General features: G+C 43.5%; 4 protein-coding genes, 1 long non-coding RNA gene and 1 pseudogene across 12 annotated transcripts in view; 3 read left to right on the top strand and 3 right to left on the bottom strand.

Annotated features, from left to right (window-relative positions):
* Positions 1-266: 266 nt before the first annotated feature.
* pole3 (polymerase (DNA directed), epsilon 3 (p17 subunit)) lies at positions 267-3,277 on the bottom strand. The gene is made up of 4 exons (XM_032561715.1): positions 2,980-3,277; positions 1,676-1,761; positions 1,487-1,605; positions 267-741 (listed from the first exon to the last, which is right to left on the bottom strand). The coding sequence occupies exons 1-4, from the start codon at positions 3,043-3,045 to the stop codon at positions 560-562; spliced, it is 453 nt and encodes a 150-aa protein (XP_032417606.1). The 5' UTR covers positions 3,046-3,277; the 3' UTR covers positions 267-559.
* An 894-nt stretch (positions 3,278-4,171) lies between these two features.
* LOC116719241 (uncharacterized) lies at positions 4,172-5,913 on the bottom strand. Its single transcript, XR_004339148.1, has 2 exons — positions 5,278-5,913; positions 4,172-4,511 (listed from the first exon to the last, which is right to left on the bottom strand). It is a non-coding gene; the product is annotated as an uncharacterized LOC116719241 (long non-coding RNA).
* Positions 5,914-6,310: 397 nt separating this feature from the next.
* Positions 6,311-15,320, top strand: kmt5b (lysine methyltransferase 5B). Of its 3 annotated transcripts, none has more exons than XM_032561675.1 (10): positions 6,311-6,430; positions 8,749-8,995; positions 9,071-9,218; positions 9,811-9,976; positions 10,055-10,164; positions 10,454-10,620; positions 10,708-10,727; positions 10,799-10,935; positions 11,097-11,296; positions 12,024-15,320. In XM_032561675.1, the coding sequence occupies exons 2-10, from the start codon at positions 8,830-8,832 to the stop codon at positions 13,415-13,417; spliced, it is 2,508 nt and encodes an 835-aa protein (XP_032417566.1). In that variant the 5' UTR covers positions 6,311-6,430; positions 8,749-8,829; the 3' UTR covers positions 13,418-15,320. The 3 variants fall into 3 exon arrangements, with proteins under 3 accessions (XP_032417566.1, XP_032417565.1, XP_032417567.1); XM_032561674.1 differs by lacking the exon at positions 6,311-6,430 and adding an exon at positions 6,648-6,825; XM_032561676.1 differs by lacking the exon at positions 6,311-6,430 and adding an exon at positions 6,866-7,019.
* Positions 15,321-18,047: 2,727 nt separating this feature from the next.
* On the top strand, positions 18,048-35,775 carry LOC116719219 (CD82 antigen-like). 4 transcript variants are annotated; one of them, XM_032561698.1, is made up of 9 exons: positions 18,048-18,215; positions 27,035-27,107; positions 28,176-28,248; positions 31,830-31,951; positions 32,071-32,145; positions 33,007-33,105; positions 33,212-33,400; positions 33,525-33,646; positions 34,260-34,677. In XM_032561698.1, exons 2-9 carry the CDS (start codon positions 27,045-27,047, stop codon positions 34,477-34,479), a joined length of 963 nt encoding a protein of 320 aa, XP_032417589.1. In that variant the 5' UTR covers positions 18,048-18,215; positions 27,035-27,044; the 3' UTR covers positions 34,480-34,677. The 4 variants fall into 4 exon arrangements, with proteins under 4 accessions (XP_032417589.1, XP_032417588.1, XP_032417590.1 ...); XM_032561697.1 differs by having other exon boundaries at positions 18,049-18,204; positions 34,260-34,673; XM_032561699.1 differs by lacking the exon at positions 34,260-34,677 and adding an exon at positions 35,068-35,775 and having other exon boundaries at positions 18,051-18,204; positions 33,525-33,608.
* A 684-nt stretch (positions 35,776-36,459) lies between these two features.
* On the top strand, positions 36,460-47,072 carry LOC116719224 (tetraspanin-18-like; annotated as a pseudogene).
* An 8,232-nt stretch (positions 47,073-55,304) lies between these two features.
* The window catches only part of emilin1b (elastin microfibril interfacer 1b), a 16,717-nt gene continuing 3,079 nt past the window's right edge, over positions 55,305-68,942 (bottom strand). Inside the window, exons 1-12 of one of the 3 annotated variants that reach the window (XM_032561664.1) lie at positions 65,646-65,722; positions 64,695-64,906; positions 63,700-63,873; positions 62,681-63,625; positions 61,302-61,665; positions 60,172-60,390; positions 59,852-60,100; positions 58,722-58,901; positions 58,051-58,158; positions 57,135-57,152; positions 56,871-57,005; positions 55,305-56,799 (exon numbers count right to left, since the gene is read on the bottom strand). In XM_032561664.1, the coding sequence (XP_032417555.1) occupies positions 56,477-56,799; positions 56,871-57,005; positions 57,135-57,152; positions 58,051-58,158; positions 58,722-58,901; positions 59,852-60,100; positions 60,172-60,390; positions 61,302-61,665; positions 62,681-63,625; positions 63,700-63,873; positions 64,695-64,823 (2,844 nt within the window). In that variant the 5' untranslated portion in view covers positions 64,824-64,906; positions 65,646-65,722 and the 3' untranslated portion in view covers positions 55,305-56,476. Of the gene's footprint in view, positions 56,800-56,870; positions 57,006-57,134; positions 57,153-58,050; positions 58,159-58,721; positions 58,902-59,851; positions 60,101-60,171; positions 60,391-61,301; positions 61,666-62,680; positions 63,626-63,699; positions 63,874-64,694; positions 64,907-65,645; positions 65,723-68,942 lie in introns of those variants that run through there. The other 2 variants (XM_032561662.1, XM_032561663.1) reach the window with 2 other exon arrangements.

Genomic DNA, 68,942 nt, shown 5'->3' with positions numbered 1-68,942 from the left:
TCAGTTACACACAGGATTACTTTGACCTTTTAAAATTTCAGAATAAAAGCTTAACTTTTTTCACTTAAGTTTAAAACTACACGTTCAAATTAATGTTAACATTCTCCACAAAATAAAAGCCAAATTTAGGTGAGATATTTTGCATCTGAAATGAGTACTCAAAAGTAAAAGCTTAGATATTTTCAAAATAAAATCCTGACTATTCTATGGAGAACTGGTTCTGTGGTTGCTGCATTTTAAGCCTGTAATGGAATAAAACATCCTGGTTTCAGTTTTATACAAAACATTTATTGAAATATTTCAGTCAAACAAGTTTACAAAAATACAAACATGAAAACTACGATTCTGACCCGCATGGAGAACATCAGAACCGCTCCAGCTTGGCGGTCCGGATCCTTTAACGTTGTATTCCTGACCAATGTGGAAAAAATGGAGAATGACTCCAGTCCGGGATCTGGGTAATTCCGGTCCGGGGTCTGGAGTTGTCCAGCTGAAGCTTTCCTGTTCTAATGCTTGAAGAGGCTGAACCGGATCAGAACCGAGCGGGTCTGTTGGACGGTCAGTTGTCCTCCTCCTCTTCCTCAGCTTCCTCCTCAGGCTCCTCCTCCATGCGCTGCTGCTCCTCCTCTTCCTCCTCCTCTTCCTCTCTGCTCTTCTCGTTCTCGGAGTCGGCCTTCCTCTCCTTGTCTCTGCGTTTCTGTTCGCTCACCTCCTTCCTCCCCCTCTGGTCTTTCTTGTACACTGAGAACAAACCAGATGGGTCAGACCTCATTCCCACAGCATGATGCTGCCACTACCATGGTCTTAGTTAGTAGGTCCATCATCGCTTCATGTCTAAACCTCAGGACAGGAAGAGAAACATTGGACACAAAACAAGGAGGAAAGGAGGAAACAGTAAGGATGGAAGACAGGAAGGACAGAGGGACATGCAGGGAAGAAGACGGCTGAAGGACAAAGAAGAAAAGACTAGGAAAGGACGGAGACAGTGAAGGAAGGACAAGAAAGCAAAGCAGGATGGACAGTAGAGGGAAGGAACAACTTCCGTTGCGGACGGATGTACAAGCGCAGCAAACACATGGGTGATGCAAAACATTTAAATGCAGCAACTGCAGGAAGAAAGAGGAAAATGATGCAAACTGAAAAAGTTCTCCAGACCAGTAGGGGGAGCCGAACAGCAAGAGACCAGACAGTTGGAGGAACACAGAAAAGATGCGTTACTTCATATATTTGGCAATATTATAGAGCAGCAGCATAATTACAAAGGTAATATTACGGACCCAGACTCCCCCTAGTGGCCTGGAGGACTTTGTTTTGTTTGTCAAGTTTGCAGTGATCTCCATTTTGCTTCTGTTTCCTGTGTTTGAATCATTTTTCTGTTGTATTTGTATTTCTGTGTTTTGGTGCATCATTCTTGTCGGCACTGTCTGAATCAGAGCAGAGAGGAAGCGTCGGGACGCAGGCAGACGCAGCGTGGACGTGTCCTTACCTTCCAGAGCGTCCCGCAGCGGCTCCAGGAATCGCTCGAACTCCATCTCCTCCATGGCCGCCAGCACGTCTCCTGCGTTCAGCGTCTTCCTCTTGGCCTTCATAGCAAAGTTATTGGCGCTGAAACCAGGAGAGAAACGCTTAGCTTGACGAGCGCCGCGCCGGTCCCTGCAGCGTGTTAAAAACCCACCAGGAGGTTGCATACAGCACGAAGACGCTGGCCGCCTGGGAGATGGCGCGCCGGGCCTCTTTGGACACGTTCACCCCATCTGGGAGCTGCGAGGAACAAACGGTGCGGAGGAGTTATCTCTAAACACACGTCTGGTCAGGAAACACAAGCTGGCTCACAACTGCTCTTTTCACTCCCATCAGCAGGAAAAACATTCGCACGTTGATGTGTCAGCGTGAAAATCCTCACTGAGCTTTAACTGGTCCCTGTCCAGTTACCATCAATTAATTATTCAAATGAAACAGAAAAAAACTTTGTCACCAGACTGGGAAATGAGTTTAAAGCAGGCATTATTTTGGTCTTCGGTCCAGAACTACGTAAACCTGAATTGGTTTGGGGTCCAAAACCAAAAAACAATAAAAACAGAGATCCACCGTGGATAGAATCACTGCTAGCCCTGGTTACAGTCGCCATTTTTTACTGGTTCTGTTTACACGTTACCGGGTCTGGTATCAGTCAGCAGCTGTTTATAGACGCTGGTCGGATCAGAAGTCTGGCTGATGTCAGAACAGAGTTCAAATTAAACCCAAATCACTTAAATCGAGCTTTCTAGAACAGCGCCTACTGGTGGCAGCCTGTTGAAACTGCTCCACTGGTTCTGATTGTTTTGTTTTTGTTGAATCCTTTCTTTTTGCTGTGAATTTACTTTAGCTCCTTTTTTAGTATTTCTATTACCTTTCAGACTGTAGTTATGAGGTGTAACCATGGCAACAAGGTGTTTTTCAACTGGGAGCAGCTAGTTAGCATCTCAAATGTTCAAGCAATGTTGATATTGATCTGTTAGCGTAACACCGAGACTGCTAGACGGCAGCAGTCTTCAGTCAGAAGCCTAAAACACTCGTGGCTGACTGCTACTGGAGATCCTTACATCACGACTCTCTGAAGATAACTGAATGATATGAGTTATGACAGCATTTAATTTGCCTTTGAGATAAATGCAGTTTTTTAACTTTTACTCAAATCCATTACTTTTTACTGGAGGAGAAATTATCTCAGAATCTGTGACCTCTGACCCCAGGTAAAACCTGTTAGGTTATACAGAAGTTGGCCGTTTTTTATTTTCATGAGATGAAATCAAGCAGCGGAGCTTCTCGGTTATCTGGTAGAGAAGACAGTTTTGGTTCTGGTCATGTTAGGAAACATCCCGAACCAAAACTGACCAGAACCGGGACCGCTCTGGAAATAAACCCGCTCTCCCGTCACGAAGGCCAGCCTGACCTGCTGGAAACCTCCCCTCCTGGTCCCGGTGCTCGGCTCCCACTCACCGCCTCCTTGATGATGCGGGTGATCACCGCGTTGGGAAGGTTCAGGTCCTCTGGCCGCTCCGCCATTTCTTCCGCTCCGTCCCCCCTCCTTCTCCCTTCGCCGCCGCCGCGAGGCCCCTACGTACCAGCGCGCGCACGGTAGCCGCCGCTCTCTGACCGGGAGCCGCGTGCGGTTCAAGGAAAAGCCGCGCCGCGCTCCTTCACGCTCCGCAGGTTTGATTTTAGACGTTTCCCGCGAATCCTCCAGCCACCACGAGCCCGCCTGCGTCAACGATTCAACTTCGACCGCTGACGTAAGCGTGACGTATTTCCGCAGGTGCAAAAAAACTTAAAATAAAATAGGAAAATGACTAAAGTTGGTGGAAAAAAATGACATACTCCCTGCTAAAATAAAACAGTAATTGAGTAAGCAAATTATTTTAAGTAAAATATAACAGGCAATAAGATAAAACTAAATTAATTTATACTTAAATCAAATTAAATACACTAAAGTAAAATTTTATTCAGTGATCTTGCTGAAAACTTTATCTAATTAGAAAACAAAAATGCATTAAAATAACATTGAATGAAATGTAATTAATTTGACAACAATAACTTAGAGTATGTTCAAGTTGAACTGCAGTAATGAAATTAATTTAAATTCATTTCTATAAATATGACATACAAAAGTAAAATATGTACGTAAATAACAAATCCTAAATATATTTATCAACCTGATAAATATTTCAAAATACAATTTTATAAAAATAAATGAAACTGTATTGCCCATATAATTAAAAATATTCTAAGATTGAAAAGTTACAGAAATAATAAAAATTTGTTAGACTAAAAAAGTTCAAATATTTTCTGTAAATTCAGTTAATCATAAAGAAATTTTTTTACACCAAGTTATATTGAATAACAAATATTACGATACAAGAAGCCACCATCAAAATACAGAAAATTATATCATAATGTACTAAAACAAAATTAAATACATTAAGTTAAGATAAAGAAATTAAAGCATCGATCAAATAACTAAAAGTAAACTGAGTTTAATAGATTTGCAACAAAATAAACATGTTAAAATAAAAATGATTGGATTAAATAAAACACAAAAATACTTGTTATATTAAATAAATATACCAACATTTAATTAAACTGCAGTAAATCTGATTAAAGCTATTATAAATAGAGTGAAGATTATTAACTGTAGTATTTATTCCTTTTTAATGCTTTTCTTGAGCCCAGACTAAATTCATATTAAACATAATGTTCAATGATGTTTTTTGGAGCTCAGCTTCCAGCATCATCTTCATCAGACAGGAGAAGGTCAAAGGTCTGTCAGGGGAGAAGGTATTTAGGTGGTTTCCATGGCAGCTGCTTCTTCACACATGATGCAGCCCACATGCCTGAAAACACGGTGAAATCACTGAAATCCCACTGTGGAGTCTTAGCGCCCACACAGTTCAGGTTCCTGGGGCCGATTCTGGGCATCGCTCCAGGATAAACGTCAAGGTTCCTGGACTCCTCTATGTTCCTCTGATCTGCAGCTGGAACATGTCAGAAAATATCACTGCAGCGACTTTCAGTAGTGTTTAGTTCACTACTTGTTTAGTGAACTAAACAAGTAGAATATTAAAACTTTATCTTTATAACTTTGTTTTAGGGATGGGAGAAAGCCTGATGATAATCTTGAGTTGACAAACAAAGGGCATAATTCAGAGCTGTCCAAACTTTTTGTCATGAGTTGTTAAAAGTTGTTAAAATATTAATAACATTTTTTAAACAAACTTTTGGTGCCTATTTGTATTTTAGCTGCTTGATAATAAACTGAGCAATGTTATATTTGGATTTTTGGAGAACGCAGACATGTAAATGATTGTAGATACAATACATGAAGAAAGCCCACAGTTTCTTCATTTTTTGGGTTGTTTTCTTACATATTAAATAATATTTGCTACTGATAAAAAGTAGGTAAGTACTTATGTTTCTAGATAAATGCAAAAACTTTGTTATAAATGGGAATCTATATTTCTGTGCCTAATATTTTCTTAACAATATGTTGTTTATCTGTAAAATATGCTGAAAAAGTTTCCGTCTGCATCTACAACCTAAACTTGCAGGCCAGACTTGCTTCATTTGGGCCGCCCAAAATACTTCAGAGGAACGCAAAAGGCCCACGGGCCACACTTGGGACACTCCTGCCATAAATGACTTTCAGGAATTTTATTCAGGTTCTTTTATAGCAAAATAACCTTAAAATAACATAATAGTTTCAGGCAATAACCCTAGCAGTGAAGGACTTTAAAGAGCTACCTTTGGTTGAAAACAGTGTTACTATCAACTTTGAATTGTCTCTGTTTTTCTTTTCATTGAAGAAACTCAGTGCTTCTCCTGATCCCAGCAGACAGTCGTTCTGGTTCTGTTGAAGATTTCTTCTTGTTCACAGAGAGTGATTCCTCTCATGTTTCTGGTTATCCATAATGTTGCTGAAGTTAGCTTATATCTAAAGAGGATCGGTCTGATCAGCTGCTCACTTCAGCCTCCTGGAAAATCCTATCTCTTCACAGAATAAAAACTCTAAGAGTTATAATAATATTACTAATTAACTGGGAGGGGTCTTTCAAATCAAATTCTGCCCAGTTTCCTGTATAACCTCAGTCTGGCTCTGACTTAACTTCATAATAAATCATTCTATTAGGATATTTTTTCCTTCTCAATTCTGCCCACATTTAAAATTACAGTGTTAGCAGGCTCTCCTAAGATTGTTATGAAGTTTGACATTATTAAATTTTAAACGAAGTGTAAATAAATCTAAATTATAAACAACATTTTCAGTTTGTCCTGAGTGTTAGTGTATTTCCAATGCAGTATCATATATACAGTATAGTATCACAATAACTAAATTTAAAATACGCTATGAATAATTAAATTTAAGCTGATAAAGTAAAAGAAGCACACAATAGTAAAGTAGTTGAAATAAAAAAATCTGAACAATTTAAAAGTAATATAAAAATGTATTTCAAATAGGAAATAAACATGTTGCTGAAGTTGCTGTGATGAAATTAAATACGAGTACAAAATAAAATGCGGTTAAAGTTAGCAATATATATATATGAACGTAGTAATCAATCAAATAGAAATAGTTCCACAAAATAAGATAAAGTAGTAGCAATATGAAATAAATTAAGTTGCAAGAAATACACTGAAGTGCGGGTAACTAATAAGATTGCATTAAAATGATCCAAATCAAATAATGACTTTTTAGAAATCAAATAATATTAACAGATTAGCGGCTTGCTGGAGGAAATGCTCCTGTACCGACCCGAAGCGTCCCCTTATCAGCGGAAGTGAGCGTGAAGCAGATGTGAAACTCTATAAATGTTTTTGGACCGAACTTCGTTTGTTCTGGTCTGGTTCGCCTGCGGTTCTCCTGTCAGAACCGAACACTCACCGTTTCTGAACTCTGGTGCGTAAAGATGTTTGTTTATGCAGCACTACTTTTGTGTGTGCATCCGACAGGACATAGAAACATAATTAAACATATTTAAATTTCCTTCAATATGACAGATAAGAGAAAAAGTGTTCCACGGTGTCCACTCCCCGTGTTTTACTCGGGCCTATTCACGCGCAGTGTCTCGTTTCGGCGTGGATCCGACGGAACTGCTGGCGTATTTCAGGGATCTATTTTCTGTCGGATGGCTGTGATGCGGCTCCCTCTCGCCTGTGCCAGGCCGCCATCTTGAATTTTAATGTTAATTTCCAGAGAAAAACAACAATAATGTGTTTGCTGTGATATTTCCTCCTGGGTCTCGTAACGGATCTGGATCAGGACCGCTGTTTTGTTTCTCAATCCGTAATATTGTGAGTATTGTTCGTGTCGTGGGCATTTAAACGTGTGGAAAGCTCTCGTGAGGGATAATCGTTCCGGGACTCTCGCAGCCTCTTGCGACCGCTGGAGGCTCGATCCTCTCGGCTGCAGGCTGCCGTTAACCTTCCTGGCAGGGAGAAAATTAGCCAGCAGAGCTAACGCTAACGGAGCAGCCGGAGCTAAAGCAGTGAGTGTCGGTGTCCGGAAACAGTCGAGCTCCGCCGGGACATAGCTCAGTTTTTGTTCGGTTCCGAACACCCAGAAGAGCCCAGCTTCCAGTCTGGATCAAATATGTATCCCTTTATTGTTTGGAAATAAACAATAAAACTTAACCGAGATCTTCTTCGGTTAAGCTCGCTTAGCATCCTGCTGAGGTTGTAGCTAGCAGAGTGCGGTTACCACGGTTCTTTAAACCGGTGTCCCCAGACTGGACCGGGGTGGGTTTGGTGAGCAGCCGGGATGCTCAGCGGGGAATTATGGGGCTGTTTATGGGACTGTAGCGACTGTGTTGTGCTGTCACGCCGGCCCGGCTTAGCCTGCCCCAGGGTTACATTTTTGGTTGTGATTCTGACGGTTGCTGGTTCGAAACCAGCGCAGCATGTCAACATAGTCGGCCTCAGCCGTCGGCGTGGCCTTCCGGGTTCCCACAGCCTCATTATCCTGATCGGAATGCTGTTTGTTTGGTGCTAACGTTAGCCCTGACAGCTAATAACACGAAGCACTCAATGCTTAGATGACCGATTAAACAACAATTCTACCTTATACGTGATTGAAATACTAAAATTTTGAGTATTCGGCCATTGAAACCTTGAAAATCGGGATTCAAATGGTAAAGTACAGTAAAAAGGACCGTTCACCTGACAGCTGCTGCAGTGCTTGAGGTTACCACTGAGGGGCGCTGCGAGACCACGTAAAATGATCATAACATTGTGACCATGGAAAATGTCAACATTTTCACCTGGCATCAATATACACTAAAATAGTTTTCATTGTCATTGAACATGACTGTATGAACATGAATACATAATTCCAGGTTTGTTTGAACGTTCAAATAACCCAATGGATGAAATCATAGAGCAATTTTTCCCAAAGCTGAGCATGTGTAGAATCAGAAATCTGACAAATCATGTCTAAGGATATTTCTGAAGCATATCAAGGTGAAAGAGGTATAAAAATAAATAAAATGAGGGCAGTCTATTAGCTGCTGTTTTGTTTGTGTAGTTATTGTTCTGGTTAAGCTGCTTTGTTTGTTGTTAACTGAAATGCATGCAGAACCGGTGACCAGGCTGGGCCATGTTGCTCTGATCCAGCCAAGTTTCTGCTGCAGAACTTGCCGCTGGTTTGATGGAACAATTCAGGACCCGGTCCCAGTTTGCTGCCCCATGTCAGTGTCATGTCAGTGTCGTGTCAGTGTTATGATCCATCACACTGGCAGGCAGTGTGATGGATCATGTACGATAGGGCCCGTGTTCCTCGTCCAGGGGGGAGTTTGGGCAGTAGCAGTAAGTCATTCACCATTCTGACCAGTTCTTCTGCTGCTGCTGACGGCTTGGAGCCAGAGACCTCCAGGTGGAGTCCCTCAGGGCTCATTTGAAGGAGCAACTTCAGAGGACTGAGTTCTGCTGGGAGGCTGCAGTATTTGGAGTTACCGCTAGGAGGCGCAGTGGGGCCATTTCAAACCAACATGAAGCCTGGAATATTTCACTTGATAAATTTGTCAGCAAATGTAACTTTTTTACATATTTGGAAATGTTCATTTACAAGAAATGGAAAAAAAAATCTTTTTCAAATTATAATTCAGTAAAGAGTAAATAATGTTGCAGAAGGTTGATATGTTTTTCTCCCTGGGGAAGGTTTGTTCACTGCTCATCCAATGAGATTGTTGGTTTTTCACCTGTTTTCTGCTCTGTTTGTAGGTTTCTAACCAGGCCGGTCTTCCCCACTCGAGCACCTTCATCTGAGCGACTAAATGAAACTGGAGCAGGGGGCTTGTGGGCATGAAGTGGCTGGGCGAATCCAAGAACATGGTATTAAATGGCAGACGCCACGGGAACAAGTTGACCAGCAGCGATCAACCGGTGAGCCAGACTCGCTCCCAGCAACCGCAGCGGACGTCGCTGCGCCACAGCAGGAGCCACCCACGCAGCCGCAGATGCAGCCGCAGTGAGTTCAGAGCGCAGCCGGGCGCGCCGCCGGCTGTACGATCCGGAGGCTAACGCAGCTCTGTGGTTCCTGCAGGGTGTAATGGCGCCAGCCTGGAGGCGGAGCGGCGCTACGTGCCGTCGTCAGGGATGACCGCCAAGGAGCTGTGTGAGAACGATGATCTGACCACCAGCCTCATCCTGGACCCCTACCTGGGCTTCCAGACACACAAGATGAACACCAGGTCCATTTACCCATTTTATCGTCTTTAACTTTTACAATATATTACATTTTTTCTTTATAACTGCTTGAATCTTATTTTTTCAAACCTTTTTATTACTTGTATTTTCTGCTTCCTATTTTTATTCTATATTTATAAAATATTTTATATATCATTTTGTGCCTCATTTATTTTTGTATTTTTTTGTTTATTTGTAATTATTATATATATTTTTTAGATTTGTTGTAATTTTAAATTCTTTTACTTTTGATATTTAACATTCTTTAGTATGTGTTTTAATATCCTTACATTTCAAAAAATTTAATTTATCAAAATCTCTTATTTGTAATTTTTTTTCTTTCTAATATTCCTATTTTTATATTAAAATTTTTAATGTAATTTTTTGTTCATATATTTTATGTAATGTGCTATTTTTTATATTCTACTTCATATTTTAATATCTTTATCTCTTTATTGTTAGATTTTTATTGGTTTGAATTTTTAATATATTTATTATTTTTATTACCATAATATTTCAGATGAAACTATAAGTTTTTTTAATCTCCGCTCCGGTCAGCATCACGTCTCGTCTCTCTTTTGAAACTCCTCCTACCAGATTCCGACCAATCAAAGGACGGCAGGAGGAGCTGAAGGAAATCATCGAGCGCTTTAAGAAACATGACAACATGGAGAGGGCCTACAAGGCGCTGACGACGGGAGACTGGTGCCGGAACCTGTTCCTGCACAAGTCCAAGGCTCAGGAGAAGCTCTTCAAGCAGCACGTAAACTCCGCCTCTCGCTCCGCCTCTCGCTCCAGGCGTGGCCTCTTCCTCCCGGCTCTAACTCTCTTCTCCCTCCAGGTGTTCGTCTACCTGCGGATATTCACGGCAGACAGCGGCTTCGAGATTCTGCCCTGTAATCGCTATTCATCGGAGCAGAACGGAGCCAAAATCGTGGCTACGAAGGAATGGTGAGCTCATCCTGCTGCTACTTCTTCCGGGGACCCGGACTGGATCTGGACGGGATCCACTGGTTCTTCTGAAGGTTATTTTTGGTTTGTCAAACTGCAGCCGTTTCCATGACGCTGCTGCTTTGATGAATCGCTCTGTTGCTGTATGGATGGGTCATTGCGGCCTTGATCAGTAAATCGTTGCAGCTCTGTAAGGAAGAATTGTTCTGTTGCCGTGCGGCCGGCCCGTCTCCGTGCGGCGCTAACGGAGGCCTGGTTGATGAGCCTCTCCTCTGTTGCTGTCTCGTAGGAAGAGGAACGATAAGATCGAGTTCCTGGTGGGCTGCATCGCCGAGCTGTCGGAGAGCGAGGAGAACATGCTGCTGCGCCACGGAGAGAACGACTTCAGCGTCATGTACTCCACCAGGAAGAACTGCGCCCAGCTGTGGCTCGGCCCGGCCGCCTTCATCAACCACGGTAAGCCCCGCCTCCTCCCCTGAACTCCTCGCTGCTGCTGCTCCCTCTAACTTCTGCTCCTCTTCCTCCTCTGCTCCTCTTCCTCAGACTGCCGGCCGAACTGTAAGGTAGGCTGCTGGCCGCTCCTGATTGGCTGCCGGGCCGTTGGAAGCGGTCCTGACGGGTTCTGTGTTTGCAGTTTGTGTCGACGGGCCGAGACACGGCCTGCGTCAAGGTCCTGAGGGACATCGAGCCCGGGGAGGAGATCTCCTGTTACTATGGAGACGGCTTCTTTGGGGAAAGCAATGAGTTTTGTGAATGTTATACGTGTGAAAGGTGAGCAGCACCTTCTGGACCTTAAAACACGGCCTGGATTAAAAACTCCTCTGAAGTTCTGGCTGCAGTCAGAACAGAAACACATTCTGGTTAAATCCTAAACTTCATGATTTTCAGTCACAGTTTGAGCTGACCGTCTTTCTGTTCCGGGTTCTGTTCAGACGGGGAACCGGTGCTTTCAAATCCAAAGCTGGGCTGCCGGCGGAGGTTCCGGTCATCAACAGCAAGTACGGGCTGCGGGAGACGGACAAGCGGCTCAACCGGCTGAAGAAACTCGGAGAAGGGAACAGGAGCTCGGACAGCCACTCTGTGGGATCCCACACCGACGTCGACTCTCAGGAAATGCCAAAAACACATCAATGTAAGGCCGCCACTCACCACGGATCAATAATATCCCAATATTGATTGGAATCTGCAGACGGGAGGAGTTACATCAGTTCTTAGATTTATTGATTTTGTTGTCTTTAGCATTTATTATGTTTCATATTTTTTCTTTATTGTTAAATTTTATATTTGTAATTTTATGTAAATTTTTTATATTTGTATTCTCTGTTTCCTAGTTTTCATTGTATATTTATGAAATATTTATATATAATTTTAATTTAATTTTTGCATCTTTAATTAGTTAATTGTATACATTTATTGTTATATTTTTATTAGTTTTTATTTCTTTTACATGTGGCATATAAAAGATATTTTAATATATGTTTGAATGTTTTTATGAATTTCCTAAGAATTTAACTTTATTGTAATACGTTTTGTGATATTAAATTATTTTTATATTTGATATTTTTTGCAATTGACCGTATTTTAAAAATTTTCAAAGAAAATATAATCTTTTCTAAGCTTTATTTTTAATATTTGTTTTACTTTTTAATTTTTTTTAATGTAATAAAACTATATAAAGTACTTCACTGTAACAATAGTGGTATAAATAAAGTTGAGTGATTGTTTAATGTTATTTTTAATATACATTTTAAATGTATTTCTATCTAATGCACAGTAACATATCTTAAAATAATGTAAAAACTAAATAAAAAATAATCTTTTATATAGCTTTTATTTCCTGTGTCTCTGTTTCCCTGCAGCTGCCAGAACCAGAACTTCATCTTCATCGTCTTCATCGCCGGGCCTGAAGTACCGGACCCGGACCCCGAGCAGACAGACTGTGTCCCGAGCAATCTCTACCTCATGTTCCAAACCGGCTCCAGGAAACAGCAGCAGGGAACCAAAGAGACTTCGCTCCCAGTCCAAGCCTCCCAGCAAGGTGCGGCTGCGCAGCCGCAGGCGGGCGGCGGCAGCCCGCTCAGACGCCGCCCCGCTGGGCCTCAGGGACTCCAAGGTGCTGCCGTGTAAGAGCATCGTCACCGTGAAGAAGGAGAAGGACGGTCCGGAGGTGGCACCGCTTGGCCCGAGGGGCTGCCTGACCCGACACGCCGCCAAGGAGAACGGCGGCCTTCCCGACGGAAGCCGCGGCTCCGCCTACAGGACTCGCAGGTCCACGCGGACCCTGAAGGCCCCGGAGCCCACGCCGGGCGCCAAGCTGGAGCCCGGCGCCATGGACGGGCTCAGCCCGGTACCGGGCGGCGTGGTCATCAAAACGGAGCCGGCGGACATGGACGAGTACCTGCAGCACGGCAGCGGCCTGTCGCAGCCGCCGGTTCTAGGCGGCTACGGCCGGAGGAGCTCGTGTTCGGGCCGGAAGCGGCCGTCCCGGCTCCGGACTGAGCGGACCATCAAATGCGAAGGCTCCGACTGCGAGCCATTTGCTGCGGGGCGTGATGGCGGGAACATGTTGCTGAGCTTCGCCGACAGACACCGGGACTACAACGGCGTGGCCAACGGCGGCAAATCCCTCCGCCGCGATAAGAGCAAGAGCGGCTGCCGCTCACAAGACAAGGCCAAGAAGAAGCGGCGCATCACGCGCTACGACGCGCAGCTAATCCTGGAGAACAGCGGCGGCATTCCCAAGCTGACGCTCCGCCGGCGGAGGGACAGCAGCAGCAGCAAGACGGCTGACGGCGCCGACGCCGTGGCCTCCTCCACGCTCAGCCCCACCTCCTCTAGCAAGATCAGCATCAAGTTCAGCAAGGAGCACGACAAGGACAAGGCCGGCTCCTACATTGCCAAGCTCAACAACGGCTTCGCGCCCGTTGTCCATGGCAACGCCACCAAGCTGAAGATCCAGCTGAGGAAGGAGGACGACGCCCGGCGGCTCCAGGCCAACGGGGATGCGGCCGGCGGCGTCCATCGCACCCAGAAGGTCCTGGCCGACCCTTCCTCTGACGAGGACGACGACGACGACGATGATGATGAGGAGGAAGAGGAGGAGGAAGACGACTACTTCCACAACGACTTCGAGGACGACTTCATTCCACTTCCTCCGGCGAAGCGTCTGCGGCTGATCGTGGGGAAAGACTCCATCGACATCGATATCTCCTCCAGGAGGAGGGAGGATCAGTCTCTGCGGCTCAACGCCTGAAGCTTCTGTAAATACCGCCGCCGCCGCTGATGATGGACAGGAAGTGACGTGGAACTCGAATCATCACGGAGCGGACCCGGGTGCTGTTGACCTGCGGCAAAGCTCTGCTCTCCGCTGAACTTCCAGTCGGACCGGATCCGGTCCAGGATCCGGCCGAGTCTCCAGTGGAAACGGGCTTTGTTTTGAGTTGTACTGTTCCTTTAAGAGAATGCACTTGTTGTTTCATCATGGACGTGTAGAAAGTGTACAGATCATGGCTTCTGTCTCCAGGCAGGTTTTTGCTCTGTGTCCGCGCTCAGAGCCGTTTATCCAGAGGCATTAGAGCCGCTCCGCCGCCAGGTCCGCTTCCGGTTCTGCTGCCGGTTCTGCTGGGCGTCCGCCGATCAGCAGCCAGGGCCCCACAGCCAATCATGTTCCTGAATGAATCACAGCTTTAGGTCGGGCTGAGTCCAAACAGCTGCTGATTTTTCCTGATTTCTGGAATACCGTCATAAAAAACCGTCCGGATCTTCAGGAAAACGTCACAATAAGCTAATATAAAAAAACCAATATGGAGTCAGCTTCCCAGAAAGCTGCGCTGTCCCTTTAAGAGGAGCAGAATGGATTTAAACTGCTTCAGCCTGGAAAAATTCGATTTTCCAGATAAAAACGGAAACGGCGTATCCATCTTCATTTTCCCAGACATTATTCCGGATCATTTTCCAAACAGATCAGGAATCTGGGTTTCAGTTTTCATTTTTTAAACTGATTGTTGAAGTTCAGATCCGATATCCTGACATCCAGTTCGGACCAGAAAGCACCTCAGGCTTTTCCAAACTCTCATTCCCAAATCCTTCCTCCTATCTGCTTCTTTTTTACTTCCAAGTTGAAATGTTTATTTCGGAACGGATCCGGTTCCATCTGGATCTGCTTCATTACAAATCTGTTTCCAGAAAAGTTTCTGGATTCTGAAGTGATTCTAAAACAAATCCTGGAATTGTGAGTTTGGAAACTCTGGAACGGTAAATGTGGATTCCTGGTTTGAATCAATGAACATTTGGACCTGACCAGGATAAACTCGACCCGGTTCTGCTTGTGGTTCTGATTTCCCAATGGTATTCCAGATTTTTAACCCCAGATTGGGAATCAGGTTCCGGCCCGGTTCCCTGACCTGGAATCTGATGGTATTCCCTGCAGGAAAGCTGCTCAGCTCTGCAGCCTTTCAGAATTAAAGCACAGGCCTCCTGTTCCTCCTCGCATCACAGCAGAACCGGAACCAGAACTTGGCAGCAGAATCCGGCTGGGCTGACGCTCCGACCTGAAGCTGATGTACAGAAGGACCTCTGACCTCTGACCTCTCCCCCCAGCTGAGTTTTCCCTCTCCTCTCCCAGTTTCCCATGATTCTCGGCGTCGCTGACACTACAGCCTGTCTCTCTTCTTCTGTGGTGCTACTCAGACTTCCTGTCCAGAGTCGCAGGAGGACGGCGGCAGGAAGTGTTTGTTTGTTTACAGGAAGTTGTTTTCAGCTTCTCTGAGGAAGACTTCCTCCTCCTCTTCCTCCTCTGAGGTCAGCTCAGAGATCCCTGATTGGTTGTCGCCCCCTTCCTCCTCCGTCTGTCTGAGCAGGATCAGCTGGGAACGTCGACCCGTTTCTGTGTTACCGTTCACATCACCAGCAGCCAATCAGCGTCTTGTCCCGCCCCCGTCGGCCAATCAGCCTTCTCCCTCCTCTCTCACTGTAAACTCTTCCAGGTGCGGCCGCCAGCTTCCAGCGGCCTGAGGCGGAGGGCGGAGCGTTGCCAAGCGCTAGCAGAACTAAAGCAGGCAGATATTGTCCAATATGTAAATCATGTGAACACATCTTGTACTTATTTAACAGTTTTGAATACTTGAAAACTATATAAAGTTTCTTTGTGACTCTTGTTTCTGAGCCTGTTTCTGTCGGGTCGAAGCCAAACGCAGCATCTGGATAAAGTATTCACACACTGACTGAGAAAAACATCCAAATGTCATGTTGCATGACCTCTGACCTTAACCGAGCAGGTGGCCAGACCAGGCCGGTGAATTTTAACAAGTCAAAAATAAAAATGTCACATTTTTTACATTTTTAATTTCATCAATTTAATTTATTTATAGGTTTTCCCTTTTATGTCTTAATTGAAATTGATCCTGTCAGCCTTTCTATGACCTGGTAACATTTTTAAAGCGGGGCCATGGCCCCCTGCCGCCCCTCTCTTGGGGTCGCCACTGTGGCCGACCCACTGGTGGATCGGTTTTATGTTTATATCTGGTTTTCTTAGTTCACAATTTAAAACAAATGGGCGTGAATACTTTTCAGAGCCAGGAGGAGGGGCTTAGCGCTGTCAATCAACCTCGTGTACTCGCTGTTCTTTATTACCAATTTTAGTGTGCTGATTAGACAAAATTGAAGTTTCTGGAAGGTTCGCGTCTCGTTCCATCAGCTGCAAAACTGTCAGAAACAGAGAATTAAAAAAACCAAAACTTTAAAATATATATTTTTTAAATAACTAAATAGTAAACTTTATTTTGTGACATTTTAAAAACTAAATGTGTATTAATACAATTAAAACATTTTCAAAAAGTTACACTTAAATAAAATGAAACTGAATATGTTAAACTTTATGTTGATCAATTAAAAAAGAATGCCTGAATATTTAAAAAAATATATTTAATTTCAAACAATTTAAACTTAAAAATATAAAAACTTTAAACATATTTTCAGACTAAATATCTTAAAATAGACATAAACTGAAATAATAAAAAATGTCTCAATTAAAATAAAAAAATACTAAAAACAAAAACATACCAACAGTCAAACATGGTGGTGGCAGCATGGTGATCTGGGCTTTTAGCCGCAACAGAAAGGTTCTGGAGTGGCCTAGTTAAAGTCCGCAGCTGATTGGGAAGCAGGACCTTCACCACCGCGGTCCTGCAGAGGAGGAAACATCAGGAACAGACGAAGCTCCGAACCAGCACCAGAACCAGGCCGGAGCGGCCCAGCTCATCTTGTAATACTCATGTTGGCCAGCAGGGGGCAGCAGCGCCCGTCCAGGCAGGAAAACTCAACAAGTTTTTCCTTCTATTTTAATTTAGTTCTTATGTTTTATTGTTTATCTTGTTTTCTATTGTGGTTCTGATCCATTTGGACCAGATTACTCTTCCTTAAAGATCCAGGTGGCAGCAGTAGTGATACCGGTCCAGATCCGCTCAGCAGAACCGGTGGGATCGGAACCATCTCCGGGCCAGTCGACCCGAAGGCGGTTCCGACTCGTCCAGGTGGGTTCTGGTTCGGTTCTGGGGCTTGAAAAGTTATTGCTACCCGAAAGACTTTGGAAATGGCTCTGGTTCGGTTCTGGACTTGAACAGAACCCCGGACTGGCCGGGTCAGCTGTGCTTTGTGAGTCAGTGAGGTCATGAGGTCACGGTGACGTCAGCTGCAGGACGGCTGGCGGGTCTGAGGAGAGGCTTTGTGTTCTGCAGACCGAGCTGACCTCACCCGGAGCGGTCCAACAGAACCGTGGATCTGGACTGATGTGACGTCAGCAGAACTTTTTCAGACTGAATGTTGGTTCATCTCAGCTGAAAAATCTGATGATCGGTTCGAGGTAACTCTGAATTTAACAGATTAGTAATCTCGTTCGGTCCGGTTTTCGGGGAACCGAACCGGAAACAGAACCGTCATCCTATCGACGGTTTCTGAGCCTTCTAAAAGTTTTCACACGCCTTCATGTTCCCCACATTTTGTCTCGTTTCAAACTCAAGCTTCAGTTTATTTAAATTTCTGTGAAAACAGAAAAAAATGATTTAAGATTTATTTTTAAAATCTGAAAAGTGTGGAATGCTTTTGTTTCCACCTGAGTCAGGACTTTAGAGAACGTCTGCAGAGTTAAACACTTCTCCAGCTCAGTCAGGTTGGATAAAGAACATCTGAGAACATCAGCTCTGTCAGGTCTGGGCTTTGATTAGGCCATGCTTTGAGCTAAACTATCCCATAAAATCTTTGGCTCTAAGTTCAGGCCGGTTGTCCTGCTGGAGCCAGAACCAGAACCTTCTGACCCACTGCTGGTTCCTCCATGACGCTAGAGGTTCGTTACAGAGTGTCTGAGGTCAGAACCAGAACCTGTGGGCTCTGGTTAGCTTCAGTGACTTCAGAGGAAGTTTTGATGCATGACTAGAAATGTGCAGCACACGTTTTCTGATTTTTATTTGTAAAAAACAAAACAAAAAACACAAAAAAACAGAGAAATGTAAAACAGCATGAATACTTTTGAAAGGTAACTTTAAAGAGAAAATCGGTTGAGAGATTTGATGTCAGAGAAAACACCAGACCCCCAGGACCCAGGCTAATGTCCGACCGAGAAATATTTATTTATTTATTGAAATATTATTTATTTAAAAATATGTCAGTAATTAATAGTTTCTCCAGTTGACCTGGAGGCTTCAGTTGGTGAGGGCGTGGCCCCCCTGGTGGCCACCTCTGTGGACCGCCTCTGAACTTTAACGTTTAAAAAGCCTCTGATTATTAAACTTTACACAGTAAACAGCTGATCAAATATGAAATGACTTCGTTTTCTTGATCCGGCAGTTCCTCTGCCGGCCGCAGGGTGGCAGCACACCGGGGGGAGGGGTTCCTCCCTCCCCGCCAGTCCGCCTCCTCTCTCGGTCTCAACAGTCGCTGCCGCCTCGTTGTTCACTTCGACCCGCAGGTCAGAGAGTCCGAACCGCAGAGTCCAGCACAGAACCCGCACAGAACCCACTTCTCTCCGCGCCGCCGCCGGAACAACAGGTGAGTGACCAGTAAGTCTGGACCCGAACCCGGACCGGTTCCGTCTGTCTGCCATGGTGAACACGAGGCGTGCGCGGCTGCTCGGGTGATCGGGTTCGGATTGATCGGGGGGCAGGCTCGGTTCTGCTGGGTTTGACTGCGTTTCTGTCGATTCGGTTCGGTTCGGTTCTGACTGAAGAAGTTTCACCTGAAAGTTCAGGTTAGTCTGAGGAAAGTGAAACTGAAGCCAATCCGGCGATTCAAAAGGACTTTGTTCCGAACTGGAAACTCAGAACCGGTTCGGATCTGGTTTCCGATTCTGGTTGTTCGGGTTCGGTCCAGTTCGGTTGGGAGCTGTTGAGTCCCGATCAGAATTTTAGATGCGTTCTGATCCATTCTGCTGGTTCCGCCGATCCAAATCAGTTAAATCCATGTTCTGGACCTCCCAGAACCTGAACCCGAACCCGGATCCATTTTAGTTTTAGAAGCACCAGCATGTCATGATGTGGATTCCTCCACCACAGAAAGTAGTCCCTCCTCTGTCTTCACTCAGAACCAGAACAGAACCAGAAACTGGACTCTGTGGATCTGAACTGTTCAGAGATGGTTCTGTGGACCAGAACTCAGTGACCCGGTTCCAGAATTGGACCAGGATCCTTCACAGTAGAAGGATCTATAGTTCCTACAGAAGGTCCGGTTCTCCAAGAACTGGACCTGGAGTTCTGTAAGAACCCGTGTCCTGTGTCCAGGTCCGGTTCTTAGAGGAACCGAGTTCTGTAAGAACCCGTGTCCAGGTCCGGTTCTTAGAGGAACCGAGTTCTGTAAGAACCCGTGTCCTGTGTCCAGGTCCGGTTCTTAGAGGAACCGAGTTCTGTAAGAACCCGTGTCCTGTGTCCAGGTCCGGTTCTTAGAGGAACCGAGTTCTGTAAGAACCCGTGTCCTGTGTCGCTGTTTGTTCCAGGCTGATTTTCTCTTTGGAAAAGGTGGGAATCGCCATAGCAACCGTTAGACTGATGGTAAAATCTGTGGTTCTGGTTCTGGTTCTGGTTCCACAGATTTCTGCTACTGGTTCATGTTTTCCTTGGTAAATGTGTTGGATATGAAACTGGACCCGGAATATTTCAGAATCAATCGGTGATATCGGGTCTCTGGCTTGGTTTGTTGGTTCTTTCCGGTTCCTCTGGGCTTCGACTCGGTTCTGTTGGATGTTTTTGTTTTTCAACATTCATGTAAAGAAAAACATTTGAACCGATTCCGACTCTGTTCTGCTAAATATGGATACACAGGGGAGTCCAAAGTGGGTTCTGGAGGCCCGGCATCCTGCACGTTTTATTCTCTGCCTGGTTTCAGTAACAACCTTTCAGCAGGTCGAGGTTCTTCAGCCTCTAATGATCCATCATTGGGTCCAGGTGCCTTAAACCAGGGAGAGACTCAAACATGCCGGGCCTCCAGAACCCACTTTGGACTCCCCTGGTTTAACGTATCGATCGATTACCAATCTCCTAAAGTTGTAATGCAGCTTCATGTTGAGGCGTAGAATCGGTGACCGGACCAGAACGGACCGGACAGTGTGGTTCTCCAAGATGACTCTCAGAAGTTTGGACTTTGTGTTCTGGATGGGAACTGTTCAGAGAATGAATTATCAGGACAAGTTTCCTCAAGTCAAAATCATATGAAGTCTCTGTAACACCAACAGAACCGGGTCTGAAAGTCCTGGAGCTGGGTCTGAAGGTTCTGGAGCCGGTCATAAACCGGGTCTGAAGGTTCTGGAATCAGATCTGGGGGTTCTGGAACCGGGTCTGGTGCAGGTTTCCTGCTAGCAGTTGCTTTGGCGTTTCCTCTGTGGCTTTCTGATGTTCTGGTCATGTGACCTGAGGTGTGAGTTGAGTCGTCATAGCAACCCAGGAATAACTGTCCAAACCTCCATTTTGCTTCAGAATGAAAGCAGCAGAACCGGATCCGGCCAGAAGAAGAACCATCAATACTTCTGCATGCGGCCGCGTTGAAAAACGGCAGAAATGATTCTGAACGTTCAGATTAATGAGTCCAAACCCGAGAACGGAAAACAAAATGTCTGCCGATTTATTTAACATGAGAAAATTCTGATCGTCGTTTTACTCAGAAATATAAAATCTCCAGACGAAGTTCATGCTGCTGCTCAGACCAACTAATAAAATACTAATTATTTATTGTTTCTCAACAATAAATAAACTCTAATAATCTTTTAACACTGGATCTGGAAAACGTTTTAAATCCAAAATAAAGAAACAAAACAGAAACAACAAAGTGAAAGTTCTGATCGGACCTTTCACTTCTTCATCCTGAAGAACTTCTGATGGTTCTGCCACTGGTGGAAAAAGTCTGGCTCAGACGGATCAATCTTTTATTGGTGACCCAGTGCAGCGTTTCGATCGGACCGGGCCCCCTGAGGCCCCCCGCGGCCCCCGGCCCTGGGTTCTGGTGAATATGGGTCAGAGTTTCACGGCGGCCGTCGATAAATCCGACTTTTCTCTGTGACCTTGATGAGGTTTGGGCTGCTGGAGGTCGGACCGGAGCGGAACGTTTGGGTCTTGTTGAGTCACGCTCAGGTCGGCCCTCAGGCGCTCCCGGCTCCAAACCGGATCATCCGGTTCCGAGCAATGTCGCTGCAGGGAATCGGGCTGGATGGAGCTTCAACCTCTTTTTCACACGACGAAGACGAGCAGAGGCTCAACACTCCTCTGCCTCACGTCCAGAGAAAAGATCAGGGAGTCCAAACCTCCAGAACCACAACCGGGTCTCAATCTGGTCAGATTCCCACGCCGGAACCAACCAGACAAACATCCACCAACTCAGACCCAAACCGGTTTGAGACCGTTTTAACGGTTTTGATCCATTAAAACTGGATCTAAAATCAGGGAAAAACCAGATTCACACAATTAAAACGGTCTGAATCTACATTTCAAACCAGATCTGGAACTGGTTTAAAACGGCGTCCTAAACCTTTAACAATCCACATCCCAGAGCAGTGTGAACTGGAGCATAAAAACCAGATCTGAAACCAGTCTGAAACTGCTCTGGAACAGTGTTTTAAACTGGACCAGTTTAAAACTGCCGGGTTTTTCTGCCAGACGCAGAAATGAAAACATGATGACATCATTACCTTCCAGCTGTCGCCATGGAGACGAGGTAGTGTGACAAACCTGTGGATCGCTCTGTGCTCTGTGGGCGGCCCTCTGACTTGTCGCCATGGAAACCAGCACGGCCGCTCCTTTCTGATCAAACTGGTTTTTCCTTTCTGTACTGGGATCTCACCCTCTTCCTCCATAAACTGCACTAATATTTGATCAGACATTCAGACAGAAAAACATTCAGTTTCTGATTTATTTCACATTTAAACCTTCAATGTTTAAAGGCAGACAGGAGAGAGTCTGAACTGTTTCACTCTAGAAGTAAAATTTCTACGTAAAACATTAAATTGTCAATCAGAGCTGAAGTTTGTCAAACTCTGAAACTTTACTTACTGCAGCAGGTTTGGAAGTTCACACAATCACAGTATTAGGGCCGTTAGGGTCAGTAAGGTCACTAATAGGACCCAACGGCCCTATTAGTGACCTTACTGACCCTATTAGTGACCTTACTGACCCTATTAGTGACCTTACTGACCCTATTGGTGACCTTACTGACCCTATTAGTGACCTTACTGACCCTATTGGTGACCTTACTGACCCTATTAGTGACCTTACTGACCCTATTGGTGACACTTTAACACATTAAACATTATTTTAGTTTTCATAAAGGTTTTATGGAGATATTTAAGTCTTCCTGATTCGGGCCCAAAGCCTTGCAGTAAGAAGGTTACTGACGACGGATTCCCAGAGCGAATTACGGAGCCTGGTGCCAGAAGCCCGTTGAAAGGCTGTTTACATCGTTTAAACTGTGTGATTATGAGCGTGAGTGGGAATAAAAATACCAGTAGGTATTTGGTTCCATATAACACAGTAGGAGTGGAACCAGTAAAACTTTAATGGATGCAAAAGCAAGAACCAACTGGATGACTTTGTGTTTCTGTGTTTGATATGATGTAAAGCATTTTGAAATGCCTTGCTGCTGAAATGTGCTATATAAATAACATTTGATTGATTGATTGATTGATTGATTGAAGGTTCTGGGTTTGAATCCCAGCCTGGGGTCATCCTGGGGTCATCCTGCCTGGTTCTCCCACTGCCTCCCACAGTCCAGAACCAGAACTTCTGAGTTAACTTGTCTCTGCTGATTAATAATTATTCTGGTTTATTTTGATGGTTCTGGGATTTAACAGAAGAAGCGTTCCCACTCGTCCCAGTTCTCCCAGTATGTTCGGGTCAGAACCAGCAGGTGTATCCGGGCTCCTGGTCCTGCTGACAGATTTCGTCCGGGTGTCGGGTGTCAGAGCGTCGCCGTGACAAAACGCCGCTTCCCACCCAGAGCAGCGCCGCGGCGGCGGATCGGGTTTCCGCTTTTGTTTCCGTGCAGAAAGACGGCATGAAAGCTGCTTTATGTCCAACAGAACTGGACCTGGGCCACAGAACCGGCCCTGAGCCGCAGAACCGGACCTGGGCCACAGAACCGGCCCTGAGCCGCAGAACCGGACCTGGGCCACAGAACCAGACCTGGGCCACAGAACCGGCCCAGAGCCGCAGAACCGGATCTCAGGGAGGTTCAAAGTGCTTTACATCATAAAAACGTCACGCAGTCATCAATGGAGAAACCAGAAACAAATATCGGGAAAATAATCAATACACCAAACATATTGATCTCTGTTCCGTCTCGTAGCGATCTGAGTGGCTCAAACTGGTTTCTAACTGGTTTCAGTCCAGATTTAAAGGAGCTCAGGGTTTCGGCTGTTTTTCAGTTTCCTAGAAGTTTGTTCCAGATTTGTGGTGCCTAGAAGCTGAAAGCTGCTTCCCCTCGTTTGGTTCTGGTTCTGCAAACCTGACCAGAACCTTTCAGACCTGAGTGGTGTGAAGGTTGATACGACAGCAGCAGACTGAGGTCAGAGGTCATCCTCTGGCTTCCAGCTGTTTCAGTTTTGTTCCTGAACTGGTTTCATTCCCAGTACCGGGAAGCGGTACTGGGAACTGTAAACGGACCGCTTGCTGCTGCAGCAGTCAGTGACGCAGCCCTGAACTCTGACCACTTCCGGTTCAGATGTTCAGGAAGTTCTCCAGGTGAGGACGGGTCCGGAAGCCGATCCGACCCAGAAGGCGCCGAGCGGCTCAGACCTGAGGATGAATCAGAACCAGGAGCAAAAACCCAAACATGGTTCTGGTTCTGGTGCCAGGCGGGTTGGAGGACGGTGTGCACTGAAATCAAAAAGTACTGGTTCTAGAAAAATCTCGTCTGGAAAAATATTTCTTTCTTTCTTTAGTGATCAGTTTTTCCTGATGATTAATCGGATAAATTGTCTCGTTCTGCAGATTTCTCATCACTGAAGTTTATTTTATACCATATTAGAAAAACATTAAAAATGCAAATAAACAAAAAATTAAATTTCCTTTTTAAATAATAAAATAAACATTTTATTTCCTTAAAGTCAGCAGCAGTTTTTAGGGAATAAAATAGATTTTTTTTCCAGAATGTGAAGCGAAACTAAAAACCTTCATATTTACAGACATTTTAAGTTAAACAAAAGTCCAGTTCTACACAGGCTGGCTGTTCTAGTTCTGCTTGTGAAGCGGTTCTGGTTCTGTTGGTCCGTTTCATCATGAAGGATCACCTTGGTGCCTCTGACCAAACGGGTTCTCCTCTCCCAATGACGGGCGGCGAGACCGAGGAAGATGAAGGCTGATGTTTATCTGCTGTTGTCTGGGTGGCGTTACCGAGCCGGGCGGGTCCGGTGCCTGGTACTGAGGAGGAGGAGGAAGAGGAGGAGGAGGAGATGAAGGAGTGTTGATCAAACTCGTCTGTGTTTCTTGTTTCAACTTGCAGCTCCGATCAGGAAGGAGATGTTCTCCTAAGTTAATGAATCACTGAAACTGCGAGATCCGGATCAAAATCTGGATTAGTATCAGGATCTGGATCAGGATATAGATCTAGATCAGGATATAGATCAAGATCAGGATATAGATCAGGATCAGGATCTGGATCAGGATCTGATGTGAACGGTACAGCTACAGCTTCTCTGCAGGTTTGCAGAACAAAAATCTTCTCTAAGGCTGCATCATTCAGTCCAACTCCAGTCCGTTTGTTTAGAAAGTCCGGTCCGGTTGGTATGAACGCTGTACGTTTCCATGGCAACAAGAATGCTAAATTCTGCAGTTTTAGAGACATACTGGGTTCACCTAGTGGCTGCTGGTGGTTCTGCAGGAGCCGACTGCTGGTTCTGCCCAAGAACCTGTGAACTGTGTTAGAACCGGGCCTGGGTGATTTGGGTCATAACCGGGTCAGGACCGGGACATGTTCCTCAGAGCTCCAGTTTATCGGCTGGTTTTGTTCTGCGGCTGGGTTTCGTTTTAAACGCCCTCCGGATTCCAGAACGGCTCGTAAACCAGAACCTTCTGGGTTCCCAGCGGCGCTCCGGACCGGTTCTGCTTCCCTCTCCCAGCTGCAGAACAAACGCTGCTTCTATTTTTAACGCCGCCTTTATTTCAGAAGCACTTCTTCATTTTTAACCATAAAAACTTTGTCATGTTTGCAACCAGAACCAGAACCAGAACCTGGAGCTCTGGGAGCCTCGAAGCCGTCTGCTCTTCATCATCTCGCATGAAGAGGAAGAAAACAGATGAAAATAAGAGATTTATGAGCTTTGATCGCCATGGATTTATCGGACAGCAGAGCCTGGTGATGCATTCAGGTCACGCTGGATTTTCCACAGTCAGGAGTCGGTCGGTGGCGGCTTGTTTTAAACGGATCGATCTGAATGAGTCGCAGCCGGTTTCCACCAGTACAGCTACATGCTGGTTTCCATTACAACCAGTAGGGCTGCTGGTTTTCAGTTGACGTTTTTAAAATCAAAGAGAGTTGTGACGTTAAACATTAAACAGGAGATGAAGAACATTTCTGTCTGATCGCTACAGTTTGAGAGATCATTCAGAAAAGCTGGGCAGATTCTCCAGGAATGGAAAATTCATTTCTAGCTTTTCAGTTCTTCTCGGCTACATTTGAATTATTTCTGTAAAAACTTCATTTTTTCTCTGTAAAATTTTTGTTGAAATATAATTTATAATTTCCAGTTGTGTAATTTTTGAACATTTGAAGGAATGTCATCCAGGATGGCACATCAATGCGAGCTGTGGCAAGAAGGTTTGCTGTGTCTGTCAGCGTAGTGTCCAGAGGCTGGAGGCGCTACCAGGAGACAGGCCAGTACACCAGGAGACGTGGAGGAGGCCGTAGGAGGGCAACAACCCAGCAGCAGGACCGCTACCTCCGCCTTTGTGCAAGAAGGAACAGGAGGAGCACTGCCAGAGCCCTGCAAAATGACCTCCAGCAGGCCACAAATGTGCATGTGTCTGCACAAACGGTTAGAAACCGACTCCATGAGGATGGTATGAGGGCCCGACGTCCACAGATGGGGGTTGTGCTCACAGCCCAACACCGTGCAGGACGCTTGGCATTTGCCAGAGAACACCAGGATTGGCAAATTCGCCACTGACGCCTTGTGCTCTTCACAGATGAAAGCAGGTTCACACTGAGCACATGTGACAGACGTGACAGAGTCTGGAGACGCCGTGGAGAGCGGTCTGCTGCCTGCAACATCCTTCAGCATGACCGGTTTGGCAGTGGGTCAGTAATGGTGTGGGGTGGCATTTCTTTGGAGGGCCGCACAGCCCTCCATGTGCTCACCAGAGGTAGCCTGACTGCCATTAGGTACCGAGATGAGATCCTCAGACCCCTTGTGAGACCATATGCTGGTGCGGTTGGCCCTGGGTTCCTCCTAATGCAGGACAATGCTAGACCTCATGTGGCTGGAGTGTGTCAGCAGTTCCTGCAAGATGAAGGCATTGAAGCTATGGACTGGCCAGCCCGTTAACCAGACCTGAATCCGATTAAGCACATCTGGGACATCATGTCTCGCTCCATCCACCAACGTCACGTTGCACCACAGACTGTCCAGGAGTTGGCGGATGCTTTAGTCCAGGTCTGGGAGGAGATCCCTCAGGAGACCATCCGCCACCTCATCAGGAGCATGCCCAGGCGTTGTAGGGAGGTCATACAGGCACGTGGAGGCCACACACAATACTGAGCCTCATTTTGACTTGTTTTAAGGACATTACATTAAAGTTGGATCAGCGTGTAGTGTTATTTCACTTTAATTTTGTGTGTGGCTCCAAATCCAGGCCTCCATTGGTTAATAAATTTGATCTCCATTGATGATTTTTGTGTGATTTTGTTGTCAGCACATTCAACTTTGTACAGAACAAAGTATTCAATGAGAATATTTCTTTCATTCAGATCTAGGATGTGTTATTTGAGTGTTCCCTTTATTTTTTTGAGCAGTGTATATCAGTCATAACTGAACTGAAAGTTTATTCAGGGAGAATAAAAGGTTCTTTTATACAGCAGATGGAAATATGTTGCTTTTATTTAAATTAAATATCAGGAGGTAATCGTAGTAATTTCCTCCCAGGCCTCCCAGTGTTTCCAGTATTCCTCAAACTGGTCGTCTTTATCTTCACCCAGACAGATTCCAGTTTCCCCAGTTTGAGTCGGGTTTAGTGACTGAACAGTTGCAGATGAATCTCCTGCAGGAAGGCAGGAAATATTTCGGGGTGGGAGATGGTCGGACTTTAACTCATAAATAAATCAGCTGCAGAAACGTGAATATTAATGAGTTCCACCATAAATCACCTGGCTTTCTGTTCATTTCTGTTTCTCCGCCTCATGTTTGCAGATAAAGCACGATGGGGAAAGGATGCCTGACCGTCAGCAAGTACTTCCTGTTCCTGTTCAACCTCATCTTCTTCGTGAGTTTTTCTGCTGCCTGACTCAGTTACTTATAAAAATCTGAGTCTTTAGTTAAACTTGAAAACGTGATTTTCTCAGATGTTGTCCATCCAACCTGACTGAGCTGGAGACGTTTCTCGGTCAAATGAATATAAAAAAGCTGAATAGAAATGCGCTCCACACTTTTCAGATTATTATTTGTATAAAACTGCTGAGGACCATGAATGATTTTTCTTCCACTTCACAGTTTTTCTCTTTATTCATTTTTTATCATTTTTAGCTAAAGAGCCGTTGTAAGTTTGCAGATTATTTTACAAACTGACATTTCACTTAATTAATAAAAGTAGAAAAATAGAAAAAAAATAGAAATCCAATTACTTTCAATTGTTTGTATAATGTGGTTGGTTTATTTAATTGTTAAATGAATGTCTAAAACTGACAAACTAAACTGAAGGGAGTTAATGCTAATATATTGATTTATTTGTATTAATAGTTTTGAAAATGATTTAGATTCTGATTCTGACTTTGCTCTGCTGGAAACATTTTTTCAGCTGTCTGACTCATATTGGAACAATTTGAAGTTAAGAAACTTATAACTGAAATACCAACATTTGGTTATGAATTAATGATCTGGAAAACAAACCACCTCTATATAAAGGTTTTAAAAACTGAAAAGCTCAAGCTGAAACATGATAGAAGAGTGGTGCTAGCTTAAAAGGTTTAGCTTAGCTAGTGCAGTTTACCGTTAGCTAAAACAAGCTAACAGCAGGCAAACAAAATCTTTTCTAATTTCACATTTTATTCATACATGTTTGATACTTGTCATATTTATTAAAGAAATATCAATAAGCTGGATTCCTTTCCAAAGCTAATGTTAGCATGACTCGGCTAGCATTTAGCTGGATGTAGCGGCTAATTTTCCTGCTCATTTTAACTGCAACTGTTGCAGTTTTTACATGAAAGCGTTTAATGTTACGTTAGAGATTGGTTAACCTTTTGAGCTAATCATTGTTCTGTTGGCGTAGACGTTTATTTTGGCGGACCCAGACCGTTCTGTGACTCTTTTCTGTTCTCATGTCGCTCTCCAGCTGCTCGGCGTTGCCGTCCTGGGCTTCGGACTCTGGCTCCTCCTGGACAACGAGAGCTTCACCGTGGTCATCAGTAAGTGTTGCATCCGGCTTCCCGTCATCCTGACCAACTCAAACATTTCAAATGTTTTTCTGACTAAACCACATTTAGTCTGACTAAACCACAAATGAGGAAATCAGTATTTCCATTTTATTATAACTGCAGTGAAACCAGAATAACCGGGTCACAAAACTGGACTTCACCTTAAATGACTTTATTCTCCACAACTGATTATCCACTTCACTGATTATCAAAATAAAACGCATCATATGACTCATAGATAAAATGTATTTTAACTGAAGATGAACCTTTAAACTGCTTTATTTTGCTTCTGGGTTTGATGTTTATAAATTCTTTAGTCCAGAATGACGCTGAATGTAAGAGAGACTAGCAGCTTTTTCTCTGTTATTGGAGGGTTTTTTGTTTTTAAAGCACCAGTCACTCAGAGGAAACTCAGGCTACAGAAACGCTAGCAATGCTGCTACTCCACCCCCTGACTCTCCACTAGGGGGCGTGTCTGAGTAAGATGAGTCTGAGAGTCGTAAACTAAAAGAAAACTCAACTGCAGTATCACGGTTTAGCCCAAAGAGGGCAGCACCACGATGGTTTGGGGTCAAAATGTTGCAGAATTAAACAAACTTACATGAATAAAGCACAATTTGCATAGAAACATAAAAATAGAATCCTTAAGCAGCAATTTTACAGTTTATCTGCAACAAAAAGTTGATTTGGGGTATAATTAATCTTTAAAAGATGGAATAATGTCACAGGATTGAAGCAGATGTCAGAACTCTGACATGATTAATATCCAGGATTGAAACTTTACAGTGTGATAACTAAGAAATGGCGACCAGCCGTCATGACTTCCTGTTTGGTCTGCTAAACGCGGTGGTTTGACGCAGTCAGAACCGCAGCAGCCGATCATGATGATCAGAGATTAGCATCAGGTTTAGAGGAAGACGCTCTAGTCTGAATTTAACCTCTTTTACAGCATTTTGTCTGCTTGCAGAGTTTCTCTGTTGCAGTTGTTTTTTGTGTATTTGCGTGTTTTGGAGTTTGCATCATGCATGTTTGCTGCGCGTTTACACCTGTCGGCCACCGTATTTTAGATCATGAAAACATTAAATCAACCAAAAATAACCAGCGCTAGCTAGCATTCGATCCACGGTTCATGATGAGGGTGAAAAATGTTTCCAAACCAAGCCGGTGTCCTGTCACATCAGCATATGATCTCATTTAATCAGCTACATAGAATCATGGCGTAGATCGTCACACACTTTATTAACAGCTGTATGACATCCTGACTTAGCGGTTTAGTAGGTAAATGAGTTTATACGGCGTGTTGTAGCTGACTGCAGCTTTAGCTAGACTCTGCTTTAAATACACTTTGAAACCACAACAATGCATTTATATCTATCTAGTTATCATTGAAAACAATTTAATGACTTATTTTCGTCACAACCGTCCGCTATGCTGAACTGACAACTCCTCTGGCTGTCAGACTTCTTAATGCGCATGCGCAGGCATGCGTACTCACTGCTTTTTTTCTGTATGCTATTCTGATAGAGCAGCGGTCAGACATGAATAACCGCAGTGGAGCCTGCCTGACAGCGGAAAGTAGGCAGAAGACGTTTAAATCTGACCGGGTTTAATGTTGATGATGTAAAGAGCTGAGTGTTTATGTGACGTGGTGATGGAGACGCAGTGAGCCAGAGGCGAAGCGTGGTGAGGATGAGGAGAAAGAGACGCGCAGTGTCAGCGGACATAAAGGCTGTGAAGCAGAATGACGGAGCCGAACACTGAGCGAGTGTAACGGCGCGGGATCCGGGCCGCCGGCGTCACTGAGGACGTTTGTCCGCTCAGCAGGTGTCCTCCGCCGCACACTGGCTCCTTTCTGCTGCGGCCAGCATCAGCATGCATCACATCACCGCCTTACTCATCACCGCACACTCGGCCCACTCTGCAGCAGCGCCGCGCCCTCAGGGCTGCCCAGCTGTGTGCCTGAACGTAAATAACACGTATTGATGTTCAATGGGACGTTTCATGAAGCAGTTGTTGGGTCGGAGTGACGTCCGCAGCGAATCAGTGATAAGCCAGACTCAACCAAGATGGCGCTGAGTCAGACGGAGAAGAACGGAAGCCGATTTCAGGTCCGAGTTCAGAGTCGCTCTGTAAAGTTTCACCGCCTGAAATGAACAGCAATGATTTGGGTCGTTTATCTTTTTACAGAACAATAAGGGTTTACTTTTCAGAGTGTAATGGTACAGATACCACAAAGGAATTAATTCATTTATAAATGTCACAGTTTGAAGCTAAATGTTTAGTTTTATGTAGTTAACAAGCTCGCCATTTAGGTTGAAGCTAGCTGCTTAGTGTGAAGCTAAATATTTACCTTGCTGGCTAAATATTTTAGAATAAATATTTGCTGGTATTATTTATAATTATACAGGTTTTATTTCTATTAGTAGAAATTCTGCTAATATTTTAAAGCAACAGAACCAGAATTTGAAACTGTTTCACAACTTAGATTAGCGTTTAGCATTGCTAGCGCTACTAAAACATGGCTCTCTGTGTGAATTCCTGGAAGGATCCAGATCTTCCAAACCCAGCAGCACTTCCTGTGATTAGAAGTTTTTCTTTTTGTTTGTTTGTTTTAGTTTGTCAAATAAATTTTTTAAAAAGTTTCAATCAAACTGAAAGTTGCCGTTTTCCGGCTGATTTGTTTGTTGCATCTGTAGTTCAGGCCACAGTGACCCACAGGCCTGATAACAGAAACTACAATCCGAACTATTTTAGGATCCTGATTCTGCTGTTTAGATTTAGGAAGAATTAAAATATTTGGCTCAGAATGGAGGAAAATAAAATGTTGTGGACTGATTCTGGTGCAGCAACATGTCTGGTTTTCCCATCATGCAGTGCGAAACGTGGTTCCAGATCTGATCATGTGGATCTTATTCTGTAACATCGACAAGGATTTGGTTTTTGGTTTGTTTTTCAGTCACTTTTAGTTTAGTTCCCAAAGTTCCTTACTCGGTACACTGGACATTTAATATTTTTTCTTTTTCCAGTTGGGTTCACCTTTTAAAAACCACAGATGGTTTGAAATGTAACCTCTTCTATGTAGTGTAAAAAACAACTGACAGTTCCTGAATGCTACCAGAATACATTCAGTGAAGCTGAAGTGATACTTTTTAAAAACTTCTGATATCACCAACAAGGCTCCAGCAGAAGTGAGACTGAGCCTGGAAAAACCTTTAAGTCACAGCTGTCTAAGAAACCGTGAGTTTATTTTTACTACGTTGTTTTATTTAGAGAGCAAGCCACGGTTTCTGTTAGCGCTTCCTCCAGCTGCGGGGCCTGCTAAGGTCAAACCAGCTGTTCTGTTTTCAGCTGTGGTGGTAAAACATCTGTTGAGTAAAGTTCAACATTATGTTGAAGTTTTGGTTTTTGATGGCTAAGAATTCTTTATGTAAAGAATATTGATTGCTTCATTTAGAGGTTTGCTTATCTAGCAGCTCCATTTCCTCCCCTCACCTTCTCATTTTTTAATTTTTTTTTCCCTATAAACTTTATTAAGCAAGTGGTAAGTAACGACTGCTGGCGTTTCTCCTCAGATAACGTGACGTCTGTGAAGGTGGCCTGCTACATCCTGGTCGCAGTCGGTGCGTTCTCCATGCTGATGGGCTTCGTCGGCTGCGTGGGAGCCATTTACGAGATCCGCTGTGTTCTGGGCCTGGTGAGTCCTGGAACTCATCCAGATTATTTCCTCTGGATCTCCGACAGATTATTTCAGAATAACTTTGTTTGGTCGGATCAGGATTCCTGCCTAACTTGCCTCTTCCTTGTCTTCCTCAGTACTTCACCTGCCTGGTCCTGATCCTCATCGCTCAGATCGTTGCCGGTTCTCTTATCTACTTCCAGAAGGAAGAGGTGAGTGATGTCACTTCCTTTTCAGTCATATTAGTATCTAGGTTTTCAGTTTCTCTTCTAGGAAATGTCGACTTCAGCATTCAGTTTGTGGTTAGCCCAGGAAGCTCTCTGATTGGCTGGTTGGTAATCACATGACAGGACAACCTGAGAGGCAGCAGCTGGTGCTCTGGCGCCCCCTGCTGTTCAAACTGGGGCGTTTATTTTAATCTGCTGCATATTTTAAAATTTTTAAACATATTGTATGTTAGTCTTTCTCTCTCCCAATATTTTCAGTGAATTTTGTTTTTATGAATAATTATTATTTTATGTTTAGATTAAATGTATTTTTTTTCTAAAATACTTTCAGGCGACATTATGAGTTTGTGCTGCATAAATAAATGTTTGAAAAATATATTTATTAGGCAACACATAAAGTTATCCTTTGAACAGGTAAAAAATAAATGTTAATTACTTTGTAAAATAAATAAATAAAGCAATATGTAAATAAAATTATTTAAAAAAAAACATAAACAGCAAGTAAAATAGTAAATAAAAGCATAATTAAATGTAATAGAAAAAATAAATGTGTTCAAAATATTTAACATTTATTTTAAATAGAAATAAACAATTCAATGAAAAATTACCAAATAAGAAAAAGGAAATATAAAGTGAAAATATTTTGCAGTTTTATTATTCAGCCAATCGATACATTAAAAATTAATGAGAAATAAAAATAAGAATGAAGGAAACAGATTGAAATTGTTTATATTAAGCTCATACAGAAAGCAGATTTATTTTATGTATGTGCTGGTTTTTTATCCGAACCAATCTGGATCGCCATCAGAACCAAACAGGCTTTTCTAACTTCCTGTCGTCTTCCAGCTGCACAAAGAGATGTCAAAGGTCATCGGCGAGGTGCTGGAAGGTTTCTCCGACAATAACACGAGCACGGAGCGGGCCTGGAGCTTCGTCCAGAAGAACGTGAGTTCAGCGCTAAGCAGCCTCGCTCTGTTCGGATCGGAAACCGATCCGGGACAGAAACAAGTTCCTTTAGCTGTTGTTTTGATGACCTTTGACCTCCCTGCAGATGGAATGCTGCGGCTGGACAGACCATGAGGACTGGAAGGTGAACCAGGTGATCAAAAACAGTTCTGAGGTTCTGTTCCCCTGCTCCTGTCAGAACGTCTCCATGACCCACCTGAACCCGGCCGAGTCCGACCCGGAAAACAGTTGGCTCTGCAAGTCCAAGACGGCCGACTGGCCCGTTTACAGTACGGTGAGAAAGAACGCCGCCCGGTTCGGTCCGGTTCAGTCCTGCCGAACACAGCTCAATTCAATTCCAGTTGAATCCAGTTTTATCCGGTTTATCCGGCTGAATTCCCATCTGGTTTCTTCCTCAGGGTTGCTCTAAGAGCGTGGAGAGCTGGCTGCTCACCAACATCGGCGTGGTGCTGGGGGTCTGCGTGGCGGTGGCATTCATCGAGGTACGATTTGTGTTTCCTGAGAACATCGCAGAACAAACATTGCCAAACGAACATCGTAGAATGAACATCGTAGAACAAACAACGTAGAACAAACATCGTAGAACAAACATCGTAGAACAAACAACGCAGTACAAACATCGTTTTGCCAAAAGGTTAATTTCGCTGATTTTACTCGTGTGTTTGAAGAGGAAAATGAGAATTTCCACAGCACTCCGTTGTAAAGATGTAAAACAAAAATTTATTCCACCGTTTTTTGCGCCATCCTTTACAAGAGCAACCAAATTCCTAAAAACCTCCACAAAACAAAACTACGGTTGAAAAACCGTGTGGCTCTGTCAGTTTTACTTGCAGCCCCTTTCCTTCTCTCTGCTCTCCTCTCACCTTCGTTAAGGCTCTCTGCGCGGCACACCTCATTTACCTAAATTGCAAAATGGCCAATTAAGTTATAAAGCATACAAACTTAAAATTAAACACTTATTCACAATAAAACATTATGAAATTAGCTACATGCAATATAATAATGATACCTAAACCTCAACAAATGCACTTATTGAATTACTAATTAAACAAATAAGTTTTAACAGTAACTGAATATTTTGTTCATTAACTTGGCCTCCACAAACATCGCAGTACAAACATTGCCGAACGAACATCGCAGAACGAACATCGCAGAACGAACATCGCAGAACGAACATCGCAGAACGAACATCGCAGAACGAACATCGCAGAACGAATAACGAAGAGCAAACAACGTAGAACAAAGACCGTAGAACATGTTGAAGTTCTGTGTCGGTGGTTGGAGGGAAACTTTAGGAACATAAATGATCAAAGAGTTAAGCTAATTAGCAGCATTATTACAAATGTTGGTTGAGGCATATTCCTCACTTATTACATATACTTCTAGAAGTGCTTTGATACCATCTAGTGGTCCGAGGGTGAACTACATGGAAGTGCACAATGAGCAGATTAACTCAGTAAATGATGGTAACTCAGAGCCAGGTCGTGTAATAAAAAGGTTTTATTATTGTTTTCTATAACTGATATATTAAAACAGACAATGTGTAATCATTATTACTTATTCCTCATCATTTATATGTTATTTTTTCATAGTCTAAAGTAATCCTTTGGTTCAAAGTTACATAATTGAAATATATACGTAGAAATATATACGTACCATTTCAACAATTATACCTTAATTACACGTTGTCATTAATACTAGAATTACTCATTTCCATTCTTTATCTGCCGAGCGTCGCTAAAGAGCTTCAAACCCAAAATTAGAAATAACTTTTAGAAGTATGAATTACATAAACATATTCTATACTGTAATACAAAAGGCTGTTTATTGTGCAATGGAGGATAGAAAGGAGTCCGGCTCCCTGAGGAACGCCTCAGCTCAGGGACGGACAGGAATCCTGGAGCTGCTCCTGTTTTAATCAGATGTTTCTGTGATCTGCAGCTGCTGGGGATGGTTCTGTCCGTCTGCATGTGCAGAAACTTCCAGGAGGATTACAGCAAAGTGCCCAAGTACTGAGGAACTGGGAGGAAGAGTTCAAACCAGTTTCAGCCTGGATTTGCTGAACTTCTGTCCATATGTTAAATAATGAGTATTTTCTTTGTTTTATCAGATTTTCCTTCTGCTTTTGTCTAGTTTCCTTTAAGCACTTTAGAAACGTTTGTAGTTTTCGGATCCGAACGATGCTGAAAATGAAAATGAAATTAGAAATTCGATGAATGGGTGGAGTAAAAAGCGAGCGGCTCTTCCCAGTCCTCCCAGTTGGAGTTGGATCTCTGCTGGTTTTTACTCCCGCCAGCTGACATGTGAAATGTTTTTAGTACTTTGTATATAATTTAAAGGATTATTTCTATGAACTCCAGCAGGTTTACTGTATTATTCAAGTTTTCCTCCTGACTGTCTGGGTTTAGTGGTACTACACATACTGGTTTCCAGTTTAAACTTTACTTTAGCTTCACAGCCAGTTTAACTCTGAATTTAGTGGAGAGCTGACAGAAACCTTTGAGCCTCGCTGTATTTTTTAAAGTTTTTGTAATGTCTGAATTAAAAGTGGATTAACTTTGTAATAACTGGTGGGATGAAAACGTTGTGGAGGGAAAAAGTACTCACATCATTTATTATGTTTTTGTCAATAAACTGAACAAAGTTTTATGTTGGAGGATTCATTGTGTTACCGGTTGGCGCGTGGTTCTGGTTCTAGTTCTGGACGACTCCTCACTGTCTACAGGAAGTTAACGCTGATGTTACTTTGATTCACCAACTGAAGCCAAACTTTTTACTCCACTGGTGAAGAAAAACAGCAGAACGTTTTCCTGCAGGTCTAACGCTGGACCCGAGCCGCTGACCCGTTTGGCGCCTTCAGGACTGGGTTCTGATCCGTTTGTTGGTTTCTGGGTTTCAGTGATAAATAAGGCAATACTGTTATTAATAAATAATTAATACATACTCAATCAAATAAATAAATGTCCACATAAAATAAAATATAGATTTTAAATATTTTCTAACAGTGGATGACAAAATACTCCCTGTTTCATTATTTCACTATTTGCTGTTTTTTATTTATATATATTTTTTCTTTTATTTGGATAAACACCACTTCATGTTTTATTCTGACACTTATTTCTGTGGACTTTTATTTGTTTAAATCCGTTTTTATATGAGATTTTTTTATTCCATGTTCTATTTAAATGAGGTGGAGTTTTCTAAGTAGCCTTACAAAATAAAAGTCAACATAAAAATAAAAACATTTTGAAATGAATACATCATGAAATGCATAAAATAGTCTTGAAATAAAATCACAATTGATGAAATTGACTAAATAAGCCCATCGTTAATGGTTTGTTTTTACATGTATTTTTCTTCTGTTTTATCATGAGCATATTTATGGAGCTAATACGCAGATATTTATTTGGTGTATTTATTTATTGAATTCATTTGAATAAAACGCCTCCCCATATTTAGCAGCCCCACAGGAAGCTGGTGATAAACATCCGTGGTGCTTTTATTCTGAAGAGCCAACCGGAAGCGGCTCTGGTCTCTTGTCGGTTCGTTCAGCGGCGCGTCGTCGCCACTCACCGCGGATCGAGCCCTCAGCGGAGCGGCTGCTGCCGGACTCTTCACCTGGTCGCTCGGCTTTTCTCGGAAACACTCGAGTTCGTTTGAAGAACTCGGAAAAATCCGGTTCGGTTCCAGAAACCCGGTGAGTTCGGTTCATTATCTTTATCAGCAGGAGGCGTGTTGAGGTATAAATGGATATTAATCATATTTTAGCTGTTAGAGATTCAAATAGTGAAGAAAGTTATTTATGCTGAACTGAGTTTAACTTTAATTAAATTCAGTTTGTTACATTTAATGTTCAGCGGCTATAAATGAAGACTAAATATGTGGTTTTCCTGATTGTTGCTTTAAGACAAGCAGAAACTTTGCAGTGGTACAAACTGATTTACAGCTTATTTCTCTGATCAGTTTTGGATTTTATCTTTTTTTTTTTGTAAATTAGCAGAATTAAAATAGAGTTGACGTGGAATCAAAACTAAAACCCAACCGGATGTTGGGTTTTACTTTTGTGATGCCTTTGAATAAAATGTTTATATAATCTCTGGTTCTGTAAACATCAGTGGCCATCCAGAATCACCAGAACCAACGACCCAGACGGCCTGACGGTTCTGGACCTTTAAAGCAAAAAGAGCCCAAACCGGGAGCCGAATCCAGGAACCGACCAGAACCCAGAGCAAACTGGACTGGATGTTGGGTTTTCATTTTCTGCGATCCAGAAGCAACAAAAATAAACTGAAAAATATTTTAGATGTTATTCAGATTTTTTAGATGCTTTGATAGAAAATGGGTGAAGTTCAGTTCAGATCAGCAGAGAAAAAACAGTCAAACAAAAAGATTACAGGCCAGAAAAAAGCTTTTCTTTCCAGCAATAAATGAAGCCGCCGTGGTTTTAACTAGGCAGAAATGTATCAATTATTGTAGATCCAAAACTTTAAGAAGGTTTTGCAGGTTTGCTTTACTAAAAGCTTTTTAGTTTTTTAGATTTCAATTGAAAACAAAAAAAGATTTGGTGAATTTTGAGAAATAAAAGCATAATTTAGGTCTCTCTCTGTGAAAACACTTCCGGTTTTTATAAAAGTTTAATGAATTAAAGTAAAAAATAGAAACATAAAAAGTTTCACAAATGACTGAAAGCAGATTTAGTTGCAGAAATTTGTGGATTTTAAGTCAGAAGTTAGACGTGAACCTGGCAGTGACGGATGTTTCTGCAGCAGGAAATATTTTCTGATAATAACATTTTAATTTGTGACAATTTCGCCAAAATTAAAATTAAAGTCTTCATTTAAATCAACTTCCTGTGCATGGCGCCAAATTTCTATCCTTCTTGACTTTCAGTCAGGGGCCACAAAACGTGAGTCCAGGGGCCACACAGGGCTCTGGAGCCGCGGCTTGAAGCCCATGATGGTGCGTTTATGGAGCAGGAAAAGTGGGACTTTCCAGTTTTAAAGCCTTTTTAATTGTTTTCAGTTCGAATCGCAGGTCAGAACCAGTTGGTCCAATCCAACCCAAACGACTTAAACATGATGGAGAATTCATCATCTCTAGATCTGGTTCTGCTGTAATCTGATTACTGTAGCGGAGAACATTCTGTACCTGAATCAGAACAGAACAGGTTCTGTGTGCTGTCGGTCGATTCTGAATGAATCAGAACCGGTTTCTTTGCTCTAACTTGAAGAGGTCAAAGGTCACCAGTGTTCCTGGAGGTGCCCCACACCATCTGCTGTGTAACTGAGTTAGAGTAACTAACTGTAATCGGGTTAGAACCAGAGGGAGCCCTCTGCGGGTCGGAGGATCCGGGTCATGTTCAATTAATCAGCAGATAACGACCTTCCTCTTCTTCCTCCTCTTCCTCCCGTCTGCTGTTCCCATCGCTGCATTCACTTAAATTTATGTTTTGAAATCAATCATTTATAATCAATAATTCGTCTGTATCTCTGGGGTTTCTGCTGTCTGGTTCTGGATCCTCTTATTTGGGCCGAATCGGTTCCGTTTAAAGGAACAGTTAGAATTGTTTTACTGGGTTTTTGTTGAACCAGAGGCCAGCAGGTGAGGATTTTATTTTTTCCCATGGTCTTTAAACACATCAGAGCTGAAAAATGTCCTTCAGTAAAACACGAAGCCTCACGCCTTTCTCCTGGGCGTCCCGTCTTCAGTGAGGGTCTGGGCGCCCCCTGGTGGCCTGGAGGACTTCCTCTGTTTCTGGATCCAGTTGCAGCTTTTTAAACTTCTTGTTTGTTTTTGCAACATTTTATCTCATGGTGATGGCAATGTTTTCATTTGCTTTTGTCTTTGGTGAGTTGGAGTTTGCGTCATTCATGCGTTTGCAGCTCAATTTGAAGTTTTCTGTGTGTTTTATATGGAGAGCCATGATTGCCAAACATTTACCATCTGGCTAAAATGTTATGCCAAAATAATGGATGTAAAATAATACAAAAAGCTACTCAAAACAGCTGCAAAATTCCAACGTTTATTTTGGTCACTGAACGCTGTTTTGAACATCGAAATTATTTTCTGCTGTTTTAAGCCACAAACCAGCATTTTTTGCAGAAATTTTTAGCCATATGCACAGTAAAAGAACTGACATATGTCCCACGTGGATTTCCGTAATTTTAACTGTTTTCTGTGTATTTTGTATTTACAGCACGATTCGCCGTTTTCAGTTTGTTCCGTAGTTTGTGGCACAAATCCTCTGTTGTTCAGTAGTTTTACGATCTGCTCTGCTTTGTAAATATTTTACCTCTGGTGTTGCTGCTTGTTGCTTCCTGTTGCTTCTTGTTGCTTCGTGTTGCTGCTTGTTGCTTCTTGTTGCTGCTTGTTGCTTCCTGTTGCTTCTTGTTGCTTCGTGTTGCTGCTTGTTGCTTCTTGTTGCTGCTTGTTGCTTTGTGTTGCTTCCTGTTGCTTCGTATTGCTTTGTGTTGCTGCTTGTTGCTTCTTGTTGCTGCTTGTTGCTTCCTGTTGCTTCTTGTTGCTTCGTGTTGCTGCTTGTTGCTTCTTGTTGCTGCTTGTTGCTTCCTGTTGCTTCGTGTTGCTGCTTGTTGCTTCTTGTTGCTGCTTGTTGCTTCCTGTTGCTTCTTGTTGCTTTGTGTTGCTGCTTGTTGCTTTGTGTTGCTTCCTGTTGCTTCGTATTGCTTTGTGTTGCTGCTTGTTGCTTCGTGTTGCTGCTTGTTGCTTCCTGTTGCTTTGTGTTGCTTCTTGTTGTTTCGTGTTGCTTTGTGTTGCTTCTTGTTGCTTCCTGTTGCTGCTTGTTGCTTTTGTTGCTGTTTGTTGCTTCGTGTTGTTTGTGTTGCTGCTTGTTGCTTCCTGTTGCTTCTTGTTGCTTCTTGTTGCTTCGTGTTGCTGCTTGTTGCTCTGTGTTGTTTGTGTTGCTGCTTGTTGCTTTGTGTTGCTTTGTGTTGCTGCTTGTTGCTTTGTGTTGCTGCTTGTTGCTTCGTGTTGCTGCTTGTTGCTCTGTGTTGTTTGTGTTGCTGCTTGTTGCTTCCTGTTGCTTTGTGTTGCTTCTTGTTGCTTCGTGTTGCTGCTTGTTGCTCTGTGTTGTTTGTGTTGCTGCTTGTTGCTTCCTGTTGCTTTGTGTTGCTTCTTGTTGCTTCGTGTTGCTGCTTGTTGCTCTGTGTTGTTTGTGTTGCTGCTTGTTGCTTTGTGTTGCTTTGTGTTGCTGCTTGTTGCTTTGTGTTGCTGCTTGTTGCTTCCTGTTGCTTTGTGTTGCTTCTTGTTGTTTCGTGTTGCTTTGTGTTGCTTCTTGTTGCTTCGTGTTGCTGCTTGTTGCTCTGTGTTGTTTGTGTTGCTGCTTGTTGCTTTGTGTTGCTGTTTGTTGCTTCGTGTTGTTTGTGTTGCTGCTTGTTGCTTCCTGTTGCTTCTTGTTGCTTCCTGTTGCTTCGTGTTGCTGCTTGTTGCTTCCTGTTGCTTCTTGTTGCTTCGTGTTGCTTTGTGTTGCTGCTTTTTGCTTCCTGTTGCTGCTTGTTGCTTCCTGTTGCTTCTTGTTGCTTCGTGTTGCTGATTGTTGCTTCTTGTTGCTTCGTGTTGTTTGTGTTGCTGCTTGTTGCTTCCTGTTGCTTCTTGTTGCTTCGTGTTGCTGATTGTTGCTTCTTGTTGCTTCGTGTTGTTTGTGTTGCTGCTTGTTGCTTCCTGTTGCTTTGTGTTGCTGCTTGTTGCTTCGTGTTGCTGCTTGTTGCTCTGTGTTGTTTGTGTTGCTGCTTGTTGCTTCCTGTTGCTTTGTGTTGCTTCTTGTTGCTTCGTGTTGCTGCTTGTTGCTCTGTGTTGTTTGTGTTGCTGCTTGTTGCTTTGTGTTGCTTTGTGTTGCTGCTTGTTGCTTTGTGTTGCTGCTTGTTGCTCCTTGTTGCTTCGTGTTGCTGCTTGTTGCTCTGTGTTGTTTGTGTTGCTTCTTGTTGCTGCTTGTTGCTTTGTGTTGCTGCTTGTTGCTTCTTGTTGCTGCTTGTTGCTTTGTGTTGCTTCTTGTTGCTGCTTGTTGCTTCCTGTTGCTTCTTGTTGCTTCTTGTTGCTTCGTGTTGCTGCTTGTTGCTCTGTGTTGCTTTGTGTTGTTGCTTGTTGTTGCTTGTTGCTGCTTGTTGCTGCTCGTTGCTCTGTGTTGCTTCGTGTTGCAGCGTGGTTCTGACTCAGCCCGGGCTCCTGACCCGCCGGCGCTGTGAGGTTTGTGAAGCGGGTCAGAACCCGAGGATCTGCGGCTCCTCGCTGTCATCCTGTGAATCACGCTTCGCTCCTTCTGCTTTCTCCGCTTCTTCAGACAAACGATCAGAAAACAAGAGCGCCGTGAGTCACACGGTGAGTCAGCGTTTCCCACGGCCGAGCGTCCTGCTGCAGCATCCTAGCCGCTGCCATGGAAACGCCCACACTTTGAAGCTCCGCATTTCGACTCACCTCTACTTTGCCCACAAAGAGACTGAAAAGTTTTCAGTTGGAGAGAAGAGCTGCAGGTCCAGATGTTTCCCAAGGGCAGCCGGACTCCTGTACCGGTCCAGAGTTCTGGTTCCGCTCAGCTCGGCCCGCAGGTTCTCCATTGATCTCAGGTCTGACATTGTTTACATTCCCACCAGCACAGTTCGATCAGCTTCAACCTGACTCCAGTCCGTTTGCTATAAAGTCCGGTCCGGTTGGTGTGAACGCTAATTGACCTCTGACCTCTGGTCCTCCAGACCTCGGTCTGGGTTCTGTTGAAGTGAACTCTGGTTTGGTTTGAATGTGAACGCCAAGCAGAGCGGAGACCGCTCCAAAAGCAGGAAGTGGACTACAGTGCAGGGCATTCTGGGTAAATACAACCAAAGCTAACTTGCTAGCCTAGCGCTAGCAGCAGAAATGGCTCCTGGTCTTCAGCCAAAGACTAAAGAGAAATCCTCCAACACTAAAATCTGACGCCTCCATCTTGTTTCCATCTGGTGAAGAAGGACGTTGCTCTCAGGGTCTTCAGAGGTTTTTGTGTTGTTTCCTTCAGTGGTTCTTGGTGCAGCGCCCCCACAGGCCAGGAGGGGAACAGGTTATTCAGAGGCTTTGGTTGTTGCAAAGCTCAGTGATCTAGTTCAAGTTTCTGTTTGTGATAGTTGGAGAGGAAGGAAAGGACTCGACCTGACGCCTCGCTCTCTCTCTCCTCTCAGCAGCTCATGTGAAGCCGGTTGGATTCGTCTCATCATTAGGAAGTTTAACAGGTACAGATGGTGCGACACTTCCTGTCACTACCTGTCACTTCCTGTCACCATGACTCCGCCCCTGCTCACCTGTGAAGCCTCTAAAAACGAAGGTTTGGGTCGGAAATCTGCAGAATTCACAACCCGGGACATTCTGACCTGGTTTGTCAGGACCCAGAATGTCACAGAAAATCACTGCCTCTGACCCCCGCTGACCTCTGACCTTCGATGACCTCTGACCCCCGCTGAGCCCCTGACCTCCACCCAAACCCTGACCCCCGCTGACCTCTGCCCTCTGCTGACCATGAATCAGCCTCAGGTTCTGTTCTGGCGTTTGGATGTTTAGATGTCTGGCGTTGCTGCGATGATGTCAGCGATGATGTCAGAGATGATGTCAGCCATGATAAGCAGCAGCGCTCTGCGGGCGGCTGTAGTCCGGTAAACACCAGCTGGTCCCTTCACACCAACACGTCCAGCAGGGACAGTCTGTCCCCGTCTCAGCTCCGAGCCTCATGCAGAACTTCACGCCTTCAGGTCCAGTACCAGCCCAGGTTCTGGTTCCGGTCCGGTTGGACTTTGATTTTTATCTCAGATTTTTATCGTCAGAGATAAAAATTATTCCACATGTCATTCTGTTCCTCAGTGGAGAAAATAGTTTTCCCAGATAAAACCTGAACAGTGCGGCAGGCCTGTGTCATCCTGTCCGGTTCAGTTAAATCCACACAACAAAACGACCCGGTTCTGATATTTTATCCCAAAACATCCAACCTGTTCCTGTTCCACATGTAGAACCAAACCCGATGGTTTTCAGAGCGTTTTCTGAACTTCGCATTTTTCTGACTTTTACATAATCAGCAGAAGAAGAATCGGACGTAAACAACGTCTGGAGATGAAAGAGTCAGTGAACGCATCACCAAACAGAACCGGGCCAGAACTGTTCTGGTCCTGGTTCTTTCTCTGGTTCAGCTCCCAATCCCAGTTCTGGTTCTGGTTCTGGTTTTGGTCCCGGTTCTGGTTCTTATTCTGGTCCTGGTCCTGGTTCTGGTTCTCGTACTGCTTCTGGTTCTGGTTCTGGTTTTGGTTCCGGTCTGACTGTGGTTCTGTTGGGTCCAAACAGGAAGAGCTTGGGGCCATGGAGGGCGACTGCCTGAGCTGCATCAAATATCTCATGTTCGTCTTCAACTTCTTCATCTTCGTGAGTTCAGATTTTACTTCTCACCATTCAGAGGTTAAGCCCCGCCCCCAACATAGCCCCGCCCCTAGCATAACCCCGCCCCTCATTTAGCCCCGCCCCTCATTTCAATAGAACAGGAAATAAATCCAGACAATAAAAGTCCATGAAATATTATGAATATTATGAAATTCATTAATGAATAAATCAATAACTAAATAACAGTGATTGACTAAATAAGCTGCCTATTAAAAATAATTTTAAAATATTTATTTTACTTTTCTTACTTTTATGACTTGGAGTGTTTATTTTCTATTAATAATGTATTTATGACTGAAGCGGTTCTGACCTCTCCCCTCCCCCGCCTGCTGCTGCAGCTGGGCGGCTCCGTCCTGCTGGCCGTGGGCGTCTGGGTGTCGGTCGACCCGCTGGGCTTCAGGGAGGTGGTGGCGGTGAGCCCCCTGCTGGTCACCTGGCGTCTCCGTGGTTCTGGTTCTGGGCGGGCTGCTGTTCCTGCTGGGCTTCCTGGGCTGCTGTGGCGCCGTCCGGGAGAACCGCTGTCTGCTGCTGCTGGTGAGACAGGAAGTCCTACTGGGCCGGTTCTATTGGTTCTACTGGACCGTTTCTACTGGGCCGGTTCTACTGGTTCTACTGGATCCAGTTCTACTGGGCCGGTTATACCAGTTATACTGGGCCGGTTCTACTGGACCAGTTCTACCAGTTCTACTGGATTCAGGTTCTACTGGACCGGTTCTACTAACCGTTCCGTCTTGCCTTCTCAGTTCTTCATGCTCATCCTCTTCATCTTCCTGGCGGAGCTGGCGGCGGCCATCTTGGCCTTCCTCTTTAGGGAGAACGTGAGTTCTGATTCTGGATCAGCAGAAGAACCACTGAGTATCAAACTGGGTCTGAAAACTGGATTAGTTGTGTTTGACTGGTTTAGACTGGTTTTGGTTTGGGTTTTTGAATCATACTGGTTTTAGTGTCCAGCTGTTTGATGAAGTATTTTTTTTACCTCTGTGTTGGTTTTTCTGTAAACTGGTACTACCGGTTGTAGACGTGTAGTGAGAATCCGGTCTGGTTCTGACCCGGTTCTGTGTGTGTTCGGCCCAGTTAAGCAGAGAGTACTTCAGCCGGGAACTGAAACGCCACTACCAGGGCCGGAACAACAGCGATGTCTTTACGTCCACCTGGAACGTCATTATGACCACGGTGAGTCGCCCGCCGCCCCTCCGCCGCCCCGGCGCCAGCTGTCTTCATCTTCTTCTTCTTCCTCTCCAGCTGGAGTGCTGCGGCGCCAGCGGCCCCGATGACTTCCAGCATGAGCCTGTTCCGGCTGCTCCACCCCAACCAGCTGCTTCCTGAGGCCTGTTGCCAGGGTGACGGCCACCTGGGCGAGGGCGGCGTAGAGCAGTGCGTCAGCGGCGGCGTGGCGTTCCGGCACAGCAAGGTCTGAGGAAAAACTGTGGCGTCGCAGGATTAAACTGGAGCGATTTAAAGGGCCGGTGTCGATCTTTCCATCATGTTATAAAGTTTCATCATCAAAGCAAACCTGCAGTAAATTCTTCCATCTCCATGGCAACCATTCAGCTGCTAAACCCCTGGGTGGACCTAGCCCCGCCTCCGAGACGCAGCTCCTCCCCCACTCAGCTCCTTCAGACTAGCCAGCAGCAATTAGCAAACAGCTGTTGAGCTCATTATAGGAGCTGCTGCTCACAGCAACGCTGGTAAAAACATTAAAGGCTTAATAGAGGAGCCATGTTGGGATGACTTCCTGGAGGCGGAGCTTCAGGAAGAGCAGGAGCTTCTTAAAGAGACAGAGACCCAATTTGTAAATATTAAATCAGGAAGACAAATCTGCTTTAAGTCATGTTTGGAAGGACACATGGTTACTGATTGTACTGTAAAATGATAAAATGTGGCTGTGGAACCGATGGTACCGGCCCTTTAAGGCTCTGTGTGTCCGGTCTGCAGGGCTGCTACTCGGCCTTGGTGGAATACTTTGAGACGTACATCTACGCTGCAGGAGCGCTGACCATCGGCGTGCTCACCATCGAAGTAACTCAGAGTTTTATGTTTCCTTCAAACATCTGGACACAAACAGCTGCTGAAAATAGATAGATAGATAGATAGATAGATAGATAGATAGATAGATAGATAGATAGATAGATAGATAGATAGATAGATAGATAGATAGATAGATAAACAATAAAACAAAAACTAAAATTAAGTTTGATAAAAATAATAAGATAATTATACAATTGGCAATTATACATAAATACATTTAAAAATCCTCCATTATCCAGTAATCTAGTGTAATTAATATTTTTATAGACGCTGTGTCTGATTAATTTATCTGGTTTGTTTCCTGAAACAGCAAAATAATAAATGAATTTCATATTTATCAGGATAAAACACAGATGAACATTTTTCCATAACATCTCCAGCTGTTGGCTTCATCAGCTCCTCACTAATAAAATGGATTATATGGGATATATTTTCATATTTCTAGTTTTGTAAATGTGTTTTATTTTGAAAGGTCTGAGCATCGACATGAACCTGCAGACGGTTCAGTTCTGACTCCATGTTTGTTTCTCCCTGCAGCTCTTCGCCATGGGCTTCGCCTTGTGTCTGTTCAGAGGCATCCAGTAGACTCCTCCTCCTCCTCCTCCTCCTCCTCCTCCTCCTCCTCCTCCTCCTCCTCCTCCTCCTCCTCCTCCTCCTCCTCCTCCTCCTCCTCTTCCTCTTTGACCTCTCTGACCTTCCTCAAAGCTCAGAGGTGGTCTGAATGTTTTTCTGCTTTTGGTCTCAAAGTTGTCTAAATGAGTTTGATTTAGTTCAGGTTTGAAGACTAACAGCAATAATTTGGTTTTTTAATCTGTCATGAGAGAAAACAGTGAGTTTCTTTTTCCAAAGTCATAATTTCACCATATTTTAATTTATTCATAAAGGTTGCAGTTTAAAACTTAATATTTACTTTGGGGCTTGCCTCTAACTGATCACTTAGCTTTCTAACTAAATATTTATTTTGAAACTTCTATATTTATTTAGAAAGCAACATGTTTAGTTTACAAGCTAAATATTTGCTAAACTGAAACTAAACTGAACTTTTAGCTTCAATCTGAATTTTGCCTTTGGATTAAATATTTAGCTCAAAACTAAATAATTATGAAACTGAAACATGCATAAAGAATTGAATAACATGGTAAAAATAAGAAATAAACTTCCATTTTTTCTCTTATGACCCAAATTATTGCTGTTAGTTTTTGGATGCGTAACTTTACAAGCTGCATCCTGTATGTATTAATATCGCACAGGAACAGAGAACAGAAACATATTTATCAGAGTTTTGACTGAAACTCATAGTTTCAGTTTTTGCTTCACAGTTTCTGCGCATCCCTTGGGCGGGAAGCAGCGCCCCTAGTGGCCGGAGGCAGATTGCCTCTTTGTTTCTACCAGTTTGTGACCGTGTTGCTTTGAGTAAACAAGTGATTCATGTTTGAGTTAGTGGTCTGTGATCAGATGATTTCTTCTGTAATGTTTCAGTGATTAATGTTCAATAAATTCATCTTTCTGCTTTTATGAAATCTGTTTATTTCTTTTAAAAAATATCAAAATTACTATAAAACTTCAATTTAGTTTTAAAAATGACAGAAAATGGCTAAGAATATCTAAGAATATGCAAAAAGAGGTTCAGAAAATGAGTGACGAGTGCTGTGGTGGCGCAGGGGGTTAGCACGCCCCACGTTTGGAGGCCTTAGTCCTCGCCGCGGACGTCGCGGGTTTGACTCCCGGTCCCGACGACCTTTGCCGCATGTCTTCCCCCCTCTCCTCGCCCTCCTTCCTGTCTGCCTACTGTGGAAAAAATACGAGCCACTAGCGCCGCAAAAACTCTTCGGAGAAAAAAAAAGAAAATGAGTGATGGGTTGCCATGGTGATTCCTTTTTTTTTTTTATAACGGAGCCCACAGCACCATGCTGCCACTTTCTCCGTTAGACAGGAGGACTTATCTGTTTCTGTGAAGTTACCTTGGCTGCCCAGTAGGTGGCAGCGTCACACCAACAGTTGTCTCTAACTCGCAGCTTGACTGTAAGAAAATAAAAATAAAATGTAGAAATCAAACGTCACAGATTTTCCAGACTGTGGAAGTTTGTCTTCCTGAAACAGGAAGTAAACAAAAAATTTAATGTAAATAAAACTTCACTGATTGATTCAATTCATTTCAAACTTCATTACAGACACAGAGAACAGGCCTGAAGGAGAGAAAAACAGAAAGAAAAGAACAGAAGGATTATTTCCTCAACATGTTTTCCATGATGCAGTGAAACCTAGAGATTTAAAGGGCCGGTATCCTGTAAAATAAACCTTTTCATCTTTTGTTATAAAATTTAATCAGAAACAAACCTGATGTGTTGCTTTGATTCCTCCATGTTTGAGAATTATTTTAATCTCCATGGCAACCATTCAGCTGCTAAACGCCTGGGTGGACCTAGCCCCGCCTCCGAGGCGCAGCTCCTCCCCCACTCCGCTCCTTTAGACTAGCCAGCAGCAATTAGCAAACAGCTGTTGAGCTCATTATAGGAGCTGCTGCTCAGAGCAACGCTGGTAAAAACATTAAAGGGTTAACAGAGGAGCCATGTTGGATGACTTCCTGGAGGCGGAGCTTCAGGAAGAGCAGGAGCTTCTTAAAGAGACAGAGACCCAATTTTAAGAAGTTAAATCAGGAAGAGAAATCTGCTTTAAGTCATGTTTGGAAGGAAACATGGTTACTGATTGTGGTGTAAAATGATAAAATGTGTACCGGCCCTTTAAGGCTCTGTGTGTCCGGTCTGCAGGGCTGCTACTCGGCCAATGTTAAGGAGTTAAATCATGATACCGGCCCTTTAAATGTCTGGAAGTATATCCAGCTGATGATGACGATGATGGTGATGAAGGTCTCCAGAACCAGAACACAAACTGAAACATTTTCAGTCATCTGCCGAGTCACAGAGCTGGATGAACTCCCCCTGACTGAGGCTCATCTCAGCTCCGGACCGGGCCAGAACTGGGCCAGAACCCAGGGATGAAGGCTGACCCTCCTCTTCCTCAGTAGACTCAGGTTGCAGCTGGAGGCTTGGAAAGCGACACCGCTGGAAAGCAAAAGTAGAAACTCTGTTTGGACTCCTTCTGGTTCCCAGGCGGGGTGTGAATACTTTAACCCGGCGGGTCAACTAGAACCAGAACCAGAACCAGACCCAGACCCAGATGTGGTCGACGGCTGTGGAGCAGACGCTGTACCTCGGACTGGTTCTGTCCCGCCTGGCTGGAGAAGGTGAGTTCCTCCACCTGACAGGAAACAGCCTGGAGGTTTCTGGGGTCCAAAAGAACCAGAACCAGACCAGACCTCCTCTCCAGAGAGGATCCATTCAGAGCTCTAAGAGCTGATTTATACTTTAAGGTTTCAGAGCCGAACTAACAGGTGAGCAGGTCTCACCAGAACCGGCAGGAAGCCCATTTGGGTTTCTGGAGAAAGTTTTGCTATTTAGACGAGACAAACGTCCAGATGCTTAGAAACTAACAGCCCTGCGGGGTGTACAAACTTTTTGAGGCTGAAGTTGTCCACCTGAAAACAACTGCAGCCACTAAAATGGTCTAAAACTTTTAGTTTTAACTGTTCGGTAATTCATTTAAATTTGATGAAAAGTTTGATTTTGTAGAGACAGACGTGTAAATCGATAGAAAACATTAAAAAAGCCCAAAGTTTCCTGGGTTGATTGTTTTTATTCAGTAACATTTCAGAAAAGTAGATCAACATTTCTGAAAAATCTTTCAGAAATGGAATTTATTTTTGTACATAATATTTCTTAAGAATATGTAATTTATCTGTAAATGATGTTGACTAAATGTTTGCATCAACCAGCCAGGCTTCCAGGCCAGATTTGCTTCTTTGGGGCTGTAAATGGCCCCCGAACCGCGCTTTGGACACCCCTGCTGGAAGCCACTGTTCAGCACAGTGGTGGCGGCATCATGCTGTGGGATTGCTTCAAATCCCACTTGGCCCAGTTTAAGTGAACTTGAAATCCCAGAACGGAACCAGAACTTCGTCGAAGGCTGCAGGTTTGCTCAAAGCCACCAGGGGGCTCCAGAGAGCTGCAGTCGCTTTTATTCTGTATTTTATTCACGCTTCACACATTTATCCTAAATTATAAAAGATTTTAAACATGTTTACTGTGAATTCAGATTTTGTCTAAAGCTGTTACTGATGGGTTCTGGTTCTGGTCCTCCAGGCGGTGCAGTCCAGCTGTTCTGCCAGCCCGGTCAGCGGCTCTCGCTGCCTTGTCCGTACGGCTTTGAGGATGGGCAGAACCTGGAGCGGCTGACGGTGCGCTGGACGAGCCCCCGCAGGAAGCTGCTGTGCCACTACATCAAGCACAGGAAGTACCAGAACTGCAGCGCCGGCTACGCCATGCGGTACCGACCCGGCAGCATCCAGCTGTCCGTCCAGCGGGCCCAGAACCGGGACCTGGGGACCCATGTCTGCTCTGTGGCGAAACCCCACGAGTCGCAGGACTTCAGCATCCACGTGGCCTGGATGGAAGGTAGCCGTCATCCGCCATGTTAGCATGTAGCTGCCACCATGTTAGCATGTAGCCACCAGCCGCCATGCTAGCATGTAGCCTCCATCCACCATGTTAGCATGTAGCCTCCATCCACCATGTTAGCATGTAGCCACCATGTTAGCATGTAGCCACCATGTTAGCATGTAGCCTCCAAGATAGCATAGCCGGTTAAGATAGCATGTAGCCTCCTTCTGCTGTGTTAGTATATAGCTGACACCATGTTAGGACGTAGCCATGTAGCCACCATGTTAGCATGTAGCCTCCATCCACCTTGTTAGCATGTAGCTGCCGCCATGTCAGCATGTAGCCACCATCCGCCATGTTAGCATGTAGCCACCATCCGCCATGTTAGCATGTAGCCTCCATCCACCATGTTAGCATGTAGCCACCATGTTATCATGTAGCCTCCAAGTTAGCATATAGCCTCCTTCCGCCTTGTTAGCATGTAGCTGCCGCCATGTTAGCATGTAGCCTTCATGTTAGCATGCAGAACAGCTGGCTCTGGCAGGAAGTTAGAAATGTGTCTAAGACAATAGACCCAGCCCCTACAGAGGTTTCACACCAAATCAACAGATTCATTTTTTGTGCTAACCCATATTTGCGTTGAAAGGCGTCTGGGTTAAGTGATGCCAACTCCCACCTACAGGTGGCAGTATTTCTTCTTCTACTAGTCTGCTGCCTCAGCCTGACTTGATGTCTGTGATCGATGAGGCGAGTAACAAAAAGTCACATTTGCGTCTAACATAGGAGGAAATATCAACGTTTCCTGCAAATATTTTTAATGTTGCGCCACAATTGATGATGATTTAAATTACCAAAAAATTACATTAATGAAATCCTGGAGGCACTGTAATACTGACGGGTCAATATTAGAGAAGGAAAAGATGGCATGTTGTCACTGTAGGGCAGCTCTCTCCTGCAGGAAGTTAAAACATGTGTTAACGTTTATTTGAGCCATTTTCCTTTTTAATCTGAAGGCTCATTGATGAATTGTTTTTCCTGTAGAGTCCGTTACGTCGGCACCAGCAGGTGGAGGGAACCGGCCAGGTATGTTCATGCTGAGCAAACTGAACAACGTTTTATCAATATCATCAGTTTACTGCATCAATATTCACCTTCAGATGAGGATCAATGACAGGCAGGAACTCTGATGCTAAAGTGTTTTCAGGCTGCAGCTGGAGTTTCGCCGTCGTCGCTTTGACCTGCTGCCTCGTTTGCTGTTAGGAGAGAAAACAGCGACTGAAACCCAGAGGCTTCGTGTTCAATCAGTCAGACCTTGAAGCTGCGCGTATTTAACAGAGCTCTAACTGAAAACTACAAAGATAAAAAATGTGTTTGTTGTTTCTGAACACTTTTCAACCTTTCTGCTTCACAATAAATAAAAGAAATATTCCAGGAATTTTCCATTTCTGTCACAAAAACATGCATCAAAACTGAGGCAAAGCAACTGAAACTTGATATTCAAAGCAAAAAAACTCAACATTTTAATCCAAAACTTGTTTCATTTTCACTAAAGAGAAAAGGAGGAATAATTAGTGCTGAGTTCAGAGTTTCTCTGATGGATCAAGAAACATGAAATGTTCACATCTTCATCAGCTGCAGGAAAGAAAATCATCTAATGAATCCATTAATCTGTGAAAACTCCAAACATCAGATTCTGTCTTCTGGACTAATTATTAAACTTACTAAATATATTTTCAGTGTTTCACTAATATGAGATTCTCCTGGTTTGATCAGTAAAATGATATAATTTAATCTAATTGGACAATTCCTGCTGCAAAACAATAATTATCATTATGTTAATGATATCTATAAAATTAATAAAATATCTGCATCATTTCTGATACATTAGCATGAGCTGAAATAGAGACTAATTTATAACATTTATCCTCTAGAATATTACATTTGACTGATTTATCACCAAACATAATTTTGTTTGTTTGTGAGGAAGAAGTGCAGCATCTTTCTTTCAGCCAGCTGACTGGCAGTGTGCAGCATTAGCTGCATTAGTTTGTGTCCTATCAATTAGACTAAAATACTATTAAATAAAGTGAATTTCTGTTTGTGTCTGAGGAAACTGGACTGTTCTGTCGGTGCAGAGATGATTATTAGTTATTATTAGTAATAATAATAATGAATGCAGCTAATGCTGCAGCAAGATCGGCTGCAGCAGCAAACACTGAAACATCCAGCATCCGTTTTCCAACACACCTGGAGCTGAGCTGAGGGACTGATGACAAACATCCCTGAATAAAACTCTATTAAACATGTTTAGTTGTTTTTACATATAAAGGTTCCGGTGGGAACTTTTGTATTTGCTGGTTTCTGGTACGCCTGTAAATCTGATGCATGACTGGCATCCACTAACAACAATGATGGAGAACAAAACATTTTTTTATTTTGAATAGGTTCAAAATTTTAATGCAATTTTCTTTTACAGTCCCAAGGCGGAACCTTTGTCTTCTGTCTTTGTTTCTAGTCCAGCCGTAAATCTGATGCGCAGCTGCATCCGCTAACAGAAGCAACGAAGCAGCTTTTCTTGGTTTATTTCTGCTTCTAAGCAATCTGATCAGATGCTGGAAAGCACTGTTATTGTGTTCAAGTTGTGCTAAAAGGAGCTAGCCTATTGGAAGCTATGCTAGCCTAAATTAGCATCTCAATGCTAACATGTTGCTAATGCTAATATTAGCGTCCACATGTCTAAAGAAACTCCATGTGAAAGATCAGAACCTCCTGAAACTCTGGAAAGATGAATTTAACAGATTATAAACTAAATATCTTTATTATTGAGCTCTTGTCTCTATTTATTTAATAATTTATGCTGTTTTAATTAAAAATGTTGCTTTTTTTGAAGATTAAAATGTGATTAATTAATTTCAGACCCTGAAATTTATTTGATTTTTATAAATCCTCATTAGTTTTATAATCTGTGCCTCTTCACCATCTGTCTCTGTTTGGGCTCCATGTCTGAAATATGAGGAAAAAATGATCAATTTCTTTTAAAAACATAAAACCAAAAACAGTTAATCATATATTTAATGAGGCTTTTAACAACATTTGTCAGAAACATTTTAGCTTTAGAGATTTGTTGCTACAGAAGTCAGAAATGAACACAGAACATGTTCAACTGTACAATCCTGAGTGAAGAAACTGGTGTTGCTTCAGGTCCAGTTCTACATCAAGAAGTTTTTAAATATGAAGGTCAAACATTTTCACAACAATTCTCCAGAAAACAAACATCACTTCCAGCCGAGTCGTGAAAAACTGTCCTTCATGTTCAGGAAGCATCAACAGTTCGTGATGATGATGATGATGATATGTCTTCATCATCCGGTCACAGCTTAAACGTCTCTAAATGCTTCACGTCTGTCCCACCAGCAGAAAGCTGCTCATCTAGCCGCTGCAGCTCTACGTCAGGCAGCAGGTCAATGTTTTGGTACTTTATGGAAAGCCATTTAATATTTAGTAATAGTTAAAACTATGCTGTGTTGAGTAAACTATAAGTTCACAAGTTATTCAAATATAAGACTTTATATTCATTATAGGAAGTTATACTGGAACGTTTCCTCCTGTTTTCCTCTCCACTGTCGCCACATGCTTGATTTCCTCAGGTAGAAAAACCATCAGCTGGAATAATAAACTGAACTGTCCTGGATGTTAAATGACCTGATCTGACTGGACTGAACTGATAACGTATTTCTGGTTTTTATTATGCTCCGGCTTCGTTCTCCCGTATTTATCTAATTATTTAAAGATTTAGATTAAAAATGACATTTAAAACCTAAACAGAAGCTGCAGTGATTTCACAGTTACTGTGAGAAAATATTCACCCCTCAACCTGATGCCTGGTTGTTCCTCCTGCTGCTGCAGCACTACTGAGGGTGAACTTTGACCCATCTGCTTTGTTGAATTGATTTAATTCAGACACAGGGTTTTCCAGCAGGAACCAGTCAGGTTGATGATTGATTGATGGTTAATCACGTCAGATTCAGGATTTATCTAGGGGTGTGATTACTTTTCCACATAGCGACGTCCTGGAGAAGAAAACTTCTCTCTGCATTTACTCATCTTCTGCTAACCAGAAGAAACCTGGGAGGGGTAAACATCGTATACGGAGAAACTTTGAGCAGTCTCTTAATTCTTTGCCAATGATGAAGACTTCCTGTGGTCTTCATCATGGTTGCTTTGTCCGCCTGGTCCGAACCGGTCCGGTCCGGTCCGGACCAGGATCATAAGCGCTTCATTTGTCTTCATAGCATCTCCAGAACATTTCTGAACTCTGCTAATACGCTAATTTGCTTAGCACTTTAGTTAAGGTTTAGCATTATCATTGCCACATGGTATCAACATGGTTGAATTTAGCAGTTTAGCATTAGCTTCTGCTAAACTCTGTGTTGATATAGAGCGTTAGTGTTATTATCTAAAAGGGAAATGAGTCTGGAGTGTTATCGGACATGTCAAACCTCCAACAGGACAATCGAAGTTCTCCACAGTCCATGAAGTTGATGTTGCCGTTGTGGACGGAGTCAGAAGAATGACGTTTCCCTTAGCTGCTGCTCATGCTAACCTGACACACACCATGTTTAATGCACATGTGCAGTAAAGCTGTTATGCAAACACTGCAGCAATAAGCCAGTGATAACTTTAGTTAACCCTTTCATGCATAGCGGTCACTACAGTGGACAGCTATCTAAAAGCCATTTTCTTCTGCTTCCTGTGGATTTTTATGTTATAAATGCACACAGACCACTGAAGTGGACACTAATGCATCATAAAATATACCATCAACTACTGGCCATCAGCTGCAAATGCAAGAAATTATTTTTGTTAAATACAATATGGCCGACAGACAAAAAAGCATGAGAACAGACCCGGTCCCTCCTTCTACTGTAGACGACTCTTGCAAGTAAAAAAAATATTGTGACATCAGATAACCCCTAAGGAACAATACTACTGATGTATTTTTCAAATAACAACTTTGTATTTGGACAAAATTACAATTGATCACATAAAAATAAAAAATAAAAAAAAAATTATTTTTACAAAAAAATTTTCCTACCTTTTTTATGCCTTAAGAAAAGAATTTTAAAAAATGGGAAAAAAATTCTGACACAAAGGATCATAATTCATGCATCAGAGGGTTAAAATGATGCTTCACTCACATCAGCATGCTGGATGCTTTAAACTAAAAGTGAAACTGGTAGCAGGACCTGGTTTATGATTAATTTGGCTAATATTCACCTGACCTCTTGGGGGCGCTCACAGAGTATTGTTATTTTATTCAGTGAATTCCTTAATGTGTCATAAAAGCAAAACAAGACTGTGATTTTGTATCAGATATCCCGTCCTCACACAGCAGAACCTAGCGGCCATTTTTAACGAAACACACGGACCCAAACCTCTGGTTTAATGAAGGCCAGTGAGCAGCAACCATAGACCTGAAATAGTTTTGTTTTTTCTTATATTTATGATCATCAACAGTGGGCACACTTATGCTAACCTGCTAATGCACTAATTTGTTGTATAGTGCTTTAGCTTTTTTGCTAACTTTGAAAGTGCTTACTTCCTCCAAATAATTTTTTTCATATAAATTCTACAGGCCTGGTTTACCTGAATAAAGTTTTACATTTGAGTTGAAGTTTTGGTTGTTGGCTCTTCTGAATTTTTCTGGTAGTTAGACACTTATACTCGTGCTCTTATTTTGAAGGCTGCAGCTCAGTTTCCTCTCCTCACATTTTCTTTTTATTTTAAAGAAACTTTATTGAGCAAGAAGGAAGTGTCATTGACACATGATGGGTGTGGTCAGGGTTGAAATTAGTGCTTAGCATTAGCTTCCAACAAATTATCATATTGGTGTAGCGTGTTAGCGTTAGCGAAACTAATGTTTATGGTTAGTGCTTTAGAGTTAGCGCTGCTAACCTTTTAGCTAGCGGTGCCCACCACTAAGGTTTGCTTTTATCAGCGTTAATAAGTTGGGTGTTGCTGTGTGGCATTGTAGGGGTGTGGCCTTAATCGTTGTCATGGTAACGGCGTGGGTTAGAGGTCAGAGGAGGTGAACTGATTGAACGCAGCAGTGCATCAACAATATTCCATAAAACATCCAAACATTTTATCAGACATAAATCAGATCCTCAGTCCAGGTCCGGCTCTGCAACGCCACCTTCTGGACAAACATCTGGATATTAATGCAGAACATTACTATAATGTTCTGGTTCCAGAGGAGTTTGGGTCATGTGACCAGGTAAGGTCTCTGCTGATTGGACAGAACACAGGCAGATTTAAAGTCCCTCCTGCTCAGTCGAGCAGGGAGGATCATGGGAAATATTTCGGCCTCCTCAGCGGGCTGCGCAGGTCGGATCGGGCGGCTCTGGCTGGTCTCTGACTCACCAGGCTCATAAGTTTTCATACAGCAGCATGCCGTTGAAGACGGTGAGCGGCTCCACGGAGTGGGGCAGCCTCCCCCTCACCAGGTCCACGCACACCGTGTCGCCGCGCTGCAGCGGCAGCACCAGGCTGAACACGGCCAGCGAGCCGCTGCTGACCTTTGACTCGGCCACCGGCTTGGCCTCCAGGTCTTCGGGCTGGTACCCCCCCGAGTCCACCCGGGCCACGCTGTAGTTGGACTTGGCCAGAACTGCTTCGATCTTCTCGTTCTTGTGTCCCGTCAGGACGGCGCTGAAGTAGTAGTGTCCGTCCACCGGGGCGGTGAAAACACCTGAGGAGGACGGCTTTATCTGTCAGAGCTCACAGCGGCCGGCTGGACCAGAACCACCAGAACCTGCTCACCTGTCACCGGGTTGTAGAAGTTGCCCTCGTTGACGAAGATCTTGTTAAAGACGACGGTTCCCGGCGTTTCCTTCAGGGCGGTGAGGCCTGCAGAGAACGACAGCCTGGGTCTGTGAGCGTCCACACCTGGAAGACCTGAGGACAAGAAGAGACAGTAAAGCACCGTGGACCGGCTGCGGCCAATCAGAGGCAGCGTGGACCGGCTGTGGCCAATCAGAGGCAGCGTGGACCGGCTGTGGCCAATTGGAGGCCGGCAGGACGTACCTGGTTCACCTTTAGGACCTGAAAAAAAACCCAGGAATATCAGTTGTTAGAGATTTTAATTTCCCACATTGCCTTCTCTCTAGCTCTGCATCGTTGTTTCCCACTGATCATCATCAGACATGAATTATGAGATCAAAATGTAATAATTACCTTCAAAACTTTTGAAATTCACTAACAGTTATATTCTAATGATTTCAAATATTCTGCTAATCTTAAACCTGATCAGATGTAATATTGAGCCCATTAACAGTGGTGAGCATATTTCCAATTAGCTGCTAATAGCAAAGCTTGCATTTTTGCTAACTTTGAAGCTAATTTTATCTTCTTTTCTTTTTTTGTAAACTTTAAGTTGAATAAAGTTCAGCATCTGTGTTGGAGTTTTGGTTTGGACTCTATCTGAAGTTCAATATATGAAATAAAGACGATAAAATCAGGAAATTATGTTTTTCGCTGCAGATGTTTGGAAGAGGGAATAAAATGTTTACTGTAAATAATAAAGTTAATTTATGAAAGTTCTGTATCACTAAAGTCACATTTTTCTATCCCAGATAAAATTGCCTTTCATGTTACAGCAATTTTAAAGTTTTTCCATGAAAAGTTTGCTACATCCTTTCACAATGTTCTTGTATAACATCGATAATCCCAAAATGCAGTGTTGAAGTTAGCGTTTAGCATTAGCTTCTGCTAAACACCATTTTGATGCATCAGTTTAGCGTTTGTGTTCCTAATGTTTATGGTTGGTGGTTAATGTTAGCGCAGCCAGCAGTGTGTTTTAAAGGAAATTGGAAAACAGCTGATTCCTGAAAACTTTTTACCTTAGAAAAATCTCACTGAGATTAAAAATGTTTTCACACCTGGATAAAAACTAAGACTGATGCCAGATTTATTTTAGAGCTGTAGGAATGAAGCTTCTCACCTGGAAATCCTCGGGATCCGGCGTCTCCTTTCAGCCCAGGAGGTCCGGGGGGCCCCCGGGAGCCCGGCAGCCCCATCAGGCCTTTCTCTCCTGGAGGCCCTGGAAGGCCTGAGGGAGGAAGTTTTGATAAATAATAAAAACATTAAAAAACCTGCATTGCCAGCAGAGGAATCAGTAAGATTTTTAGCCGCATGAATCAGATTTTTTTGACAAACAGTTTAATTTTATTTCAGATCATAAATAAAACTAAAAGTTTCTGCAGTTAAAACCTGGGAGTTTGCGGCAAGCAAATTTATCATTTAATAGGAGAGGATGCTAAAAGCAGACTTCAGTCTTCTTAGGAAACAAATCAACATTAATTTGAAAAGAAATTGTTCGTCTCATCCAGGATGAACCATTCAAACATTTCATGTCTCTGCTGTTTCTCCTGGGAGCTGAGCGCTCCTCTCCCGGCTTCCATAGCAACGGCAACGAGATGGAGACAGTAACCGTGGTAACTCAAAGTGCTCACACTGAGCGTCCAGCAGGGGGCAGCAGCTGACTGCAGGAACGATGAGTCACTTTTAAAAAGCAGCTCTAAACTTTTTAAAGTGAGGTTCTGGTCTGGATGAGTTGGACTGGAGGAAACCAGAACCACCTGACCCAGAAAGCAGCAGAAGAAATGAGCTCACCAGTCTGCCCAGTCTGCAGCTCTTTCTGGACCTGGGCCAGGCTGGAGTTCAGGCTCTTCACCCTGCTCTGGACCCGCTCCTGGTTCTTCTGAACAGAGTCCAGGATTCCTCCATGTTGGATGAGGGTCTGATTCAGGTTGGAAACGTGGCTCCACAAACCCGACACGTGGTGATTCAGGCCTGCAGACAGAACCCAGTGACACGTTACAGTCCGACCCGACAGGCTCCAGGATCAGAAAGACCAGCCCCGTAAATCCCAGGACACCAAAACAAACGGCGCTTTAATGAGGGCCGGTTGAATAAACTGCAATTACTAAAATCTCAACGGTCACCAAGCAAACAGCAGGGCCGGTCCAGTGCTGTCTGGGGCCCTGGGCAGAATATGACCAGGGGCCCCGCTTCCTGCTCAGGACGTCAGAGAAACCCGGGAGGGGCCGGGGTTTAATGGGCCCAGCTTAAAAGCAATCAATGGTTGTAAACTCAAATATCAAATAGCACCAGATTGTTGCTATGGTAACCAAACAATATAACTATGAATTATTAAACAATAAACCTGCCAGCTCCTTAAAATCTTAAATTTCAATAAACAATTTAAAGTATTTTCATTTATCTACACTGAAACCATTAAGTCAAATTTAACAGTGTTGTTATTTTGAATAAATAAATGTTAAAACTCCAGATGAGTCTGTGTTAAAATGTTAGCATTCATGGTACCTTAAGCTGCTGCTGAGTTCATTTACGCCTTGGGCCGGCTCTGAATGTGACCAGCATGTGTTTTCACCCAGTAATCAACCAGTGGATCTGAAGTGGGATTTAACAGAAGTGCAAAAAGTTGATAATATTTATTTTAATTGTAAGTTTTTGGTTTGTCGTTAATAAGACTCTATAGTTGTGTTTAAAAGTCATCGACAATGTGCTGCAGTAACGTAACCCAGTAATATTTTACACTGTTAAAACAGAAACTGGGCGGCCCCCTGGTGGACAGTCCTGGCGCTACACTGCAGGGCTCAGCGGGTTTTCTCAGGGAATGGGATTTTAACGCAGCTCAAAATATTCCTGGGATCGGAGAAATCAGGACTTTTCTCCTTAAAGGCACAGACTTCTTCATCAGAGCTTTATGTGAATCTGACCTTCTTTGACCTTGGAGATGGAGTCGGAGACGTCGTCCAGCCTGGCGCAGACTCCCTCCAGCTTGGACAGCCTCTTCTCCAGCCCGTCTCCGGAACGCCGGCAGTCGCCCATCTCCGCCACCAGCATGCTCTCGAGGCGGCGGATGTCCCGGTCCGTCCGGTCCAGCCGCTCCTGGCTCCTCTGGACGTGCTCCGTCACTTCCTGCTGAATCTTGTCCAGCTCAGAGATGATCTTGTCCTTGGTGTTTCCTGCAGGAGGTCAGAGGGAGACGTGAAGCCAATGTGGCGGTGCGTAGGGGTGGCGGCGGCGGCGGGCTCACCCAGGTCGGTGATGACGCTGCCGTGTTTCTGCACGCTGTGCTCCAGGCCCTTCAGCGTGTCGTTGATGGAGCCGAAGGTGAAGATGATGTCGCTGAGCTCGTCCTGCAGCGTCTTCAGCTGGTTGCTGTTGAAGAATCCTCCAATCACGCTGTGGCCATCTAAAGGCTTCTCTGCGTCCAGGTTTGGCCCGAAGCCTCCGCCAGTGGAACCGTCACCTGCTGGGCGAAAACGTTTATTTACATGAGTTTGATGCTCACACCTGACCACTTACATGTTGATCTAAACGCATCAATTTATCTGGGAGGTTTATGAGGTTTATCTGGGAGCTCACTGTCCTCTGAGAAGTTCAGAGACTTTATGCAGAAAACAGTCGCTATATTTCCCCTGGGGGGGGCGCTATGTTCCACATTCATCTCCTGCTTTTGCCTTTTTAATTCCTCCTAAATGACTCAAACCACCAAACAAATATCAGAAAAAGACAAGAGAAGTTGCTTTCAACTAAGGACGTTTCCAAACCAACAGTGGTGGACACCGCTAGCTAAAAAGGTAGCTGTGCTAATCCTAAAGCATAGACATTAGACCGGCTAATGCTAAAGCGATGCCGGTACCAAAGTGGATCTTCTAGCAGCTGCAGAACATTTCCAGAACCAGAGACTAAAGTCTCAGATCAGAGAAACTCATCCAGGCTTTAGTTTCTCTTTAGTGGCTTTGATTCCTGCAGCAGCGTCTTCACAGGTCTGATTGACAACCCAACGGTCCAGAACGCTGCTGTTGGAGTTCTGACTAGAACCAGGAGGATAGAGACACCATCCGGTTCTACACCACCCAGTTCTACAACATCTGGTTCTGGTAGGTTATGAATCACTGAATGGTTTAGCACCACATTAAAGATCTGCTGCTGTTGTTTCAACCTTCCTGACCAATCAGGTTCAGGTTCTGGTTCTGGTTCTGCTCTGCATCCAGAACCGAAACCAGAACCAAACATGGAGAAGCAGCATTCAGCTTCTATGCACCACAGATCTGGAACAAACTTCCAGAAAATTGAAAAACAGCTGACGTTATCTGACCAGAACCAGAACCTGTAGCAGTTTCCCTTAGTGATGAAGAGCCTGATGAAGGTGGGCCTGACCTGTGAAGGAGTCGGGACCGGGACCGGGACCGGGACTGCAGCGCTCCGAGCATCTCCGGACCTCGTCTCGCAGCGAGCGGACCTCATCCTGCAGCGGCGAGCAGACCCAGCTGCAGCCGCCGCCGTCCAAGTCCAGCCGGGTCTGGATGGAACCGACGCGATTCTCCAGGTTCTGCAGCGCCTCCTGCATGGCACTCAGGTCCTGGGACCGATTCCGGAGGTTCTGCAGCTCCGCCTCCACGCGGCTGCACAGCTCACAGTCCTGGCCCAACATCTCCACCTCCATCACGATGCGGTTGAAGTTCTCACCGTTGTCACCGGTCAGCGACTTGATCGCCCGAACGTCATGGCTCAAGTCCAGAACCTGGACAGATCGTTTGGACCGATCGTTTGGACCGATCATCAGCCAATCACAGCTCAGGATTCCATCATCAACACAGAACCAGCACCAGTACGTCAGCAGAGGACCTACAGCTGAAACCATATGTTTACATACCCTGTATGAAAACACACAGGATGATTATTGCTTCACTGTCTGACGTTACATCAGAACCGAATTATCCTGCTTCTACAACGGAGCATCATGACCAGAACCAGGACCAGAACCAGAGGTTTCACTGTTTTTAAATGACGAGAATGAAGTCGTAATGTTATTTGAACAAAGACACAATTTTACCAGAACAAAGTCATAAAATTACAAGAAAAATATATTTTACTGCTAAAAAAAATCTTTGAAAGAGTTATGAGGATCTGACCGGGTCCGCGTGGTTTTACATTTCATTTCAAAGTTCTGCTGCCGATAACAATCTGATGTGTTAGAAGATGAAATATCAACTTATGTGTAATGAGACCAAAGTATAAGTTGTTCAACATTCCTCATTTTATTTTGTAATTTTTCATGAAGGGAATTTAAAATTACTACTTCATTCTCAAAGTATTGTAATTATTAGTTTATTCTCATGTTATTATTATGTTTTTCTTGTAATATTTTGATGTTATTGTCATAATATCTAAGTCTGACCTAAAACTGGAACATTTTTTATGAGAGAGAAAAGGTTTTTCCTAGGAGTGCACCGACTGCAGTTTTCTGGCCGATTGGCGATTACCGATCTTTTAAAAAGCCTAATTTATCAATTCTGTGGATAAGATAGGCTTCATATGTAAGAATCAGCCAATCACCGATCTCCCAATATTAAAGAAATCGGCGGGCCGATAAATCGGTGCACCCCTGGGTTTTCCTACAAGCTGAGAAGTTTTCCCTGGAACTGAAGTCAGTAGGAAACGTTTTGTGTGTTTTCATCGGATTTGGTCTCAGCTGCAGTTCTCCTCATGTCGGTAAATCAAACCGCGTTTTGGAAAAGGTGGAGCGCTGAACTCACCCGGTCATGCAGGGAGTCTCCAGACACCGACAGGTCCTTCAGTCGAGTGTTGAAGTGTCGAATCTGACCCTCATTGGCCACAACTCTCCACTCCAGAGATTTCTTGGTCGTGTTTTCTCTCCCGCCAGATAAACCTCCACCTGTTCCTCCACCTGATCCAGCGCTTCCTGCTCCACCTCCATGTGATCCATTGATACCTTCCCCAGTGTCTCCGCCTCTTTCTTCTCCTTCACCTCCACCTGTTCCAGAAGCCCCTCCCCCACCTGTGCAGTGGCACTCCTCCATCCTCCTCCTCGTCTCGGCCGTTTGGTTCTCCAGCGCTGACATTCTCCTGTCCTGCTCCAGCAGGTTGCTCTGCAGCTGTTCCACCTCCAGCTCCACGTCTTCGATCCTGAAGGTGCGGTCGTCGAAGCGGTGTGAGAACGCCGTCCGCAGGTCGTCCAGCTCTCTCTGGACAAACTCCCTCAGGTCGGCCTCCAGGTGAGAGCAGACCTGCAGAACACTGCTGTTGATGCGGAGTTCCAAGTCCTTCAGGAGATTCAACCGAACATCGGTCAAACCATCGCCTCCTCCACTAGCCCTACCTCCTCCACTAACTCCTCCCCCTCCAATTGCCCCGCCTGTAGCTCCTCCCCCTGCAGTAGCTTCTTCTCCTCCACTGGCTCCTCCCCCTCCCTGGGACTCTCCTCCGTCGCTGCCGGGCCTCAGGCGGTCCAGCAGGACGTTGAAGTTCTCTGAGACTGAGCTGATCTTGTTTTCGGCGTCGGTTATGCGGTTTTGCAGGTCGTTGATGGTGGTGCAGCATCTCTGGGAATGCTGCAGCTCCAGTCGAAGCTTTTCGGCGTCCTGTCGGTGGCGAACGTCGGCGTCATTCAGCTGCTTCTCCAGAGCGCGGATTCTCTCCTGGTCCTGTTGCTGCTGGCGCCGCAGGTCCTCCACGCCGGCCTGAGAGCGACAGAGCACACTGTGAGCTTCCCGAAGGCCCAGACGCCAGGCGGAGCCAAACGTGGAGGATTTACCTGACAGGAGGAGCAGGACAGCAGCACTCTGCGCTCCAGCTCCTTCAGGATGCTCTCCTTCAGGGAGCTCAGCTGCTCTCTGCTCAGTCCTCCAGGGGAAACGTCTCCATCCAGATCGTTGCCCTTCCCGTTCACCAGGTGGTTGTTAATGGTCACCAGAGTTTTATCATGAGCCTGATGGGACACAAGCAAGTGCAGTTATCATCCAACCCACCATCCATCAAACCAACCATTGAACTAATCATCCAACCACCCATCCAACCAACCACCCAACCATTGAACCAACCAACAATCCAACCAACCATCCATTGATTCTGAGCAAATGGCAGGTAAGCAACAAATGAATGAATTAGGCTAACAGAAGAGTACAACACATAGACAAACAGGGTTTTAATTAAATAAACACAAAAATTCACATATACAAATCATTTTCATTCTGCTCGTGACACACAGCTTATATGACGATTTAGCCTTAGAGTCCAGTAAATATGCTAGTGAAAGCACTTTAGAATTAGCTACATGTTGGTGTAGCGTTTTAGCATTAGCAGAACTAATGTTTTTCATTAGCGCTTTATGGGTAGCGTAGCTAATGTTTTAATTAGCGGTGCCCACCCCTGAATAAATCCGTTATTCTGTGAAAACAGTTTTAATTGCTGAGCTTTTTATTTGTCTCGTTTCTTCTATGTCATGTTTCTTAGGAATGCAAGTTGTATAAATATTTTTATATGGTCCAGCTACAGACCCAAATTGAATCTCTAGAGAAAGTCAATAATTAGGTCAATTGAAATTTACTAATTTGGGACTTATTTCTTGAGGTTAAATAAATCATCAGTATAATAAAGGGACTTGAGAGAATATCTGAAGTGAGATTTTAACTTCCGTTAGGGTGATGGTAAGAAGACCTTCCAATCCTCCAAGACTAGGAGCTCTAAAGACTAATCTTCCAGATCACAGTGGAAACATGGAGACGGCAGAGGGACCCTGCTGCTGTGCACCTTGGTTCGGTTGTCCAGCTGGTCCAGTTTGGTCTGAATGCTGTGGATCGTCTCTTTGATTTCAGGCGGCGCAGCGTCTGCCGGGTTTTTTCCGGGTCTGACAGGTTCGTGGTGGAGGTGTTCATTCATGGTGGACTGGAAATCCTGAAGCTTCTCTGTCAGCCTCTGGATCTTTTCCTCCAACTTTCTGATTTCCTCCCGGTCCTGTAGTCCTGGAAAGAAAGGAACGGCCCCAGGTTTCAGGTTTCATGTTCAGACATCAACAGGAGAAATCAAACAGCATCAACTGGAACGAAATGAAAGAGATATGATGTCTGAGGTTTCCTGTGAGCTTCCTGTTAGTAAAATAACTTAGTCAAAAATTAACTACAATAATTTGTTACTTAGCAGTTTATAAGAGAGAAATAAGGGTTATCTTTTCATTAATTTATAAATGTCACAATGTCAAACTAAATATTTAAATATTTTGTTTGCAGACAAAATATTTTGCTTCAAACTTCAAATGTAGTTAACAAGCTAAATATTAAACTTATAGCCAAATATTTATTTGTAAACTAAATATTTAGCTTCCTACTATGATCCCTAGCTTCCTTATTAAATACCTGCCCCGCCTCTTAGGAAGCTAAATATTTGAATTGCAGCTAAATATTTTAACTAACAATGTTTAGCTTGTTTGCTAATAATTTAGAAAGACAAATATTACATCGAAGCTAAATATTTAGGTTGCTTCAATATTTAGCTTGCTAACTAAACATTTTATTTGAAACTGTGACATTTATAAATGACTAAACAGCCATAACCTATTTGTCTTCCTCTTATAAACGGCTATTTAGCCCAAATTATTGCTGTTAAAAGGATCCAGGATTATTTAACATGTTGACCTAAATATGTTGTTAATTTTTCTATTACCTAAAAAAATGCTGTTTTTGATACGCCAGAACTCAAAATTACTTCAAAAATGCACATCTTTTGTTGCATTTGTCACCCATGGAGGTCGCCATTTTTTCACCGATGGGTTGATGACGTCATCAGGTCCAATCTGTACTGGAGTCTACAGAGTAAACACAGGAAGGCTAACTTTACCCCAGTAGTTGTTGATCATATTGCGTTTGACTGGTGTAATTTTAGATAACGCCACACTGTGTTACTATTGGCTGTGATAAAAAAATAAAAATCTGAGGCGAATCTGGATAATTTCCCACATGAAAGAAAGGAGAGCGCAGTGCGAGAGCCGGAGTGGAACAACAACGAAGGACCTGATCTGGACCCTGGACATTTCTCCACAGCACTTTGAGCCATTTATACCAGCAGAACCAATGAAGGCTCTAACAGGTGATCGTTACCTTAACTAGCTAAAAATTAATGCTAACGGAGCTATTACTGCTTAAAATGCTAACGGAGCCATTACTGCTGGAAATGCTAATGGAGCTATTACTGCTGGAAATGCTAATGGAGCTAGATCACCCAAGTCCACCTGACTGCAGCAAACAGGAAGGGGCGGGACGGACCACTGTCAGTCTCACACCTTATTTGGAAATGGGATCATTGCACTCCGGAAGTGAAGGGGGCGCTATTTCCTATATTATCCGTGGCCTCTCTTTTTGATTTTCTTTTGAAATCAGTGACATATCTTCACCTTTAGGAAGGATTTTCACTCTCAGCATGTATTTGAACTTCTCTCTTTTATTTACTTCAGTGCAGCTCAGTTTTTAACAAATTCTGTAGCTTTCTGTGAACTTCTATATCTGCACCTTAGTTGCATCTTTCCTGATACTGCCTCTAGTGGCGTGGGGGTGGTAACACAACTAATATAATTACATTACTAAATCAGAATACCACAAAGTCTTTATTATTTATTATTAATTCTGGCATTACAGGAACCGTAAAATATAAATTCCCTCACTTTTGTGAACATACCTTTTCATTTTCTTAAGGAAGTAGAGCTACTTAAATGAGATAAACAAGACCTGAAAGTGATTTCAGTTTCACTCGATGGCCAACCTGTTGAAACTGAGGCAAATTTTAAATTCCTTGTGTCCTTTCTGGACAGTCAGCTCAACTTTGCTGAAAACACTATATCTTTAAGAACTGTTCCCGGAGACTCTATCTTTTAAGAAGACCCAGTGATCTTTGGGTTTCCCAACCTGAGGTTGTGTATAACCTCTAGTTAGGTAGAAGTTGTTGAGTTAAAATGTTAAAATGTAACATCCTAACTTGAATTTTAACTCAACTCAAGTTAAAACAACATCTTAATTCAAGTTTTAACTTTTCATCTCCTCAGCTGGTTTGGTCAGATGAGCTGCAGAATAACAGACAATCTTTTAAGAAAACTTTCAATCCCAGGTATAACAGCAAGTAAATAGTGGTGAAACCAAAAACAACTCTGTCTCAACTGTTTGCTGAAAGAACATGAAAGACGGCAAGAAATATTTCAGCAGAGAGCCTCCATCCTCTTTATTCATCAGTTTGAACCTCTGAGCTCATGAAGGCGTTACTCTGGGAACTAAGAACATCTATTAGAAGTCATTTATTGACAGTGCAATAATTATTCTTAACCAAACTAAATGACAACATTTACCTATACCTATGCTAAGTATTTTGCTCTATTCAAAATGGTTGATTTTGTGATTCTATGAATATGATTTGTCGTTTTAGAGTTGAAGGAAGCTGACCACTTTGATAGACTAAATAGTTTCATCTTATTTTTCCTATATATAAAACTATATATATAACTATATATATAACCATATATATATATGTATATATACATATATATATACAGTACGTATATATATACTGTATATATATAAAACTCTATCAACAAAAAGTCTCTCAGAATAATATACATCGCACCATAAAAACAAAAATGTGAATTTTTGGTTGTATCTGTTTAACAACCCTGGTTGTAACGACCTGGGTTGTTCTTCTTCTGTGAACCTAATTCATTTGTTTGTTATTGACTTTTGCTCAATTAAATTTCTTATGTATACATTGCAAATTGTATTTTTATTACAGTTGATCATGTTGTTTTTATGTCTCCTTATTTCTTTTGTTCCTCCTATAATTGATGGAGATAGATATATATTATTTATAATGTATAAAAGTATTGTTTATGTCATTTAATTAGCTCTACAACCTTAAGAAAATTAAAAAATATGGTGTTTTATAAAACATTTATCTATTAAGGTGCCAGTAATGCCGAAATTAAGAGTAAATAATAAAGACGTTGTGGTATTCTGACTTAGTAATATAATTAGATTAGTTGTGTTACCACCCCCACACCACTAGAGGCAGTATCAGCCCCAAAAAGATGTGACTAAGGAGCAGATTTAGAAGTATACAGAAAGCTACAGAATTTGTTAAAAACTGAGCTGCGCTGAAGTAAATAAAAGAGAGAAGTTCAAATACATGCTGAGAGTGAAGATCCTTCCCAAAGGTGAAGATATATCAGAGATTTTAAAAGAAAATTAAAATGGGAGACCCTGGATAATAAAGGAAATAGCGCCCCCTTCACTTCCGGAGTGCAATGATCCCGTTACCAAATAAGGTCTGAGACTGACAGTGGTCCATCCTGCCCCTTCCTGTTTGCTGCAGCCAGGTTCTTCTCAGATCACCGGTACTGAATGTGAAACCACCACCAGTAACAGCTGTTGCCTAACTGGACTCAGAGCTACAGAAGTACTTACTGGATCATGCAGTGACCAGAGGTGAGTCTCATTCATTGTTTCATTATGAACCTGAAGGCAGCAGCAGCTGCTATGGCCAACTCTTCCTCTCCCTCTGTTTGCTCCTCCTCCTCATCACCTCTTATTTCTACGTTCTGATCGTTTCAATGCGCTCCGGTTCAAATTAAAAGGCTTAATAACATTACTTATCACTGTTGCAGCTGGAGGAGCCAGGCAGTTGGACCATTACAGGTCATTTACCCAGAATGCATTGCAGCGTTAACAACATGGCAACATTCCTGTGACAATATTTTATTACAATTTATAAAAACTAAATAACCTACAGTATTATTACTGTATTGCTTTTACATCTAAGATAAATATTTCCCAAATAAGGTCTATTTTTGTAACTAATCGTAGATCCCTTTAATGTTTGACTCTGTAACTTTACAAACAGCCCCCATCATTTTCACCTCTTAAATGTTAGTTTAAGTGACATGTAATCAAAGTCTTTTAGATTAAAAACAAATTACTTGTTTTAATATTTAGGGACTTAGCAGTAATATTTATTATTTGTGTAGAC

The sequence above is a fragment of the Xiphophorus hellerii genome, chromosome 4, assembly GCF_003331165.1.
Source record: "Xiphophorus hellerii strain 12219 chromosome 4, Xiphophorus_hellerii-4.1, whole genome shotgun sequence".
Taxonomy (NCBI): Eukaryota; Metazoa; Chordata; class Actinopteri; order Cyprinodontiformes; family Poeciliidae; genus Xiphophorus; species Xiphophorus hellerii.
Note: the sequence above shows the minus strand (reverse complement) of the source record. Positions and strands in the feature narration are given on the sequence as shown.

Coding starts and splice junctions, on each gene's coding strand:
- pole3 (XM_032561715.1), bottom strand. CDS start 3,045: ATGGCGGAGCGGCCAGAGGACCTGAACCTTCCCAACGCGGTGATCACC. Junction 1,762..2,979: donor CCCGCATCATCAAGGAGGCG/GTGAGTGGGAGC, acceptor TGTTCCTCGCAG/CTCCCAGATGGGGTGAACGT. Junction 742..1,486: donor GCTGCGGGACGCTCTGGAAG/GTAAGGACACGT, acceptor GTTTGTTCTCAG/TGTACAAGAAAGACCAGAGG.
- kmt5b (XM_032561675.1), top strand. CDS start 8,830: ATGAAGTGGCTGGGCGAATCCAAGAACATGGTATTAAATGGCAGACGC. Junction 8,996..9,070: donor CAGCCGCAGATGCAGCCGCA/GTGAGTTCAGAG, acceptor TGGTTCCTGCAG/GGTGTAATGGCGCCAGCCTG. Junction 9,977..10,054: donor AGAAGCTCTTCAAGCAGCAC/GTAAACTCCGCC, acceptor TTCTCCCTCCAG/GTGTTCGTCTACCTGCGGAT.
- LOC116719219 (XM_032561698.1), top strand. CDS start 27,045: ATGGGGAAAGGATGCCTGACCGTCAGCAAGTACTTCCTGTTCCTGTTC. Junction 27,108..28,175: donor TGTTCAACCTCATCTTCTTC/GTGAGTTTTTCT, acceptor GTCGCTCTCCAG/CTGCTCGGCGTTGCCGTCCT. Junction 33,106..33,211: donor GGAGCTTCGTCCAGAAGAAC/GTGAGTTCAGCG, acceptor ACCTCCCTGCAG/ATGGAATGCTGCGGCTGGAC.